Source organism: Ixodes scapularis, unplaced genomic scaffold, assembly GCF_016920785.2.
Source record: "Ixodes scapularis isolate PalLabHiFi unplaced genomic scaffold, ASM1692078v2 PGA_scaffold13__105_contigs__length_92229423, whole genome shotgun sequence".
Taxonomy (NCBI): domain Eukaryota; kingdom Metazoa; phylum Arthropoda; class Arachnida; order Ixodida; family Ixodidae; genus Ixodes; species Ixodes scapularis.
Genome location: NW_024609839.1, coordinates 69,630,049 through 69,702,137, shown reverse-complemented (window position 1 = coordinate 69,702,137; position 72,089 = coordinate 69,630,049). Strand labels below are relative to the sequence as shown.

General features: G+C 48.8%; 1 protein-coding gene and 1 pseudogene across 1 annotated transcript; one reads left to right on the top strand and one right to left on the bottom strand.

Annotated features, from left to right (window-relative positions):
* Nucleotides 1-50,323: 50,323 nt before the first annotated feature.
* Nucleotides 50,324-51,751, bottom strand: LOC120842665 (chitinase-3-like protein 1). The gene has a single exon (XM_040213823.1). It carries the CDS (start codon nucleotides 51,749-51,751, stop codon nucleotides 50,324-50,326), a length of 1,428 nt encoding a protein of 475 aa, XP_040069757.1.
* Nucleotides 51,752-64,977: 13,226 nt separating this feature from the next.
* On the top strand, nucleotides 64,978-67,462 carry LOC115327903 (annotated as a pseudogene).
* The last annotated feature ends 4,627 nt before the right edge of the window (nucleotides 67,463-72,089 follow it).

The window sequence follows — 72,089 nt, the reverse complement described above, 5'->3', positions numbered from 1 at the left end:
GAACGCACACTGTATGTCGAAAATTCGGCTTTTCTACTGTTCTGAACGTTACAATAAATTAACAAAGAGGGGAGGCAGGTCTTTCTTTCTGTATCATGCGACATGGAAACAGACCACTGCTTCAAGAACATGTCTTCGCCTTGAAACAGAAGATGTCTGTCCAACGACGAAGAGATGCCCTTGAACGAACGTGCGTTCATCACTGCACCCGGTGGTCACAGGTTTAAAAAACGTGTCGTCAGTGTTCCCGACGTTTATTAGCCACATTAACAGATGTCACATCATTTACTAGGAAAAAGAATCGACATAGGAAAAAATTATTTTTATAAATGTATAAGTTGAGAAATGATAATAACGTAACACTGACTATCCTCCCGGTAATAAAATAAAATTATTTCGTATATTTAGAATTCATTCTAATCAAGTAAACGGCGTTCGATGAATCGTCTTCGATGAAATGGTGTACGATGAAGCGGCGTTCGATAAAACGGCTTCGATGAAACGGTGTTCGATGAAACGGTGTTCGATGAAACGGTGTTCGATGAAATGTCCGGACCAAACATTGAAGGTTGCACCACAACTGTTTTTTCAAGTGTACAGCCTACACTGTAAAGTTTGCAGATCTGTTCTGCTTGCGGCTTATATGCAGCTAGCTTGTAAACACTGTCCTACGCGCACGCGAGCTCTGAGAGCACTTATTGGCGAGTATGGAGGGGTCTGCGAGCCAAGCACCATAATGGTTGACTACAAGCTTGCAGCCATGAACGCTTTCAAGGCGGTCTTCCCAATATCAGACGTGCGTGGGTGCTTCTTTCATGTATCCCAGTGCATGTATCCCAAGGTTCAATCTGTATAACAGCAAGAACTATATGCCTGTTGTCCTCAAATCAACTTGGAGGCCCGCATGATACCTGCTGTTTCAATGGTACCAAAGAGTGATGTGGAGGACATCTTCCCCGAACTTGCGTCCAGCATACACTCAGATATGCAACCAGTGATGGACTTCTTTGAAGGTACCTTTATAGGACGGCTAACGGCTGGGGGAAGGCGAGACGCACAGTCTCTGATGGAGCTCTGGAATCACCATGGCACCGTGCTCCAGTGCGACGCCAAGACCAACAACTCGGTGAAATCATGGAGCAGGGGATTTCAGGCTCATCTTCAGTACTCCCACCAGTTCGTTTGGAGGGGTATGGAGAATTTACGAAGAGATTACTGACTGCAGCTGCGCCGGCGTACGCAACTTGAGATGGGGCAGCGATTCAAGCCAACAGTATATGTGATGGCTTCGGAGCGCCTGCAGACACTCGCTAAAGAGTATGACCGCAACCCTGCTCTTTGATTTCTCAGAGGCGTTGCTCGTAATGTATCCTCCTACATTCTGATTGCATGTGTTTTGTAAATAAATGATGTTTCAAGTTAAAATATTGGGTCTAGCCTGAGATGTTATGCTTGCTTCCTACACCGAAAAGACCGTGCAGCGAAATGCCCAAGTCCGTGCACCGAAATGTCCATGCACCAAAAACTCCGCACCGAAAGGTCGTACACCGAAATATCCTGCACCGAAATGTCCGGATCCCAGCTGAGTTTAGACGCTTGTCTGTCATTTCTTTCTTTTTGTTCCTTCTAATACAGTGATGGATGTATCGTTAATATGGACACCTCCGCATCCCCCACAAAACCTCCATAATGTGAGCTGTTCATAACCAGTCAAAAATGGATGCATTCTCCTAGTTTGTCCCCGAAAATAGTGTCCATATACCGGACCCCCTGTATTAAGGGGTCCATAATAACGAGACATGACCGTATATCTTCAAGTTTACTTTCCACTCTCAGGGTGTTAACGTCGACGAAATGAAATTTAAAACAAATTAAGCGATTAGCAAATGGCACCTGGTGGATGTCACTAAAGCCTCGTTTAAATGTCCGTCTAGCAACATTGCCGGGTAGTCACGATGCTTGCCTAGCCTAGAACTATACATGCCTTGCACCTGACGTGATCCCGTAAGCTCTCCGGCCACCTCCAGAGAAAGGGGAAGGAGGACCTCTCATCTCACTAGGACTCTCTTTTGCGTGTCCCTGGCTTGCCCAGACGTCGCTATTCTCCCTCTCCAAGATTAAGATAAGATTAACCCGTCACTCAAAATTCGTAAGAAAACAGCTTTTCGGTTGGTTGTAGTGGCCCAGCCGCTGGCGTGCTTCGGTCATTTCGGTGGCTTCAACGGCCAGGACATTCTGTCGACGTGAGTCTCGCTTCAGCTTTACTCGTTCCGAGGCAGGCTACACCACGATTGTGCCGGATGTGACGTGCCCTCCGCTGGCTGCTCTCTGAGCGCTTGCCACCGTGGGCCGTTAATAACAAAAATACAGCCATCAGGCCCAAAATGCAAACGTGCGATTGTCATTTACCGATGGTGTGGATCCTATTCAGCCTATTTCTGGACATGGCCGGTATATTTTACATTTCGTTGAAGCATCCCATTAAAATGTAATCGTGATTAATCTTGCAAAGTGTTTATTGGCCCTCTCCGAATAAACTTTTTTGAGCGACAACCTTGATGATAACAGTGTGAACCCACTACCAAAGAGAGCAAAGGCGATTCTCAATTTTCCCAAGCAGTCGAACGCGAAACAAACCTGAGAATGTCTGGGCCTGATGATAAACTTTTTTCACAGCTTTCTTTGTTAATGCGCCACAACAAGAGAGCCGCTTACCGACATGTCGTACACAAAGCACAGTCAGAAGCAAGAAATCGCCCAGACTCAAAACCGAGCCCTCGCAATAAAACAAAATGACGGATTTGTTAATACAAAGTTGCTCAACCATTTCGCCGAACGCCAGACAAACATCATGACTGGAGATGTAAGCTTTCAAAACATTTAAATCGCGTAAAAACTACAACAACAACAACAACTCTTTACTGTATTTTTAACGTTGGGATATACATATATTAGTGAACACATTTTTGTCGTTGTTATCACCTGTTTTAAATACACACATACCGTTACCATTAACGGAAAGATTTGACTATAGTTAACTTATTTCTAAAAGTGATAGGTATTTGTCAAGTTTGGATTTACTATCCCTTGAAAGCATGCGCCCCAAGAGGAATTTGGTTAGAGCGTTACGATCGGGGCTTTCGTACTGTCTACGAGGCTTACCTTACCATCTACTCCCACTAAACATACTTACAAAACGACGGTCCGCGCCTCCCCCCGCCCCCCCCCCCCCCCTTCCCCTTTATGTTCCTTCAGAACTCCACAGCCGAAGCGGTTCCCGACACGCAAAGGTACGTTTTGCGACTTAAGGAGACCACAGGAGACGTAGTTCCGCAGTCAACACGACTTCCACGACATTAAAATCTATTTTTGTGAACACAGATTATGCGAATGGTACGAATGCATTCGTTCAACGCGACGCTTTCAGAAAACCTTTGAAATCGCCACATGACGATCTTTGTCCCGTTCTTAAGCGCCAGCCCATTACCTTCATTCTGGATCTCGGGTACAGAAAATACTATATATCAATCAGCTCAAGTCCGCTGTCTCGAATCCTCGCGTCAAAACGTCCTCCGAAAGGGAACTCAAGCCAACACAGCGGAACCGCGCAACACCTGAGCCCAAGACATCAATTCGCCGTCGTGCCCACTGGAAAACGATGCCTTGGCTTTCGATGAAGTGGAGAATGGTAGGGACACAGAACCCAAAACGAGGAAGACAAAGTGGAACCTCCCCCGAGAGTCAGCTCGTGTATTCGAGTCATTCGACCTCACCGCAATAGATCTGCCTCTATCAAGGCGACTAGAGGGAGGGTGTACACTTGCACACTTCCCCTCTTTCACCCCTCGGCTGACGATGCGGTGGGAAATGTGTGCTCGCCGGTCCAATCGGCCTCCATTTTTTAATAACCTTGCCGAGTCATCTCCGCGTGTGTGTGAGCGGGAGCGTAATCGTGTGGCGAGAAATAGACAATGGAATGATCCAACGGGCACGTAGCCGCAAACCGGACTCTCATCTTAGGCGTCGGCGATGAACATATTCTGTGTTACGGCGCCTAATTGGTTTCTTCGGTGATAACAAAAATCAGAAACACGACGAGCGCCGTGACGGTGCATCTTCGGTACTGCTTGATTGACTGCACGAGATGGTAGCGTCGACTTCGGTGGGACCTAAAGTGAAACAGAGGGTGGTAGAGACATTGTGACCTTAATGCATTGGGAGGGACACGACAAACAAAAACACGAGTCTTCGTGTAGGTACTTTTCTTGTCCCTCCCCATGCTCTCGATTGACCGTGCCTTTGTGTTTGTGTTGTCCCCTTAATAAACACAGCCTTGGCTCTTTTTCGCCAAACTCTACCTCCAACTGAGGACGTGAATCCTTGCTATTTGTTGCGCATGCCTCGTGTTATCCATTTGATTTTGAAAAATATGTTCTCGAACTTAGCCACTAGCTTTGAAAACTGAGATGGATAGGCATCCCCTTCAAACCTGAATGTTGAATTGTGTGGGCGCTTAGACAAACTCAAATGGAAAAAATTCTAAAAGACACAAGGCGCACGGCACGGGCCGATATTAAGAAAACGGGAGACGTGTGCTATAGCTTGACTCAGTTTCGCGCGTGGTTCATCGCGTAAATTAGGCTCGCAATCAAGCTGTGAAGAATTAGTGTGGTGTAGTTTGTGTCAGGAAGCCGTGTTCCAAGTGCCAGCAACAAATATCAGAGAGACATACGACGTCTTTTACCGTCAGCTCGGTAGAAGTAGAGTGTTTTATTATTATATTTGAAGTGGCAATTGCTAAGGTACAGTGCTAATCACACTTGTCTATAACGCGCAAGCGAGCGGCTTTCTCCGGGGAGCGCTATACTGGTGGCATTCGCGGAAACTAAGCTAGTCACGTGGCGCAGCATGGAACGGCCCGCTCGAGGGGTGTGCTGCCCACTTTATCAGCTGGCGGCGAACGCGGAAGGCTGCTCGCACGCTTTTTACAAACATCATTGCTCGAACAATAAACACACCAAAGCATGAAGGCGTGGCAACGATGTCGTCATCAAAAAACAAAAATATATCATAAAGCACTTTACTTTTATCGCTTATCAAGCTGATAGAATGGGAAGGACACCCCTTGAGCGGGCCGTTCCATGTTGTGCCACGTGACTAGCTTAGTTTCCGCGAATGCCACTAGTCCAGCGCTGCCCGGAGAAAGCCGCTCGCTCGCGCGTTATAGACAAGTGTGATTAGCACTGTACCATACTATGAAAATTTATTGCACCGACATGTTAATAGTTCATTGTCATTTTATAACAATGGAAATTTCTCAAATTTAAATAGAGCTGCCGGATCTCCTCAAGAGATTAAAGGGACCATGAAGGCAATTTAATTTTTTTTTAAGAAAGAAGATGTTTTCGGAAGCATTGGGGTCCTGGCACGCCACACAATTGTTTCTAGAACGTTGTGACTCTTATTTCTGTACCTGCAAATAAATTTGCGAAACCGAAACAAACATTCAGATTTCTTCCCTTTTTTGCTTCTGGAAAGAGAAGTGACGTGGGGGAGCACTGTCGGCATCGGTAGGATTTAGTGCACACTCAGTGTGGTTCCCGTGGTTCGCTCTAGTGCACGGCGGTCTGTGAAGAAAACCTGGAAGAAATGGACGACAACGCCGCGCTCGCAAACGAGTTTGAGCTCCCGTTCAGCGACCTCACGCCGACTGAACGGGAGATGCTGCTAAGGACGCTGCCGCGGTGGTGTGGGCTCCTTGCGCAAGGAAAGTGAGGGAATAGCGTCTTTCCTCGGACGCGGGAACTTCATGTTTTTACCCAGACTCTGGCTGACGTGAAGGTGCTGCTCAAAGTCTTCTGGTCGGAAATGCAACGAACAAATCCTGACACCGCTGTCCACAGCTCTACGCAAGACGACGGCGCGCAACCAAATGCTGCGCATTGCTGCATCGGTTGGCAGTTTATGCAAACTAACGTCGCCCGATCGACCGCACGTTTTTAGCCGACCTCTCGCGCAACCTACTACTGCACATAAACGCGGCATGATTGGTGAGACACCAGTTCGCAAAGCGAACACGAGACGACGCACAAAACCAAAACCAAAAGTCCGCCGCCCCCGGCGCTCGTACGTTTTTCTTTTTTTTTTTTTTGTCCATGGTTGCTCGATGCTTGTTACGCGCCCTAAAACGCGCCCGAGGTAACAGTGCGGGATGCGTTCAACCAGTGGCAAACGGAGGGATCGCTTCAGATTATGCTTTTATACGCGGCATGAAACCTATTAATTCCCAACTACAACTTCAAAAGATTATCCAACGTTCAAATAAAAATTTTTTATCACATCTCAACACCGAAATCGAAACCAAGAGCGCGTCTATCGTTTGAACCAATCGCCAGACGAGGAGCCCGTTGTCGTCACGCTTCGACGGCGCACTTTGGTTCACCTTTCTGCCGCCGCCTCGGTGGGGTCTCAGGCATCGTACCGGGCGCTGTTATTACCGCGCCTGTTTGCTCGATTGGTGCGGCACCCAAACTTCTGTTCGGGCTATAACTTGGTCAACAGTATTTGAGACGTGCCTGACATCCATTTCAATCGTCGAATTTAACTTCAAAACTCCCTTCATGGTCCCTTTAAAGGTATGATGTCCGCTATATTTATGACGAGAATAACGTACCTAAACTAACATATTAGCATATCGAGCAATTCTTGAATACTACCATGCTTAGACTAAAAGAATAACGAAACTAGACCTCATGGCTTAAACAACTTGAAGGTATGCACGTGTCTCCAATGTCCAGATCCGCCCGAGGGGTAAATTAGGTTTCTTCCAGTGGCGTTTATTAAGAACATTCAAATATATCGATAAAGCAGTGTTGTGCGCGAAACCACCCGACTGCAATAAGACGCACAAACATTAAACAGAAAAAGCAAATCAACTTGGCTCAATTGGGGCTAGCCCGAATCACTCAGGAGCCAATCATTAGTACGGGCCTCCCGTTTCGCGTATTTATGAGGCATAAAAGCTCCCAGCGAGAGACTTCTTGCATTGGCGTGCCCAGCTCCGCCGCGATGATTCTCATGAATGCCGTGGTTTATGTTTCGGGTAATTCTGGCTTTCATAAAACTTTCCGACTCCCACTGCCTATGTCAATATTGTTCGCCGATATCCTCGGTTCCTCGCTGAAGGAACCCTATACTGCGTAAATAGGAATGCCCCTGCCGTTATGTTGTCACAGGAAGAAATGATGACTTATACGACCCCAGGCGTTCGGACTCGTCCTGACTCGTGTTAGTGCAGTTGCATGTCTGAACTTTTTGCATGGCCATTTCGTCTGAATTTCCTAAGAAGTGTTCATGTAAAAAAAAAAAAAAAAACCTGCTATATATCGTTTCACATGAAAGGATGGTTCACACAGCCCTGTTTCCTTACGTTATGAAGTTTACTTGGGCTTACGGAGAGATACAACCGGAAGTCACCGGCACGTCCGTGCTTCGTACGAAGCGTTGCAACCAGCAAAACGAGTAGCTTGGTATGTGAAATGCGAACCACGAATGTAGCGCGCAGCGCGCTGCTACATTCGTGGTTCATGGTCCCCGCCGGTCACCGCCAGTCACCGTCAGTCACCGCCAGTCGCGTCCAGTCACTGCGGTGACTGGCGGTAGCATTCGACGCACGTAAGCTGCGTCGTTACGCAAAGGCTGGTTCAGATAGTCCCGCTCCCTTAGGTTACGTTAAAATACGAAAACTTACGTCTGCTTACGGCCCCAGTCACCGGAACATCAGTGATTCATGTTAAGCGTAGCCACCGGCTCAAGGAGATAGCCTGGCACGCGACATTCGAGAGACGAATGTTTTCGTCACTTGTATATACGTAACGTAAGAAAACGGTACTCTGTGAACCAACCTCTAGGATGGCCCGCGTAGGATGCTACTTGCCATCAAGGCCAATCCAATGCAGTGTGAGTCTCACGTGCCCTCCGGGAAGGGCCTAGGGACGCGTGTGGCGCCTGATCACGTCACACTACTAAACTACCAACTTTGAACTTTATTTAAACAAGCTCGTGCTAAAAACCCGAGACACAAAGCTTCTCTTGACTGAGTTCCGCGCTCCTGCACGTTCAGAACAGCGCTGTGAACGTGATACGAATGCATGGCTGGATGAACCAGGATACCTAGTAGCGCCCGTTGCAGTTTATCACAACAAAAAACTTGGTATGGAAGCCACAAAGTCACAGCCGTATGTTCGCTATCCTACTTCACTATTTCGCTATTCAAAATATTAGCATCTATTGTGGCGAGTATTGTAGTTTGTAATAACTATTAGCTATTGTTTCTTAAGTTGTTGTCTCTCAGAATTGTAGTTAGAAGCCCCGTTATTATTACCACAGTGGTTCTTTCATCAACTAGACAGCATTCACAAATAATGACGAATATACAAACCTCCGTCGCATTTATAGTAGGTGACAGGTTTAGAATTCATTGAAGCATGTTTCTCAGAGGGCTTCTCGAATTTACACGGACGTCTCTTATTGTATGACTTCATGTGAAATTGAACGCAACACTCCCGTAACGATAGGTGCATTTATTTGCTTCAAGAAATATACAGGTGTTTTTCTTTTTTTGCTTTATAGCTTTGTCAAAAAAACGCGCAAGCTACATTAATTGGATTTAAGCAGGTGGGTTATCAGAGATTTTCCTTAAGTCTTTTTGAACATGCTTTTACGACTGCGTCTTAAGAACGCCAGGCGGTGTAAATATGTCATTCACCCGAGAAGGCTGGAAAGGGAATCTGCCGACACCTTCCATTCTAGTCCTTAAAGGGAAACTGAAGCGGTTCTCTATTTGAGAAAAAACATTTCAATGGCCTTCATTCTACCTCCAGGATGAGGAATATCAAGATTATTTTTCAATTTGGTGCACGGAGGCTTCAGAAATTAATTTTTAAAGTACCGCCGCAGCCCCTCCTTCCCGGGGCGTGACGTCACACTAGGAGCCTTCGGAATATCTCCTCTCGCGCATCTTCAGCGCCTGTCAAAGCTATGCACGCGCACTCTTGCTATTTTCAGAAAGGTCAGAAAGAGACGTCACGACTGGTGTCAGTGCGGGGAAATATACCTGGCAAGCTTGCGTAGCACGCGCTGAACACACGAGCGACACGCGCTTGGCGGCCCGAAGATCCTAGTATGACGTCACGACTGGTCGAATGTTTTTTCGCTTTTTCTCGCTTATAGTTGCATCTTCAGGGAAAACAAAAGTGATATTCAGATTCACGGGATAAAAATACGCCAGAATTCACCTCTAACTCGTTTTTTTCAAGAAGTGTTTCAGCTTCCCTTTAAGAGTCGTCGATTTTACCCGAGTCGGCTATACTGCCATGAGGGCATGACAAAGAGGCTAACCCTCATGATAAGTCGGATAATTGAATATAAGTTGTTCATTATCCTTTTATAAACAAAAATAAGCACATGTTTTCAATTAAAAACTTCCCGAGTGACATTAAAAACCACTAAATAAGTAAATTTGAGGAAATTTCGTGGACGTGAGAAGCGCGTTGCCGACCAACGAAAACATTAACCGACATGTAGAAAACTTATCTTTGTCAAATTTACCATTTCTTCCTCCCAGCGGTATCTTGGCGGTGAAAGACGTTTTTTGTATTGGGCTATTGGGAATGAATAAACCGAGATCAGCCAATAACTCGGAGCTCGCGAGCGGGGTGTCACAGCGAGCTTATAACCTTTCAAGTGCCTTCCTTCCTACCAAGCGCGCTCCACCCAAATCTTTCATCCTAAACGTCATCTCTCTTTTTTTCTTTTGTTGCGGTGAAAGGTAGGAGGTTCTATTCTAGACTTCTCGGCTGCTCACTATCAAGGGGTTTGAACGTGAAAATAAACGTTTAGCACTAGCGGCGCACTTTTTATTTGTAACCAAAATAATCTATCCCTGCTAATGCTGCCCGATCGATTTGAGCACTAGGCATAATTTTTTATATGAAATCGTGGTGTGTTCACCGCCATATGATTGAAGTGCCACAATTCATGGCCATACAACCAGGCAAGCGTGGGTATTTTGTTTTTGATATTAATTTCTGTGAAGCACCAGTGCATCTCCGCAAAACACCTGCGGGAGAGCGCAATAGTTGACAATGGACAATGTGTAAAACCGAGGCGCCCCTAGCGGCTCAGGTGCATTCTGGGAAGCATTTGTTAACGAAGAGTTTAGTTTCTGTTTCCCCGATCGGACCGCGGTCAGCCGCAAGCGGACACCGCGGACCTCCACCACGGCCTTCAAGGCAGCACGCCTCGCCGAGTCTTCGTAGGTTGACCAACAGCTGCATGGGACGCAGTAAGTACACTTCCCTTCTGGAGACCTTATCACACCGTAACTAATCAAAGGCGAAGGCCAACCGCGTTGCTTCAGCGAAACCAAACCTAGTGTCCATCGGCGTACAATGCATTACACACCGATACTTTCTGTGTGTTGTTTGTTTTCGACTTCGATAGACTTAGAGGAGGGTCAGAGGCAAGATTAGCATCGGGCTTTCACGATGTTTTTATTTCGTGTTTTATCTATCGTTTTTCAAGCATCTTTTTTTTTTTTACTTTCATTGCCTGAACTTTTGGGGCAACTAGCTGCCACCTTGTCTTCCTCTCTTCAGAACTTTCCTCGAGACGGGACCTCGTACCAGGTAATCGTTGTTTAGCCGATGGATATCTCAAAGCTTTTAGACATTACGTATAAAACATTGCGTTGTTATTTCAGCCCCCGTCGACTTCTCTTGTGTAGAAAATGCTGTGTAATATTATTAAACCTTTAAAGTTGTTGTGCATGTAGATGATCTTGTATTTTCTTGATAATGCCTTTCAAGATATCCTACAATCGCGTGGTTGTGACGTAATTTGACTGTGTCCATTCTTGTTTCTCTTTAATCTCTTTATTTTGCTTTTTTTGGTGATGCTGTAATCTGTATGACATGTTGATTATTTCCGTTCTAGTGTTGCATAAATGCCAATGTGGGGCCTGTGGCTTTATCAAATTGGTCTTGTGACCGATTTTTCCACAAGCCTCCAGTATCATGTACGCTGTACTTGACGCAAAAAAAAAAATAAACAACAACAAATCACCACTTCTCTGATGGTATCCCGACGCCGGGACACTACAGCTTGCTTCAAAGGTCGCTTTTTGCGTACCATGCTAGCGCTGCACATGGTAAACCCGATTGCGTGAAAATGCGCTTAAACGTAGACGATGGTGTGCACATATTCACGGCAGTATACGCTGCCTGAGTAGGCGCACTTGTACTAGATCTTTGCGTTGAGCGGGAGCTGTGATTATGAAAACAATTTATTAGGAGCGATTTCGCAGCGTGCGACTTCATACTGTCTAAGGTTGCGCTGGTGCTTTTTTATGGGGGGGGGGGGGGGGGGGGGCTTGTCATCAGGCAAAACTGCTGTCTTTTTATTTGCTCAGCAATAAATTCTGTATTCCGAGGTGATGTCGCAATACGCCACATATCACAGATTCATATCATGATGTTTGTTTTCCGCTAATGTAAAATGTAAAAATTACAAAATAAATAAAATATAATTGATGGTGCGTGATGTTAAGGGCTTATTCGGTTTTTCTCCGGGCTGCTTCTCATCAACCATTGGGGAGATCCCAAAGGGTTCTGGACTAAAGAGCGAAAAACATTCCAAAAACCTTATGCGAAGCAAGCATCTAGAAATATCAGGCTTTATCTTAAATATTCAGCAACTTTGACAAAGGCAAAATTTAAAAAAAAAAATTTTCACAAAGAAAAACAAAAAAAAAAAAACAGCACAGAGTCAGTTTTGTGACCGGCGCTGATGTGGCCGTGATACGTGGGAACTGCTCGTGCACAGCTACGCTTGGCGGCGTCTGCAATCGTGTGGGTACCCTGATGTGGCTTGTGTTCGATGTTCTTCGTCATGGGTACCTGTACGTTTACTACTAGCTTGCATGTACTCAACGCACACAACCGCGGGGCATAGGAAGCTGGTCAGGACGCCTAGAAACACAGACGAAGACAGTATGTACCCAATGTGGCAGTGGTGAGGCAACCCCTAGACACTAGAAAGCCATGTCAGCCCACAGAGGAGGACCTGCAGGTCCTTGTCAGGGACATTGACGTGCCTGGGCGCTGTTCAAAGAAAAGAACATCATTAAAAAACAAATTACCTTTCAAATCTAAAAGCTGATTTGAAAAAAAATAAAAATAAAACCAACAAGTTGCTTGGTGATGTTGCAGAACCCGGTGGTGCTTCCCACAATGATTCTATGGCATGACCTCGATCAAGGAAACATGACACCTTAGGATTTTATTATAGTGAAACAACCATATGACTTGGAACTCCAAACACGAAGACAGCGTGCGAAACGTCTGTCGCACGCAGAGCGGGCAGCCTGAATAACCGCCTCCCGGTTTGGTGACATGGCGAGACGGCGGAATGAGTTCAAAAAAGAACTCGCAAGGGTTGTTCCAGAAAGCGTGTGCCGTCTCACTAAGTAAATGCAAATGGGGTAGAGAAATAAAGGGCCCGTCCTTAAGAAGCATGAAGAGCACAGCTGCAAGGTGTCTCTGGTTGGCTTGTGCGTCAACCCGGAGTAAATTCTCAAATGATAAATTTGTATGTGGGAAAAAAAAGGGGTGGGTGCGAGTTTTCTTAAACATCTAATATAAGACGCCCCGCTTCCCACCTCTCTACATCTGCATTTGCCATTGCGTTAGGCCTCGTTGAGATTACGACGCTTGCCAAGGCAAAAGGACTAAAATTGGAACGTCAGAAGCAATAAAAATAAAATAGCAGCTCAAATATGGTGCCTGGAACACATCTCCGACTGGTGTGTTTAGCGCGCCCAAAAAAGCGGTCCCTCGATTTCTGCCTGATGACGTCATACAAGTGTCATGTTGTCGCCGGTCGCTATCCTAGCGGCGTCCCAACAGCGGTGGTGTTTGTAGCAGATGCATGATCTGCTCCAAGTCGCTCTCAAGTGTGGCGATCCACGGAAGTTTCGGCAGCCAGAAGTTGGGATGCTATGACGACAGCGACACTCGTGTTCGGTTGTGCTATTTGCAGCCTCCTCATTAGCATTTCTACGGCCAGCCACGAGGATCGCGACACGCAACAGCTTGACACTTCGGCTTCTGTGACGTCATTTGTTGCCACTTTGGGACCACTTTTGATGTATGGGCGGGATAGGACGTTAAACACACCAGTCGAAGACGCGCTCCAGGCACCATAGCTAAAGTATTGAAGGATGGGCAGCTGAAGCGGACTCACAAATGCCACTTTTAGGTGCAGGCATAAATTGGCCATGCTGTTCTATGTTATGAATTCGCGGTGGATAGTAGAGCAGGTGCTGCATTTGTTCGAATACAGTTTGACAAAGAGTTAAATATGGCAATATGTGTTTGAGAAGCTACTCAGTTTTCACAAACATACACAGCAGCGAACTGTAATCAAAGTAATTCGATGAGATAGATGAGGCCTCATCTGACCCTTTTTTCAAGAATATTTCTTGCTTGCACACTACATGTCCAAATAATTAGGTGTTTTGGCGGTGTTTATATGTTCGTGATTAATTGTTCAAATATGTATCCATGTTAAATTATAATTTTTAAAACCTTTCAATTTCTTTTACATTTCCCGTATCTCGAATGCACATACATGAAAAAGTACTGAATGCCTGTGATAACACTTTACCAGAAGTGAGGAAGACTTACTATGACACTTGTAAAGGTTCCCAAATACTCATACGACAAGAATGTGGACCCCAGAGGCAATGCCCTTCACGACGCCATAGAAATGTCTGCACTCTATTTGGTTGATGCATCGGACACGCCCACGAGAGTGGGGCTGCACTCCCGACAGCGCCACATCACACCGGAACCTTTCCGACACCAAGATTTGTCCGTAAATGGGACACAATCTCCATCACCTGGGGCAGCGATCACTACCCGATTCTTATTACCCTTAAGAGCAAAAAAAAAAATGCAAGAGCGCAGCACGCGCGCGCGTATCTACAGGAACATTTACCGCCAGCTTACGAAGCAGCCACCTTTCGATTCCTTCGAGCAACTCGCCAGCACCACATACAATGCTATGCCCGCGGCGTCAGAGATGACTGAATGCGACGAGACAACCTCGTGCATGGGTGCACACCTTGGAAACCTCTGGAAAAGAGTGCACGAGCTCACGCAACGATACCGCTATGGCACTAAGCGCCACCGCGATCTCATGCAACTTAAGAAACGTCAGAAAACCATACAAGCCCAACAGCATCTACTTGAGACGGTGACCTGGCACTCCAATTGCGCAAAGCTCCGAAAAATTCATGGGCTTCACGCCTATAGGGCATTCTCTGCAGCACGCTCGGAAAGAAGGAAGGACAGCCCCACTGAAAGGCCTTGTCCTGCAAGGGCACCCAGCGGAGGTGGAAACGAAGGTGATACGGACCTTTTTCTCCCACGCTCGCGGCAGCCCAGCACCCTATCTTCCGGAGAGAACAATGACAAACCATTATCCAGGGCTTGAAGCTCCTTTCATCTTGGTGGAGCTTACCGCGGCACTATTGAGAAGTAAGGCCCGCTCAACCCCGAGGGCCGATAAGTCAATTGGCAAGACGCTCGAAATGTACCTCTTTCAGCGCAGCAACAGCTACTTGACATCATCAATGACTCCAGGGAACGGGGCTTCATGCCTGATACCCTCAAGCTTTTGCTTACACATCCGATACTTAAAGGCAACAAGGACTCCACAAAGCCCAGGAACCCACGCCCCATATGACTTACGCCAACAATTTGTAAGCTTATCGAACGAGCGCCACTCGCCCGGATGCAACACTGCCTCGAATACGTCCAACCGGGCCTTCACCCGGAGCAGGCAGACTTCCGTCCCGACATCGGTACGAACGACTGTCTCTGACTCCTGCGGTGAGTGATGAACAAAAAATTTCCAAACCTCATGCCTGACCATGCCCTCGCCATTGACATGCGAAAGGCCTTTGGCAACGTTCGGCAGGGAGCCATCCTTCATGACCTGGCTCGGAGACCCCAGCCAACGAGCCTACAACTGGATTCGTTGCTTTATTCACAGTGTAAGCCCATACGCCTTCATAGAACCGCACCAGTGCGAAAGCCATGCACATTTTCTCCTGACAGAAGCGTGCCAATGCTTTTCAATCTCGTAATGGCACGGTTATCGGATGCCCCAGAACGGGACACTACCGGCACGATTCCCTATTTATGCAGATGACATTACGATTCGAACTGAAGCTAGCGACCACCTAAACGAAGAACAAATGTCAATTGAACTGCAAGCAGCAGTCCCAAGCCTAAAGACAACTCTAGATGCACTGGGGCTGAAACAACCGCCTGAGAAAACCGAACTCATCAGCACTGACGGAAAGCGCGTCAGCAGTCCGAGGAAGCAAATCACCCTGGTGCTCGCTCGGCACCCGTCAGCTCAACAAACGCACATATTCGCACCCTTGCTGCCCAGATTGTCAGCTGCAATAGCACATACAAGTGGATTCAAACGTTACGTAAGAACTGTACTTCACGCTGTCCGCCGCACGTCCAGCCTCTATGGCGGGCGCGACGAAGCTCAACCGCAACCCTTGCGCGTGCGGCTCCAGTCGGCAGAATCCTCATGGAGCGCCGGTATACGAACTCTCCCTGAATGACTTACACGACATAGAACAACTTTTTATTTTATTTATTTATTTATGTATACTGCGACCTCAGTTGAGGTCATTGCAGGAGTGGATTACACAACTAAAAACATGAGTAGAGAGAACAATAAACGAGAACATATTCAACCACGCAGAGCCACGCTCCGTAGAGTAATGGGGCTGCCCAAGCATACCAGGGTGACCCTCCTCCAGCAGTTAGCACCAATACCTCCGATCCACACCATCATTACCGACACCCGTATCCATTCGGATACGGGCCTCGGACAGCTCCTTTCAGAGGAAGCTGACAACCCTATGGGACAAAAAGCGGCGGTGCGATGCAATGCCAGACGTTAGTGAAACCATTTCACCCTGGGAAACACTTCCACATAAAAGCCTCCCCAACCACCCCATGCTCAGATTGGCCGCAGAGGCTAGTCGTAATCGTAGCTGCCGGCACGTCAGAAGTGTGGTCAGCGCTATCAACGTCTATACGGAAACAACGGCAAGGAGCGACAGAGCCAGCATAGCCTGCCTCTGCGATATCGACCCCCACATACAAGGGCAGCACTCATTCGCTCTCCCACAGGGCACCGTACTTCAAACGGAACTCTTCGGTCTGTTTGGGAGCACTAGAGGACGTAGAGCACATTGCCTTCACTGACAGAACCGCGACCCTCCAACACCAATATCGCCTCTTAACAGACTCCTTTACAGCGGTGCAGGAGCTATCATCCTCCACCATGGAAGACGCCGCAGCGAATCAAATTAGAAAAAGATTGCAGATGCTTCAAGAATTTGGAATCAGGGTAAGCATACGCTGGACCCAAGTAGAAAGTGTATGACGGGGCTAATGCTACGGCGCATGCAGCAGCCGTATAGGCATGCGGGACAGAACACGCTTACGCCACCCGGCACCCCGACAATCCAACAGTCTAGACACCCTATCACCTGCACCCGAACGAAGAACCCTAGGGCAGGCACATAGCCCATATTCACGTTATTCATAACTCCATCAAGGCCGCTAGCAAACAGCATATCATGGAGGCTACACCATGTACGCCTCTCATTAAATGACTTTCTAGGGCGCAAGAAGTTTTTCTAAACAAAGTCATCGCGAAACCCGGCCTACACACCACACATAGTCAGTTAGTGGCGGCCGCCTCCTTTATCAGCCACACGACCAAGATGTAGAAACCGTCTCCGACAGCGTCCCGCAGATCTGTGGCATCCCATAAAGCACTGTCCTGCCTTCTCACAAAGCCGAGACCTCATCGACGACCTACACGCGACCTCTCTAGCAGCCCTTACTGCTATTATACAAAGAGATGATGGCGCCCAAAGGGTTGTCGCAGATTATGGAAAAATGAGTGGCCTATACCGAGCGGTGTAGTCTTAGTAGAATGCCCTAGCACCCTGCCCGACATGTGGAAATGAACTAACCGCCTCTCCTACCTCCCATTTCCCCACAGCGGCCCCGAGCCATCCGTATCACTATAGGACTTCAATCAATCAATCAATAAATTCCCTCTTCTCTTTTGTCTTGTGGTGGTCAGGAAAGACGTCCGTCGATGCAATCAACAAACTTATCTTTATCACCACACAAAAACTGAAAAGAACATAAAAAATGGCTCCGTTGAGACCGCCCTGCTACATCGTCGAACGCTGCCAGGCTCGTGCTGTTCTCTTCGAACCCGGAGCTCGGTGCCGGCGGTGCTGCTCGTGCCGCGCGCTTGAAACGTCATTAGCTGCTGACGTTGCGTGAGTCACTGCTGTAAGTCTCGCGCTTTGGCGCCACCGCTGTAAGTCTCGCGCTTTGTCGCCACCGCTCTAAGTCTCGCGCTTTGGCGCTACAAGGGCTCCCCCCCTAGAGGAGTCGCTAGGGCGATGTTGTGCCCAAGAGACGGAGCGATGATGCTGATGCTCGGTGGCTTGTAAGGATGGTGCCGACGGCTGGCATGAAGGCGGCCAATGTAGAGGGTGTAGGCTGGATGCGGACGATAGTTCAATGTGAGCAGGCTTCAGGCGGTCGACGCAGATGGTGTCATGCCGCCCGTTCAAATCCAGAACGAAATACTTGTCGCGCCTTTCGAGGACCTTGAAAGGGCCATCGTAAGGTTGTTGCAGAGGCTTCCGGACTGCATCTCGACGCAAGAAAACGTGTGTGGCCGAGGTTAACTCGTCGCATACGTACGTCGGATGACGGTCGTGTTGCCTTGTTGGTGTGGCACGCAGGTTCCGCATAACTTCTCGAAGCTGGGTGGCATAGCTGAAAGGATCGGGCACAGTAGAAGTGGGAGGCGTCACGAACATTTCTCCTGGGAGGCGAAGTGACTGCCCGTAGACTAGGTCTGCGGCAGTGCATCCCAAGTCTGGTTTTAGTGTTGTGCGGAGGCCTAGAAGCACGATGGGAAGAAGTGTGCTCCAGTTGTTCGGGTCGTTGTGTGCTCTAAGTGCGGCCTTTAGGGTACGATGAAATCTTTCCACCAGGCCGTTAGCAGCGGGATGGTACGCTGTTGTTCGAATTCGGGAGGATCCGATAAGAGTCATGATCTCGTTAAACAAACGAGATTCGAATTGTGCGCCTCTGTCGGTGGAAATAGATGACGGAACTCCAAATCGTGAAATCCAACCACTGACGATTGTCTTCGCAATGGTTTCCGCGCGGATGTCTGCGATAGGGAAAACTTCTGGCCAGCGGGTGAATCTGTCTATGCAAGTGAGCATGTAGATAAATCCAGCGGATGGTGGCAAAGGACCGACGATGTCCACGTGGATGTTGTCGAAGCGAGCGGTGGGTGTCTGTACTGTGGCGAAAGGTGCAAAGGTATGTCGATGAACCTTAGACAGCTGACACTGCAGACACGTGCGAGCCCATTCACGCACATCTTTGTTCATCCCTTGCCAAACGAAGCGTTGGGCGATGAGATGTTGGGTCGCCCGAATGCCGGGATGAGAAGGGTTGTGCAGTGAGTTAAAAATGGATCGCCGAAACGTTGGAGGTACCACCGGTCGGGGAGATCCCGTGGACATGTCACAAATTATTGTTGTGTTGCAGCCTGGCAGCAACACGTCACGCAGGTCAAGGTTGCTAGATGCTGATCGTAGCCTTGGGATATCTTGGTCGCCTTGCTGTGCTGCTGCTAGTGGCGAAATCCACAGCTGTGGGAATGGCGTTGCAGCAAGGTATCCGTGACAACGCATCAGCAGCCGAGTTGTCTGTGCCTTTGATATGGCAAATGTCACTTGTGAACTCCGCAATAAATGAAAGGTGCCGACTCTCTCGAGGAGAGAGACGGTTGCTGGTCGTTTGAAGTGCATAAGTTATCGGCTTATGGTCGGTGAGGATGTGAAATTGCCGACCCTCTAAATAATGCCGAAAATGTTTGATGGTGAGGTATTTGCCGAGTAGTTCTCGTCCAAAAGTGCTGTACCGGGACTCGGCTGGCGCCAACTTCTTGGAAAAGAACCCAAGGGGCTGCCAGTTTTCGTCAATGAACTGCTGCAGTACTCCTCCTACAGCTACGTCCGAGGCATCCGTCATGATCGAGAGAGGTGCACCAGCGAGCGGGTGCGCCAACATTGCGGCTTCTGCGAGCGATGACTTGATAGTTAGGAATGCCTCCGCTGCCTCTGGAGACCATGGTAGAGGTGTGGTGTCCCGCTGAGTTCCCTTTAGGAGATCAGTCAGTGGTTGGAGGACAGTGGCGCAATGCGGCACAAAACGGCGATAGAAATTCACGAGGCCAAGGAACTCGCGAAGCTTCTTGCGTGATGTAGGCGTTGGGAAGTTCTTGACTGCGTCGACTTTGGATGGAAGAGGGCGAACGCCATTGGAGTCGACCCTGTGGCCAAGAAAGTCCAGTTGTGAAACGCCAAACTCGCACTTGGCCTTGTTGAGGATGAGCCCGTATTCCGCCATGCGCTGGAAAAGGATCTCCAGGTGTTCGAGATGTTGTTCGTAGTTAGCGCTGGACACCAGGATGTCGTCGATATAGGCAAAACAAAAGGTAAGCCCACGGGTGACGCTGTCGACAAACCGTTGAAATGTCTGGGCCGTGTTACGAAGGCCGAAAGGCATCCTCACATACTCGAAAAGTCCAAAAGGTGTTGTGATGGCTGTTTTCGGTATGTCACCTGGTTCCACGGGGATCTGATGGTACGCTTTGACCAGGTCAATTTTTGAAAAGATGGTTGCTCCCTCCAAGGACGCCGAGAAATCCGTGATGTAGGGTAGGGGGTAGCGGTCTGGAATGGTGTTGTTGTTCAGAGCGCGGTAGTCTCCGCAGGGCCGCCAATCACCTGGGGGTTTCTTTTGCACCATATGGAGGGGTGATGCCCATGGGCTGGACGATGGTCTGATGATACCGAGTTCAAGCATGTGCTCGAACTCGGCTTTCGCTATCTTCAACCGTTCGTCCACAAGGCGTCGTGGACGAGCATGAGTGGGAGGTCCGGATGTTACGATGTGATGTGTCACGTCATGCTTTACTGGTTGCAGAAAGTTGGCGGGACGTGTAAGCGACGGGAACCGTTGGAGTAGGTCTTCAAACTTTGTAGTGATTGGAATACAACGTTCTGGGAGTGGTGAGATGGATGCTATGCCTTGGACAGCTAGGTGAGTGGTGACATCTACAAGGCGTAACCGTTGCATGTCCACTAGCAGGTTATAGTTGTGGAGAAAATCTGCTCCAAGGATCGGGTCTGTCACGTCGGCAACCAGGAAAATCCATCTTAGCGGTCTTCTTAACCCGATGTTGAGGGTCAGAGCTCGTTCACCATACGTCGCGATAGCGGACTTGTTTGCGGCCTGCAAGGTGACGTTAGCGCGTTGCGGCTTGATTGACATGGCCGTCACGGGTAGGACGCTTACTGCGGCGCCGGTGTCGACTAAAAACCGAAGACCAGTATTCTTGTCTAGTACAAAAAACAGACGGCTGGTTTCGGAACCGGCACCACTCGCCGCCTCTAGTGGTGGGTCTGGGCGTTTTCCGAGGCCGTGCATGGTGAAACGCATTTCTTGGCTTGCGCGCCGAAAGTGCGATGGTACCAGCACGTACCTCTTGAGGGCGAGGGATGTCGGGGCCTACGCTGTCGGGAAGATGACCTTGGTCGATGGCCTGCTGGAATGCGATCGGTGAGAGCGGCGATCCGTGCAGAGAGTTGTCCAATCTCCTTGTGGAACTCCTCTCGAAGGTTGTTGACGTCACATGGAGGTGTCACCACTTCGGCCGAAGGAGTCGCGGGAAGCGATGGTCCGGACTGGTTTTGGACGTGTGCGATGGTGGGCACTGCGACTTCCATGACAGAGTCCGCGAGCTTTGCCAGATCCTCAAGGTTGAGTCCAGCGGCAGCGGCGAGAACCATGCGCACACCTGTCGGGAGCCGTTGCAGAAAAAGTTCTCGCAGCAGCGCTACATCGAATGTCGGCGCCTTCTCACCCAACAGTTGTTGAAGGCGACGCAGTCGTTGTGTTGGCATGCGGTCGCCCAGCTCCTCTGAAGTAAGGAGCTGTTGCAGTCGGCGCTGTTCCGACGACGTGGTCCTCCGTATGAGCTCCGCCTTGAGGGTGTCGTAGGGGGAGTCTGCCGGTGGTGTCAGGACCAGATCCCGAATTTCCGCCGCGATGTTCGGCGGAAGCGCTGCGATGATGTGGTGGAACCTCTGGACTTGTGATGTTATCCGGGCCGTGGCGAACTGGCTCTCCACCTGGGCGAACCAGATCTGAGGGTCCGCTGGCCAGAACTGAGGCAGTCGAAGGTGTAAAGCTGAAAGTCCACCAGTCGCGGGTTCACCAGACTGCGCCATGACGACTGGAAGCGGTTGATGAGCTTGGCGCAGCAGGGAAAGGGCTTCAGAGGTGCGGCGTTCCTCGGGTCACCAATTTGTGGTGGTCAGGAAAGACGTCCGTCGATGCAATCAACAAACTTATCTTTATCACCACACAAAAACTGAAAAGAACATAAAAAATGGCTCCGTTGAGACCGCCCTGCTACATCGTCGAACGCTGCCAGGCTCGTGCTGTTCTCTTCGAACCCGGAGCTCGGTGCCGGCGGTGCTGCTCGTGCCGCGCGCTTGAAACGTCATTAGCTGCTGACGTTGCGTGAGTCACTGCTGTAAGTCTCGCGCTTTGGCGCCACCGCTGTAAGTCTCGCGCTTTGTCGCCACCGCTCTAAGTCTCGCGCTTTGGCGCTACAGTCTTTTCTATCTCTCGTCGTCATTTTCCTTCTTGTCTTTCTCTTGGAACTGTACATACGCCATAGTTTTTGTCCTTAACCGTCCTGGGGTGATAAAGAACGATGTTTCTAATAGCAGCCATTTCGGTACAGGTGTTTGGTTTCATGTCCTGACGCGTTCTTTCCAGTGTTGGCGGTAACGCGTTACAAGTAACGGCGTTACCGATAACGCGTTACTTTTTTTGGTAACGTAGTAACGTACTCGTTTCTTTTCCAAAGAAGTAACGGGTAACATACTTGCGTTACTTATTTTGAGTAACGTGTAACGACATTACGTTATGTTACTTTACTTCCTAAAACTTAAAAAAATTATATTTTAATTTTTTTGTGTGTTTTTTAAGTGCCAAGTCATAAATTCCTTAGTCAAAAAATGCCGTGTCCTCCACTTTTCTTTGACGTCAGTGCTTGTCAGATTTGACGTCACACGCCACCTGCCACTGGTTTTCTCCCGCGGTTTGTTGACCTCGCTACCGCCGTCGCCTCGGCTGGAAGGCCAAAGAGGTCCGGCTTCGGGTGGATTTGGGAGATTCCTGCGTCGAAGCCTGTGTTTCGCTTCCCGCTGGGAAAGAGAATGACACCTTCGTGTCATTCCCTTTTCCATGTTTTAAATCAGCTTCATATATACTTCCGCGTTTTTTCTTTTAATTATTCGGGTGAAACCCTAAAAAAGAGAGGGTAATTAATTTTCCGCATAGACATATTTAAGCTATGGCGCTTACGCACATATCAAACGTCGAAACAGCAAATGTTTTAATTCGTGACTAAAAAGTAACGCAACAGTAACGTGCGTTACTTTTTATCAGTAACGATAACGGTAACGCGTTCCTTTTATTTTTTGAGGTACCGTAGGTTGGTAACGCGCTACATTTATTTGCAAGTAACGAGTAACGTATTTAGTTACTTTTTTTCGGTAACGCATACAACACTGGTTCTTCTTTCTCTCAAGGTTGGAAAGGAAACCGGAACATGTTCACGCTCGGGTGCTTTTGTTGTTATGGCAGTTTTTGACGCAAAATTACATGTGCATCTTCCTATTTTTCGGGCGGAGATTTTCGTCATTACAGGAAGGCTTCTTTTTAACTGTTGCCATGAAATACTACCCGGAAACTACACCCAACTGTGGGTAGAACGCAGGTTTACAGCGTTGCGAATGGCGGAACCTCGACGGAGTAGACTGGCCATTGTTGCAAAAAAGTTCCGCTAGATTGCGCGACATGTGAGGCAAACTTAGAGCGCCTTCATACACACGCGCGTTTTTGATTTAGTGGTGACATCTCAGCCATTTTTTCCGCCCTATCGTGTTTTTAGGCATTTTGAAGTGCGTGCAATCCGGTGTAACTCAGCTTGAGCGCGTAGTTTTGGCTAATGCATAGAGTATTTTACCGCCCAAGTGACGCACCGACCGCGCCAGAGCGTCACGCGTTGGCACATTCAGGGCAACAATGGATGTCTTCACCCTGAGACAGACAGACATGCAGGCACCCTAGGCAAACTGCATTGCACGAAGGCCATGTACACACAGCCAATGACGCTGTGCCATTTTATTCGGAGCACAAATGGACCTTTATAGTAATTAGATTGGACACACGTATCCCTGGCTATGTAAAAGGTCACTGACAGTTCATATCGTAGCGTAAGGTGTTTCGAATAATCTTGCGATTCGTCTTGGGGTCAGTCTTGGCACTCAGTTCATTTTCGGTTGAGACGGCGAAATAGAATGCTACTGAACACGAACAACTTCGAATGTAAAAAGCTCCACCAGAGGATTGGAATGATAGCTGCAGCACAAAGGCCGCCGGTTGCATATCTCGTATTATGGTTTCTAACATTATATAAAGTGCAAACGAAATGAGTGATAAAACAATATCATACATGCTAACTGAAATGTACATAAGTATGGAGCCCCGACTCAAGTGTCCTAATTAAAATATCCGCCCCCCCCCCCCCCCCCCCTGCACCTAAACCCCTCTATCATGGGAAAAGTGGCGCCAGTCATTGTTGAGGAAATGCTCGAATCAGAGTAGCGATGTGGGCGAGTTGGTTCATGCTTAGAAATAATGGAAACAGCGCGCAAACGACAAGGACGGGAGGAAAAGGAGTACACAGGACGAGCGCTGAACTGACAACTGAATATTTATTGAAAAGGACCCAACGAAGAAAACACCCACGTGTTGATGCGAGTGTGTTTTTTGTGGGTGTTTTCTTCGTTGGGTCCTTTTCAATAAATATTCAGTTGTCAGTTCAGCGCTCGTCCTGTGTACTCCTTTTCCTCCCGTCCTTGTCGTTTGCGCGCTGTTTCCATTATTTCTAAGAAATGCTCGAGACACGTGCTGCTCGCCACTTCTGGGAAGAACATGGCGTCTAAAATCTAGCTCAGTGCTGCACTGTGCTGCCATGATCTTCACAAGGGCTGCACGTTGCACGTGCCTCTTGCACCAACGGACATTCCGCTACTTTCCAAAGATTAAGGGGGTTTATCTGACCCCCCCCCCCCCCCCCCGCCGTGCCCCTCCGCCTCTAAAAAAACCCCAAAAACTAAGGCATGCGTACGGTGGTTAGAAGGGGAAGTGTCAGAATGAAGCCCGCGAGAGAAGGAGCAGCCGGTGTGGACTCAGCGGTGGAGCTGCGGTCGGCGCTGAGATGCGTCGTCCGCTCGCAGCCTCTGCGATTCGGGTACTTCCTTGATCGGCCAGTAAGTTTCGCGTGCGATCAGCGCTCTGAAAACTCCTCTCAAAGTTAAACTATGCAAATTTTTTGACATCTGCATTGCTAACGTAACACAATAATAAACCTGCCGATGCTTTTGTCGTCGTCGTTGTCGTCTTCGGGAAATACGAAGAGGGACGCTTTCGTCTTTTTCTTTCTCGAAACGTATCCCGTTGTGCATCCGGGAGCAAAGCGGTGCGTTTGCCTTTTTGCGATCGAGGTTGTTTGGACTCTGTACTCATGGGGAACCCTTTCCGGGAAGAGCACCACAACCGAGCATTTCAATCAACGCAAACGAGCCTTTCTGATCGCGGAGTATACAATAGGGACCTAAGAGTCAATGAGCACGCCACCTATCGTCGTCATAATATACTAGCGCACTACGACTAGAGTGCTCTAGAATACGGGTAGTGTTTGGATCGGCGCGGCTCGGCGATTGGAGCTGGCGAAGCTTCACGTGTAGACAACAATCGCGACGCAGCAGCCGACAGGGCAGCAGCAAGTCGCTGCAGTCTGCAAGTGCCGCCGCACGTGAGCATGCACGGGGTGCATGCGCACAACCACCACCATACTGGCTCAACTACCAAAGCGCCGGTGTCGACACCTATCGCAATCTACACCACACGCCTCACGCGAGCCGCTCCGGTTACAACACTACCCCGTATTCTAATGAACTGTACTACAATATCCAGAGTAAGCAACGCGGTGCTGACACCTACCCCTTCTAGCCGCCATAGCGGCGGGGTAAAAGCAAACATGTTTTCCTAATCGGAACTCGTCGACACAAAACCTCCTTCCTCCTCTGTATCATTGATTTCCACGCCCCGCCCCTTTAAGACCCAAACACTTTCGACCGCACACCCTGTTCTTAGAATATTAATGCGAAAATCTTGCAGTAAAGCCAACTTTTCTAAAGCGCTATTTTTCCGATGTGGGGGCATATATCTGTGCTTGAGACGTTCTACAGAAGATGAAACAAACAACTTGGGAACTTCGATTATTCCCACACAACTTCGACATTTTGAATAAAAATAAATAGAAGAAATGAATTAAAAAATTCTCTTGTACAAAGGGGGTTTCGATAATGGCTAAGTTTATTTTTTAGGAAATAAAAAGAAAGTGAATTATTTTGGGACAATATAATAGAGAAAAGCGGTGCCAGTTGATTGCACATGCATATGCCTACAAACGTATAGTATTTAATAAGCAAAATATGTAATATGTTCAACGGTTATTAACGTCAGGGATACGTGCTAAGCGGTATTTGCGCAAAATACAAAAGTCGTCGCGTCTCCCCTTTAAAGACCGCAGGCCGTACTGAACTGGCTAAAGTTTTATCTGTACTGGGTAACAGGTCAGACAACGTTTATTAAGAATGACATTCAACTGGCGGTTTACACTATGGTAGGGCCAGAGGGGAGGGGGTTATTTGGATGATGAAAGAGCGTATGGTTGTAATTGCGGCAGCAACAAGTCTCTGCCGAGGTTGGCCGTCTTCAGAAAGTCGACCAGCGATCGGAGGATGAGGCTGTGTCGTTCTGAGTCTCCTGCGGGGTTTACCAATTCGTCGAGTGTTTAAGGTTTGTCTTCATGGTTGAGCGCTCCCAGGGCGTCATTGCGTTCTTTGTCGAGCTTTGAACATTCCCAGACCAAGTGTTGAGTGTCTGCCCTGAGATTCTCTAGGCAGTATTTGCACTGGTCTGGTTTTGGTACAAAGTGCGTATTCTTCTTTTTGTTTTTAGCGTCCGCCGATTTCTTCGTTATTGATGGAGTGATTGCAGCTCCTGCTTGGAGTCTTCTTAGCAGGACGGATTCGTGTCTTCGGAATCCCTTGGGAAGGCTTCCCGTGCCGCGTCTTTTTGCTTGTCGATATTTTTCTTCAGAGCGAACCTGGCTGCTTTAATTTCCCAAAAAGGGTCGTAAAAGCCGTCAGGTTCACTCTTCGGAGACTCGATTGGTTGTGACGTATCATAAAATACAGTGCTACAAATACGTCAACAAAGCTTCGAAGATTTGATTTTTTTATTATTATTATTATTCTCATGCATGCCAAATTTGTTTAAAGTGAAAAATGGTCGATGCGTCACATATTTACAAGATTAATTTCTGCGAGTGCATTCTTTTTTACCAAATAAAATTAACTGGTGGGCTAGTTGGTTAAATGGTAAGGACACAAACAGCGCAAAGGATGAAAACTACTAGGAGTGGACATAATTAGGGCCCTGTTTCCTTATACATTATTTTAATTGCCATTTCTACATGCAAGGCAGGGTACTGTTTATTAGACATTATGTGGTTCCCGAATACATCACTTACTTGTTCGGCTGCGCATTGCCAAAAGGATGGGCAATATTGTACGATCGGAGATGTGTCGGCAGGTCCAATTTTTTTTTTCCAAATGTGTATTCGTGTTCTCGCCGGCAGTGGTGATTCCTAACGGCCATCACGGGTCAAGATACAGATAATTTCTCCCGATGGCAAACAAGAGGAGATAATTTATCTGAGAATTCTACTTATTGCCTGATCTAAAAGTTCTACGAGACAAAAACAGAAATAGAGTCAAGGGGGTTAGTTACATTGTTGAGGGGAGCTTCTCTACATGGTGATAAAAGCAAGCCTCTGGAAAAATGGTTCTAACTTTTTGCATAGCGCCTACTTATACGGTGCCAAACAGATACTTTCTACTGTTAATAACATCGCGAGTAAAGCCTAAGAGGGTGACTTAAAGAAGTGACGCAACGATATTCAATTGGAATTTTTTCACTTTACACGAGCTTACTGGCACTAGTGGGGCTCAAGGATACTCGCACGCAACGCCACTGGCCAAGGAACTCCTTTGTTGCGGTGGAATCTCAAGGACAAAAGCGATTATTTTCATTCAATCTCTACTTTACAATATTTTATGACGTAACGTGGGGATCGCAGTACACCCCAGTTACGATATTTGAATGCGGTTCATAGATTGGACCCGAGCATTGCGTGGGCACTCGATTTGGGCTCGCGATAATTACTAGCTCGGAAGCATTCGGGTAGTGGCCCGTGTCCAATCGCTGCAACGACGACAATAGCCGAGCCCTAACAATGTCTGGAACTCGGCGCGTGTCCTCTGCCTTGCCAACCCCAGCGCGTGGCTATGATGAACATTGGCGGCATATAATCGGCTCCAGATCACGTGACCGCTTGTTCTGGCTGCGAGTTGAGGAGATGAACGCTGCTTGTTTTTCTCTCATTTTTTCTGAGACTTCTACTGCGTGGGGTGAAAAAAGAACGCGTGTTTCATAAGCCATTAACGGCAGGGATCCGTTCTAGGTGGCATATGCGCAAAGGACAGAAATTGTGGCATTCCCCCTTTAACTCTACGCATAGATGTAAGTATCGCGTTGATCAAACGGATTTGTCCTTAGCGTCCCTTCAAGCATCACCACATAAAAGACAAGGCGTGCGCCTTTCCCCCCAAACGTCATCACTGGTAGAACCACGTAGCGCCACCTCTAGCTCGTGTCAGTATAACCGTCAGCGCGTCTTGCACCGTCTCAAGACAAATGCGAAACTGGAATGCGGCGTCGCCAAGATAGACGCCTCTATCGCTTTGCGTTCACTCTCGTTGCAATTCAGCGTTTCTGCCGCCTGGGGCGGGCGAGGGGGACTCCACTAAGGATTAAGGCCTCGTCGTCTAGGTAGTATCGCTTAAAAGCACCCCTTTCCATTCCAACGATTTGTACATATGTAAATCGTTCTATATTGGGAGATTTATGTTAGAAAGCTTATGGGCTGGGGGAGATGTCAATTTAACGGCTGTCTCGAGTTCCCCTCGACGAAACGCAATGGCCCCCAAGACACCCCGGAATGCAGGACACTTCAAGTCGCGGGAAAAGAGCCCTCTTTGCGAGCCATTCAGCACACCGTTATCGTCGAGTTTTGGAGTTTCAAAGATAGGCCGTTAGCGAAAAGCATCGGCAAGAGGTATCTTCCTTGTGCTCACATGCATGCGTTCGAGCTACGCAGCCTCATGTGCGTACGAGACAGGGACGCTTGGCAGACGTGTTTAACGACTTGGAGAGCGATCATAGGGATGTTTACAGCCGCATCGGTGCCAAAGAGTTCTACAAGAATGGGACGAACGTTTTGAACTGAGATGTTGTGATCATGACATGTACTGGAAAATTTCATACCTGCAATTTTGGAGATGTCCGAGATATCTTACGTTTTTGAAAGAAAGCAAACTAACTGCTCTGTTTTCAGCTAGAACATGTTATGATATTGTCGCGCGTCTTGTTCGCTACAAAGGTGTGTGGATTTTAAAGTGATGAACATTTTGCGGGATTTATGAAGGATCAATACTGAGCGGCTTGTACGGTTGGAATTCACGTCTGGACAGACTTGCTAGGGGTATAGTCACAGGGCATTTTGAGTTGCGACTCCTTCACCTTGTGGATACAAAATAATTGAATGACTGAGCGGAAAGATAAAAAAAGACAAAAAAAAAAAACTTGCAACTTTTTCACTTTGGTGAAGAAGGAAGACCAGTGAAGCTGTACTATGGTGGGAATAAAGTAATGGCCGGCCGCAAGTCGGCCAGCCAGACTGGAAAGGCTGGAGAGGTTGCCGCCATCTATAAGCGACGGCAGTAACCAGACAACCGGTTGTCTGGTTGCAGCCGTCGCCCATAAATGGCGGTAGCTGTCCAGAATTTAGTGTCATCATTCGTTTGCTGACGAACATGATACTGGGGAAGCTAGCCCTTAACAGCTCCGCTGTAAAAAAAACATTACTGCTCTCAATTTTGATCTAGCAGGAGCAAAGCCCGATCTCCACGAACCCATGCTCGTGCTTGTTTTTCTTTTTTTCTTTTTCTGCCCAGCTCTTTCTATTCTTTTCAGGAAAGCACGCTACAATAGCTCTACTCTCTACAGAAAGTTCCACAAGGGAACGTGCTCATGATCTTTGAGCTAAAGTCCTACGATGTGTTTGCTTTTGTCTCTCAAGTAGCGTAAAATGCGACAGTGCACGAGGCCCGTGTCACGAGCGGCCCTTGGAAAGAAATTACAGCCCAGCACTGAAACTTGAGGCCCTTGGAAGCAAAAAGTAGGGAAGAACCAACGAGCTTGAGTAAACTTAGAGCGGTAAACCAGAGGCCAAAAATGGCACCCCCCCGGTTGCCGCCATCTTGCCTGTTTGCCACATTAGTGATCACGTGACAATAAAATGGCTGCGCCCAGAGGTGTGCCAGATCAGATTGGCCAGATCGCGGTCAGCAGATGGGTACTCTGAGGCTGCGTTCGAATCTTACTCGAATGGCGCCGAGTTATTCCGGCTTCCGGCAGATCAAGTCACGTGACAAGAAAGATGCTGTGACGCTGGACGCGGGTAGGTTTTCGAACGCAACGGGTACGAGAATTTCACCCAGGAGTGAGATAAAAGCTGCGTTCGATTTACTTGCACCTCCTGCGCCGGTGCAGAAAAGTGTAGGGCAGTCTACTTCCGGTATATGTATTCAGATACGACCGGAAGTACACCGCCCCACACTTTTCTGCACCGGTGCAGGAGGTGCAAGTAAATTGAACGCAGCTTCTATCTCACTCCTGGCACTCCTGGGTGAAGTTCTTTTACCCGTTGCGTCCAAAAACCTACCCGCGTCCAGCGTTGCTGCATCTGTCTTGTCACGTGACTTGATCCGCCGGAATAACTCGGCGCCATTCGAGTAAGATTCGAACGCAGCCCCAGAGTGCCCATCTGCCAAGGTGCTGACCGCGATCTGGCCAATCTGATCTCGCAAGATCTGGCCCACCTTCGGGCGCAGCCATCTTAACGTCACGTGATCACTAATGTGGCAAACAGGCAAGATGGCGGCAACCGGGGGGGGGTGCCATTTCCGCTGCAGGCAGTGGGTTCCGGTTTACCGCTCTAAGGTAAGACTCAAGCTCGTTGGGAAGAACCTGCTCGTGGCACGCGTCTTGCATGTTTCCGCAACAATGGTTGACGGTACGTGTAAAAAAAAAATTAAAGACGTTTACAGTTCCCTGTAATGCCGAATTAGAGCGCAGCTCCTAAGGAGGAGCAGGAAAGGGTACGGAAAGGAGGGTATGGCACTTCTCCTCCTCCGTACCCTCTCCTCCTCCTCTTGTCTTCCTCCCTCCTCCTGTCCTTCTCATCCTCCCCTTCTTCATGCTCCTCCTCCTCCCCGTCCACCTCCCTTTCTTTCCCTACCCCTTGTGACGCCACTCGTAACCCTCGTGACCGTCGTGAAGACACTTGTGACCGTTGTGACGTCATTTGTTACCCTCGTGACGTCTCTCATGACCCAAGTGACGTCACGCGTGACGTTACGTATGACGTCGTTGTGGGAAGCGTTCCATGATGCAACGCGAAGGTCACGAGTGAGACCCACGTGTTGCATTATGGGACGTTTCCCATAATGCAACGCGCGGGACGCTCATGACGTCACTTGTGATCCTCGTGACGTCACTTGTGACCCTAGTAACGTCACACGTGACGTCACGTGCGACGTAATTACGAGACATGTCCCATAATGCAACACGCAGGTCACGAATGAGACCCGCGCGATGCGTTATGGGACGTTTCCCATAATGCAACGCGCGAATACGCCTACGGCGACGGCGACGGCGACGCCGCTCAAGCCGGAAACCGGTGCCTAATACCCAAATCACACGGCAGCGTAAAAGTACCTTTAGCCCACGTACCTGTCGTAAAGGGAGCTGGAGATCGTGATCAGACGGCGCATAAAGGTCCCTTTCGCTAAGGGAGGTCTTGTCTGACAAGGAAACAGCGCACCCTCAAAACAAGCCCTCTAAGTTTTCATGCACACAAAAGAAAGAGCCACCTGTGTAAGTGGCTCTTTCTTTTGTGTGCATGAAAGCTTAGAGTGCTTGTTTTGAGGGTGCGCTGTTTCCTCGTCAGTCATGAACAACCAACTCGCCCGAACCCCCGTTTTAACGGAGGTCCTGTGTTAAACGGAGCTCGCCGAGCTCCCTAACAGCTATAGGGAGTAGCTTCGGACCCACGAACTCGAAATAATATCACAGATATATAAATATTACTTGTTGAATGCATTATAACAAATTGAATATATATAAGCATCAAATTATGATATAATTGTGAACACAAATGTGATGGAACAATACAATAATGATGAACGCATACTCTAGCTAGCAGGTAGCAGCGGCGGCACGTGGAAAACAACGCCTGCTACGAACCCGAACGGAACGGACCATTGCGAACTCTTTTTCGAGGTTGTAGACGAGTCGCCTGACTCTCCCGCCCAGGACCCTTTATCTTTGTCGTCCATCTCTTTCGATCGCGTGACTGGCATAACCGTGAGACTCCGTCGGGGTTCGTTTCTGCCGGGCACTATTTAGCTACTTCTGTGAGAACTTTGCAAGAAAATGGCGCTACTAAAATATAAAAGGTCGCCCACCTTGCAATGTCAACTCGTAACCGCAGGTAATTTAGGGCCAGTGTGGCCAGACGGGTGGGACGTTTTAAAGCAAGACTCATCTAAGTGCGCCCTTAGACTTAGAGAAAAAAGTTAAGTGCCGCAAAAGCAGACCGAAATAATATTTCCGTTTTAAATGTGATATTGCACGTACAATAATAATAATAATAAAAAAACTGCGCGTAAAACCGATTTTGAGGAATAAATATTTATCACGCGCTCCTTTCGCGGTTAAGCTGAAATGCAATCGACATCAACTTAAAGTGCTCCGTTTATTTATCGTGTGATCAAGAACGCCGTTTAGTATTTTACAAAGAGAGAATACTTGACTTGGACGCTGGGTACGAATACTGACTACAGCCTCCTGCGTGCTCGGGGGCCCAGTCCCGAGACAGCGCAGAAGGTGGAACGCTGGGTGGAACGAGTGCCGAGTATTAATTGCCCGCGCTATAACTAAACTACAAAGAAAGACGTGATGGCCGACGCGCCGGCGAGCGGCTTACGGTTCGGAGGACCCGGCTGTCCCCATCGTCGCTGGACACCGGGCCGGCGTGGCCATCAGAGACAGGATGTTCCAGAAGAGGCAGATGAAAGAAAGACGCGTTTGATCCCGGGTGTGGGCTGGTAACGACTGCTCACGAAAACTCGTGAGCCCCAGTTTATTGACAGGAAAACCCAGGTGGCGCCAGTAATAAGAAATAAAAGGAAACATGGCGCCATCTTTTATAGCATCCTCGATCATCCGCACCGGTGCGCACCGGGGCACTGAGGTGCGCCCCTTCGTCTTCGATCAAGTGCACCGGTGCGCACCGTATGTCCTCGATCAACGAAGCGCACCCTCCCGGTGCGGCTTTTCGTTGCCCCAACGCGCACCAAGAAAATCGGCGGTGCGCCGGGGGGCAGTCCCATCAGGCATTGCGGCCAGGAGCGGGAGTCGAGAAGATGGCGGGAGTAGCAGACGCGCAGACTATCGAGATGGCGATCTTGCAAAAACGAACACGCCTCGCAGCTGCACTAGATGATTTCCTCGGGTCTTCTGACGGCGAGACGACGAGCTTCTCACCGTCGCCGCGATTACTGGCGATTGCTGCGGTGGCAAGGAGCGCTCGAAAAGCACGAACTTCGTGGAAAGCGGCGCGAGGCGTTTCGACGACAGCGAGTTACGGCTATTATCTGGTGTTTCGTTTTCTTGGAACTAATAATGATGGCCAACATACACATGTGGAACTGTCACCCGCTTCGTGACCCCATCGACAATCACGTCCACGATGTTTATTTCTGTGGGACCGTCAAATCCGCGAGTAAAAAAATAGAAGAAATTGACAGCAGACGGGCACCTTGCGCGCTGACCTACGCAAGAAAAAACGAACAAAACGCGAAGTGACGCAAGGTGGAGCTCGCCGCGGTGCACCGGCGCGGCGCAATTTGTCCTCGATGTTGCACCGACATCGCGCTGCACGACCGAGGAGCGCTGTGCACTGTGCTGGTTTCAGGGCGATTCCGGTGCGAGTTGATCGAAGATGCTATCAAACAAACAAAATAACACAAGAAGATGGCGACTGGCGCCATCTATCGCTAATCAAGATTACTACATTCTTCCCTCCTAAAAAATTAAGAAAAACGGAGGGAAGTACTGGAAGACATGCATACTTTTAACAATGATCAAATACTGAATAACAATAATATTTTAAAACTCTGCCACATTATACTTAACTGTCCAAATACTCAGTGGAAAGTTCAACATCAACACGATACTTTTCCCCCTTCGATAAGGAGAACGAAACGTCGCAAAACTGTCTGCACGGACACCAGAGTTCATTTTGGGACTGGCCCAACTAGCACGTTTCGTCGCAAGCCGACGACAAGACGAAATTCAAAGCATATTTTATCAAGAGCATTTATGAGTGATGCAAAAGTCCATGTCCATGACACCCTTGTTGTGTATTGATTAGTTTGTTAGTAGTGTTGTTTTGTGTCTTGCATTTGTCATGGACATGTCTTTTAAGTACCTTGGCCAAGGATTTTTACTATGAAGATATGATGATGCATCAGAACTATAAGCACGAGTCACTTTGGCTGCTGCCTTTGAGGCTGCCCAACAGTGTCAACCATGGGCTGCCAACAAGTAACAAAAACAGTTTCACGTTTCAAGACACTTGTGCACTTAAAAAAATATACTCATGAACGACACATATTTTACCAAAGTTCCAAAATCAAATGTGGTGAGTTTAACTTGTATGTCTATTCACTTTAGTCCGATTCATAGCTACTATCTAGCATAGACATTACATAGTCTTTGAATCTAGCTGGAAGTCGCTTCTTCCGGCGGGGTCGACCACTTGGATCCTGTGGTTCAGGCGCTGCAGGTGGGACCTGAAGTTCACCTGGGGTTACCTGAAGATCACCTGGGGTCTCGTCTGCGGGGTCTTCGAGTGGGGGCATCGAAGACTGCGTACTTGGGCGAGACCCCAACGGAGTGCTCCTCACGGGCGAGTCGAAGTCGTTTCGTGTCCCTGCCTGCTCCCTAGCCAGGGAAGGAGCTGGAAGTTGTCCAACAGGCCTCTCAGAGGGGCCAGCGACAGAAGAGGACCCGGGCACGGCAGGGCGGCCAGTGTCTGTAGACTGCCCTGGGTCCAAGGATGGACCAGGGCGAGCGGAAGTAGCAATAACCCCGGGCTCATCAGGGTGGCCAGGATCTGCTGCCTGGCCTGTATCCACGGATGGACCAGGGCCAACAGCAGGAAACGTTGTTGCAGCTGCAAGATCCGGCTCCACAGGGGAACCCAGCGCTGCAGGCGCCGGTGCAGCACGAAGACCAGGTTCCACAGGTGGGCCAGACGCTGCCAGACGAGATGCTGTCAGACTCCCCGAACAGCCATGTGTCGGAGGTCCAACCACGATTGGAAAAGGTGCCGCCATCCTTGGGTAGAAGACCTGAGAAGGCACACGAGTTGTGCCTGCCGACAGGTCGTCGTCATCGTCCCAGTCAGATACTGAAGATTGGTCAGGAGGTGGTTGTGAAGTCTTGGTCAGCTTGGCTGCGTTCCATCTCCTGGCATCTTCCATTCTATATGTTGCAGGTCCTATTTGTGTCTGTATCCTCTGTGGTTCTGTATATTTGCTGTGTAATTTGTCCTGGTGTATAGGCTTGAAAACTCTGACGGCTTGACCAGACTGGAACTGTGGCCGTCTCACAGCCCTGCGTCTATCAGAGTAATTTTTCATTTTGTCTTGGTACACCTGTACCCTCTCTGGAAGTTGAGCACGCTGCTCCGAGAAATTGGCAGGGGCTTCTCTCGTCGGCATGTCTTGTACGTCAAGCCTGGACCGGTGAATACGTCCATGCAGTAAAAGAGACAGTGCGAAACCTGTCGCGGGATGCACCGTCCGACGGTAAGCTTCAAGGTGGTTTCGGACAGCGTCCGGAAGAGGGCGATGATGATGATTGGGGTTTTATGGCGCAAGGGCAACTAAGGCCATATTGCGCCAAACAAAGGTTTTTCCAAAGGGCTTAGAGGTGTAATCTAAGAGAACTGCAAGCTACAGCTGGTGTAAAAGGCCAGTGTTATGAAGGAACTTTAAAACTCTATCGAATGATATAAATGGTTGATCGCCAAGCAGAAAATATGGATGAAAGGGAAGGTGATCTCGAAAGAGTTTTGGAAAACATGATCGGCGCTCCTGGTTTAAAGCTTTGCAATGCCACAGGATGTGCAAAACAGTCATAGCTTTCCCACAGTTGTCGCAAAGTTTAACATCCTCACCACAGAGCAGGGGTAAATGAGTCAAACGGGTATGACCAATTCTTAAGCGGCAAAGGAGAACCTCAACCCGACGGACTTTATGGAACGAACTCTCCCATACTCCCAGTTGGGGCTTGATATTGTGAAGCTTGTTCTCTTTTTCCAAATCCCAATCCAACTGCCATGAGTTGATAATCGATTTCTGTATGATTGGTTTCAGGTCTTGGTGTGGCAGGCCAAGAGGCAGTTTGGGGCATTCCTTTGCAGAGGCAGCAAGCAAGTCTGCCTTCTCACTGCCAGAAATGCCCACGTGGCTCGGGACCCAGCAGAATTTGATCTGGTGTCCTAGATGAAGTGCTCGGTTTAGTCGTACCCGAAGACATTGCACGAGAAGGTTTTTGCTGTTTGCTAAGGACGAAACGGCTAGAAGAACACTCTGGGAGTCGACAAACAGAACTGCTTTCATAATATTGTTCTCTAATAAGTATTCAACAGCCATTAAAATACCGTACAATTCAGCAGTAAAAATATTTGCACAAGTGTGGAGTTGTCGAACTTTCCTGAAGGTAGTGGAGTAAACCGCAGACCCCACGAAGGTTGATGTTTTTGATCCGTCAGTGTAAAAGTGTGAGTAGTCCTTGTATTTCTGTTCCAATTCGGCGAACTCCCGCTGAAGAACGAGTGGAGAAGTAGCTCTCTTTCTGTACTTGGCCAGTGACCAGTCACAAGAGATTGGCAGAAGGTCCCAAGGCGCAACTCTCTCACTGCTCCTCAGCAAAGCAGCTTCACTAAAGGGGAGATGGAGCGATGTTGCCATGCTCTGCACTCTGAAACTCAGGGGCCGAACAATGCTCGGCTTGTTTTCATAGAGTCGGAACAATGTAGAAGGTTGAAGGGCGTCGAAAGTGGGATGTTGAGGATAGCTGTATATCTTGTAAGCATAACAAAGACTCAAATATTGCCTTCGTCTTTCCAAGGACATTTGATGTGTATCAGCATACAAGCTAAGTACAGGTGATGTTCGAAACGCTCCCGTGGCAAGTCTGAGCCCCAGATGATGGATGGGGTCCAACGTTTTTAGGGCAGACGGACGCGCCGAACCATAAAAAATTGCGCCATAGTCCAGGCGGGACCGCACCAAGGAGTTATAAAGTCGCAAGAGGCACCGTCTGTCAGACCCCCAGGACGTATGCGACAGGACTTTGAGGATGTTTGATGAACGTAGGCATTTATGTTTCAACTCTTTCAAGTGGGGTATAAAAGTGAGTTTTTTATCAAATATTATTCCTAAAAACTTGTGTTCTTCCTTTACAGATATAGCAACGTCATTCAAGTGCAACACTGGATCTGGAGACAGGCCACGGCGGAGTGAAAAGGGAACACAGATTGTCTTTTCGGGAGAGAACCTGAAGCCATTTTGATCAGCCCACCTGCTCATCTTATTGATAGTGAGCTGCAATTGCCGTTCACAGCTGGACAGGTTACAAGAGGAAAATGATATCTGCACATCGTCAACATACATTGAATAGGATACAGATGGTGGTATAACCTTAGCCAGACTATTAATCTTCACGGCAAAAAGTGTAACGCTTAGTACTCCACCCTGAGGGACGCCGTTCTCCTGGAGAAAGACATCCGAAAGGATGGAGCCCAAACGCACTTGGAAGGTCCAACCCGTCAAGAAACTTTGAATGCAGTGAAGCATGCGACCTCGGACACCATACGAGTACAAGTCTCGAAGGATTCCATATCTCCAAGTCGTGTCGTAAGCCTTTTGTAGGTCAAAGAAGGCAGAAACACAATGCTGGCGATGGACAAATGCTTCCCGAATAGAAGTTTCCAGGCGGACGAGGTGGTCAACCGTGGAGCGGCCCGCTCGGAAGCCGCACTGATTCCCATCAAACACACCCTCTGCCTCTAAAAAGTGGACAAGACGGCGATTAATAAGTCTCTCATAGGTCTTGCCCAGGCAGCTTGTCAATGCAATCGGGCGATAGCTCGTCGGTAAGGAGGGGTCTTTGCTGGGTTTTAGTAGAGGAATTATGTGTGCCATTTTCCAGCAGTCAGAAAACAAGCAGCATCCCACAATAAATTAAAAAAGGTGAGCAAACTGTTTAAAGATTCAGGCGATAGTCTCCTTAGCATCTCATATTGAATCCTATCCGGCCCAGCTGCAGATTCTTTTTTGACACCAAGAGCCAACTCAAGCTCACACCGTGTAAATGGCTTGTTATAAGGAACACCCTGGGCACCAGAAAAAGAAATAGCTTGTTTTTCTGCTGTTGCTCTAAACCTCTTAAAGGATTCACTGTAGTTGGCTGAGTTAGAGACTTCCTGGAAGTGTTCACCAAGAACATTTGCTTGCTCCTTAAGGGATGTTGCTGATGGAAAAAGGGGTATCCTGAAAGACCGATAGTCTCCCCTGATCTTCCTAAGACGATCCCACACTTCCTTTGATGAAACAAAACTACTCAGAGATGTGACATACTTTTCCAAGAACTGCCTTTAGCTTGCCTTCGCGCCCAGCGAGCTTTGGCTCTGCTTTTCTTGAATTCAAGCAGATTCTGTGGAGTGGGATATCGTCTAAAGATGCACCATGCCTTGTTTTGCGATTTTCGTGTTGTGGTGCAGTCATTGTTCCACCACGGCTTGCACTTTTTGGGGAGTCGTCCAGAAGTCTGGGGAATGCTATGTGATGCGGAATCTATAATCCCTTCAGTAACGTACAGCGTGGCATCTTCGGGGCTCATATTTACAAGAACAGATGAATCAATAAAAGCCTCCAAACAAAAAAGAGACCAATCAGCCTTTTCCAATTTCCACCTTGGAAGTCGTGTCGGAATAGAAGGAATTGGCATCGTGCTTTCTAAAACAATAGGGAAATGATCACTCCCAAAAGGGTTATTTAAAACCTTCCATGAAAAGCATGGAAGTAAAATTGGTGATGATATAGAAAGGTCAATAGATGTAAATGATTGATGAGCTGCACTAAAAAATGTAGGTTCCCTTCCATTAAAAAGACAGAACCCAGATGATAATAAAAACCGCTCTACGACACCTCCACGTGAATCCTGGCGAGCACTACCCCACAAAGGGTGGTGGGCATTAAAATCGCCTAAAATTAAAAAAGGTTGAGGTAATTGTTTTACAAGTGACTCAAGTTCGCCGATATGCAGTGGAGAGTTAGGTGGCAGATAAAGAGAAACTACCGTGATCAAACGGTGAACAAGAAGGCGCACCGCTACAGCCTCTAAGGGCGTAGAAAGGGGGACCTCAGAGCAAGCAACACCATTTTGCACCACTAGTGCCACTCCTCCAGACGAGTTTGAGGAAATTCTGTCTTTTCTAAAAACCTGGTGCTGACGTAAAATCTGCGTATTAGTGTGATTTAAATGTGTTTCTTGGAGGCAGAGTGCAATGGGTCTCAGCTCGTCCATAAAATAGTTTACGTCATCAATATTTCTGATTAGGCCACGGCAGTTCCACTGCATAAAGTGGAAATTGGTCATTGTTTTAAAATTGAGTTAAAATATAAATAAAAAAAACTGGGAGAATATATAAAAGTTCTAAAGCTGCCGCATGTGGCAAAAATTAATTCGTAATGTCATGTTGGTGGGATCACCGGTCTTTTGCTTTTGTTTTTACTCTTAGTAGTCTGCCACTCCATGTCGTCTTGGTCAGACGCAGGAGTGGAGACTTCACACTCATCCATGGCCTCAGTTTTCTGAGGCGAGGCTTTTCCTTCAAGGTTCTTTAGGTTTGGGGAACGGGGCGCCATGCGCCGTCCACGACCAGACGCAGCCAAAGGGGCAGACGAGGTGCTGGGCGAAGCGTCGCCCAAGTCCACCCGTTCCTGTCCCTTAGGCGCTGCAGGTGCGGCACAAGAGCCATGCCACTCCTTCGATGATGCTCTCTCCAGGGAGTGTGGGCGAGAGTGTCGACCCTTCTCCCTGGAAGGAGATCGCGGAGGAGGGACGGTTGCGGCAGCCACCGGCCCCTCCTGGGTTTGGGAAACAGTCTGAGAAGACCCAGGCTGTTGCCCTGTTGGAGCGCGAGGGTTCGCACTCTGGCTTGGAGGGTCCGTAGACCGCCCATGCCGAGATTGCACGCCCCGGAAGCTGAATCTTCAGCTGGGGCGTGGGGGACTGCCGTGGCTTCCCATAGTCCAGGAAGGACGTCTGGGTTGCCACTGCAACCTTCAGTGGGGCAGGTCCCCGCTGCACCACTTGGGCGTAGCCGCCTTTCTCCACGAATGCGAAGCGACGGCGTGCTTCAGGGAAAGAAAGGTTTTCCTTAACTTTCAAGGTGAGGATCTCTTTCTCGTCTTTCAATTTCTTGCATGATCTGGAATATGCTGGGTGAGGTTCTGAGCAGTTTACACAGTGTGGGTCGTTAGAACATGCATCAGCTTCATGGTCGGTTTTGCTACACTTCGCACAGGTGGCCTTTCCACGGCAGCTCTGAGAGCCATGGCCAAATCTCTGGCACTTGAAGCATCTACGGGGGTTTGGCACATAAGGCCGAACCCTGCAGCGCAGGTACCCAGCCCTCACAGCTTCAGGAAGGACGGTCGATTGGAAGGTGAGTACAACGTGTTTTGTTTTCAGCTCGTTCCCGTCACGACGAATGGTAATACGCCTTGCAGCTGTGACACCTTGTTCAGAGAGGCCTTCAACGATTTCACTTTCAGAGCTGTCAAGGAGGTCATCCTCGGAAATAACTCCTTGGATGCTGTTTAACGTTCGGTGAGGACAGACAGAGACGTCATAACCGGAAATAGATGTTAAACCTAGTAGTGCAGTACTTTGCTGATTCGTTTCCACCTCAACAAGTAAATCGCCGGAGCTCATTTTCTTTGCCTTGTAGTTTTTCCCGATTGCACCTTCAAGTACTTTTGCAACTAAGAATGGGGACATCTGTGAGAGCTGTTTATCGCCTCCAGAATGAATGACTAGAAACTTGGAGAATCTTGGAGGAAGGTCAGGTGTCTTTGCAGTGATGGCTTCGGTGCGGACCCTTTTCAGGGCCCGATCAGAGGTTTTTTGTCTAGAACCCATAAAGATGGGGGAGAAGTTCAGTGCCCGGGTGCACCGCCCACCACGGAGCGCAACGAGGGGGTAGGTAATGTGCCATAACAAGAAAGGCTTGGCTGACACAATTACTCTACCAGTGCTGCCCGGGCACTATAACCGAGTGTGGATGCAGGGACAGGACCTGTTTCCACTCAAGGTTAGCCCTTGCCGCCTAAGAAGGTGAAAAAGGAAGGAAGAGAGTGCAGAAGAAAAGAGAAAGAGGTGGGAGGAAAAGTGAAAGAAGGAAGAAGAGGGTAGAAGAGGCGACTGACTGAATCATCCTGGTCGGGACAAGCCAGGACACCCGTCTACGAGAAGCAGGGGTCGAAGCAGTGTATTGCCTCGCCCGGGGGGCCCCGAAGGGTCCAAACATACCCCGGGCTCAGCTCAACCACCAGGATCCCCTTTTCCCCGGACACGGGTACGCCACGCACAGCCAGACGTGGGTGGGCGAACCCACATGGCTCGGGGTTCGTAGTGACGCCACTCACCAAGCACCTACTAAAGTAGGTGCCCCCTGCGTGCGGGTATGGTGGCCCACGTGGCTGGGGTCCGTGGTGACGCTACTCACCAAGCACCTAGCACCTAAGGTGCAGGTGCCCCCTGCGGGGCTCGGGGTCCGTGGAGACGCCACTCTCCAAACACCTGCTCTCACAGGTGCCCCCTGCGGGGCCGGAAGAGGGCGACCCTGCACCACAGCCAGCTGGAGGCAGGACTTCAGTACCCGGTTGAATCGCTCAACCTGTCCATTGCTCTGGGGGTGGTACAGTGCCGTACTCCGGTGCTTGATTCCTTGCTGGCGCAGGAATTCCTGGAATTCTCTTGAAACAAACTGGACACCGTTGTCGGTGACTATCTCGCAGGGGAGACCTTCTCGGGAAAAAACGTTCTTCAAGAAGGTTATCACCGTTGTAGATGTAACTGAAGACGTTGCTTGGACCTCGGGCCACTTGGAGTGATAGTCCAGGAGAACTATAAAAAACTTTTGACTTGGTGGAGCACGTTCGACTGGACCCACAATGTCCAGTCCCAGCTTCTCCCAGGGCTGCTCAGGAAACTTGACAGGCTGCAACGGTGCAGGTGCAGTCTTCACGGGCCTGTCGGTAGACTGGCATACTGCGCATTTCTCCACCTTCATCTTCATCTCCTGGTTCATCAGGGGCCACCAGTAGTGTTCCCGGATGACACTTGTGGTTCTGGAGATCCCCTGGTGGACCTCGTGTGCAATATGTATGATGTTGTCCCGAAGCTGCGCAGGGACGACGAGCTTCTCAGCCTTGTATAACATGCCCTGGAAAATGGAGAGCTGCTCTCTCACATGGAAGTAGGGCCGCAGATCCATGGAGATGTCTTCTGGCCAGGTCGACGCTGTATAACGGATGACAGACGGTAACAAGATGTCATTGGCTATCGCCTCTTGGAACTCTCCCTTCGACAAGGGGACCGTTACCATGGAGACACCCTCTTCATCAAACTTCATACCTTCTTCAGTGTTTGGCACTGGCAGTCTGGAAAAGGCGTCAGCAACGACGTTGGTGGCGCCTCTCTGGAATTCCATCTTGAACTTGTAGTTGAGGAGTCTTGATGTCCACCGGGTGATTCTAAGCGGACGAATCCCGGATCCTTTGTTAGAAAGAAGAGTAACCAACGCCTGGTGGTCTGTGCGGATCACAAAGGAACGGCGCCACAGGTAAACGTGCCACTTCTCGCACGCCCAGAGGCACGCCAAGGCTTCCTTTTCTCCAGTGGAGTATCTGCGCTCGGTGTCTGTCAACGAGCGAGACGCAAAAGCTACTGGACGGAGCTGGTTTCCGTACTGCTGTTGCAAGACAGCTCCCAGACCGCACTGAGACGCGTCAGTAGCTACTACAATGGGCAACGTTGGGTTGAACATGGACAAAATTGGAGCTTTTTTTTTTTTCAAGGAAGTCTTAACTCTCTGGAAACTGGCCTCGACTTCTGGAGACCAGTTGAAATGGACTCCTTTTCTCAGGAGACGACGCATGGGTTCCACAAGAGTGGAGCACTGAGGAATGAACTTGCTATAATATTCAACGAGTCCTAAAAACGCCTTTAGTTTGTGAGAATCAGAAGGGGTCTCGAAATTCAGGACGGCATCTACCTTGGATGAGAGGGGTGCTAGTCCTTTCATGGAGAGATGGTGTCCCAAAAATGAGAGCTCTTGGACCTGAAAAACACCTTTACAGTTTAGCTGCATTCCCGCCTGGGAAATACGCGACAAAACTCGACGGAGATTGGCATCATGTTCCTGTAGGGATGACCCATACACAATGACATCGTCGAGGTAAAACTGAACACCTGGACAATCCTTCAGGATTTTGGACATGATTTGTTGAAATGCAGCGGGTGCCGAAGCCAACCCGAAGCAAACCCTCTTGAATCGGAACAACCCCTCATGGGTAATGAAAGCGGTGAGGTCGCGGCTTACCGGGTCGAGGCGAACTTGATGATACGCGGACGCCAAGTCAAGTTTGGAAAAGTAGGAGGAACCTCCCAAGGAGTTTAAGAGCTCATCGATGTGTGGAAGAGGAAATGAGTCAATGACCACGGCCTGGTTTGGTGCCCGAAGGTCGATACACATCCGGATGTTGCCGTCTTGCTTCTTAACGACAACGATGGGCGACACCCATTCTGACGCATCCACACGCTCAATGACTCCCTCTCGCTCTAACTTGAAAATCTCCTCGGAAACCTGGTCTCTGAGGGTCATCGGGAGTCGACGCAGCCTCGCTTGTACAGGGGACACGTTGTGTCTTAACTTTACTTTGTGAGTGTGGTTCCTAACCAGACCCAGTCCAGGACTAAATAGGTGTTCAAAATCTTCAAAGCCTGGCGGCAACTTGGATGTGTCTTTGATGTGTATACTTGTGTGGATGCAACCTTGTGTATCACGATGACGTTGTCGAACAGGGGTCGACCTGGAGTCACATCTTTCGACGACCTTTGGAACGGTCTCCTCGTAGTCCGACCTCTCGATGACCTTTGGCATAGTCTCCTCGCAGCAGTCAGAGGACCGTGAGGACAGGCAGGTGGGGAAAGTGGCTGAAGGGAACCGGCTGCCCAGACCATCAGGATGGCGATGTTGGCCCGGCTGGTGCGACGACACAGTGAATGGCCGTCGTTGTTGGCTGCCAGCCGTCCCTAGGCCTCGAGGAGGGGCTCCTCCGTCAGCTTGATGTACAGTAGAGCACTGATAGTTAGCCCCCGACAGTGTCATACTGAGGTCCTTGATTGCATCTGTTCCCAACAGCGAACGTCCATTTCGGGTTACGTAGAATACTAGTGAAGTATGCCGATCTTTGAAATGCACGTAGCCAAGGAAACATCCAAGCACAGGGATCGGTTCTTGTAGATAGTGTACGGGAGTCTTCCGTGGCTTGTACAGCCGTATCTTGCCATCCTTGTTTAGTTGGTTAAAGGTGGCTTCATTTACAATGGAAACGTACGACCCGGTATCTACAAGAAGTCTTAAAGGGTGTCCATTCACCTGGATGTCGGCCGTGAAGGAGCAGCGGCGATCTCTGTCGCCGGTAGTGTGGCCTGTAGCCTGGACAGGCATTACGTCGTCGGGATTCAGGGTGGCGTCAGGCCACGTCTCCGGCTGGACAGCGCCCACCGTTGCGCCGCCTCGGGACGCTCGGCGCTGGTAGCGCCAGATCCCCTGCGCTCCATGACCGTGCACCGGGAACGCCGCTTGCCGCTGGTCACGAACGAACGAAGCAGACGGCTGCGCACGGCTGCGGCAGACCACCGCGAAGTGGCCCGGCTTCCCGCAGAGGAAGCACAAAGCCTGCCGTGCAGGGCACAGCTCACGGGCGTGGCTCCGCCTGCCGCAGAACCAGCACGTCGGCGGCTCGTCGTTGGCTCTCTCGGCCCTCCGAGACGGAGGAGGGTCCCGACTCGTGGGGTGGCTTATGCGCGCCGGGTATCTGGGCACGTGGCCAGAAGACCTCGGTGTCCACGAACTGGGGTCGAGCAGCAACGGGTAAGGGCCATGGTCAGGCCCGGGCGGGAGGCCGGGGTGGCCATCTTGGCCAGGGCTTGAGGAGGATGGCGGCCAGGGACCGCCCTCCTGGGTCTGCGGCGCTCGAACGGCCGCTCGAGCCAGGACTCTCCGTACGTCTGCCGGGCCTCTGCCGGCATCGCCGAGGGTTGAAGTACCAGGGTTCCCCTGGTGATACTCGCGCGACGCTGCAGCGAGGTGCTCATACTGCCGCGCGAGCTGGAAAGCCCTGTCTAATGTGGGCAACTGCCCATCCATGGAGTCGCGGAGCATACGCTCATGTACTCGCTTCGAAGTCAATCCTCTCAGGAAAACGTCGCAAAGGATCGCGTCGAGTGCGTCCCCGAACGCGCAAAGAGAACCTTGTCGGCGTAACGCCGTGAGAAACTCTGTCACCGATTCACCCGGTTGCTGAACCCTGTCGAACAGCTTCTTACGTTCCAGCATAACAGACCCGGAGAATTCAAAATGTTTCTCGAGAGTAGTGAGAAACGCTGAAAACTCATCGGTTCCTTCGGGAACCGGCATCTCGTCAAGACGAAAAGAATCGACAATTCGTTGTCCCTCGACCCCAAGCATCGTGAAGAGAATCTGCTTCTTACGAGTGGCAGAGACAGTATCTAATCCAGTAGCACCAAGGAATGCTAAAAATGACTTTTTCCATGCTGACCAAGCTTGATACGGCGCCCCAGGGACAGCCAAAAATGCAGGCGGGGGCGTCAGACCCACTACACCCACGGCGGAACTCGTTTGCGACATGACGGTGTGTCCCCGAAAACACGTGTTGCGGCCTCAAAACTCTAACAGCGTGAGCTGTCGTTTGTTTCCATAACTTAGAGCTTTTGGCCGCACACCCCTACAGCGGTGTGAATTTATGAAACAAGATGTGGGACACCGATACATTGATGTGACTATGACAGCGAACAAGTTATTTTTAAAAGAAGGACTATGTTTAAGACATGCGGAACCAACAATGTGGTTGGAACACGCGAAAACCATGAATTGTAGCACGTTGGCTCAAAAGCTTCAAAAGGAAATGGAAATCGAACGTTAGGGCCCCAACCCAACGTTCGAATACGAGGGACACGGTGACACGTCACCGACGAAGCATACTCAAACAACAAAGTACGGTTACGTTTGCAGAAAAAGCAATGCAACGAACAAAGTTCATAAAAAAAATTAATGCTCACCGGGGCCCCACTCCCGGTAAAGCTGTTCGTGGACAAGAAAAATAGACAGACCTCGGCTACATCGCCGCCGAGCTAACCGCGCGTTCCGACGCGGCCCAAATCGAACGGAACAAAAAAAAAAAAAAAATGGAACGCGCCGGTGCTCCAGACCAATGCACCGGGACGCGGAGTCGTACCATCGCCCGAGACCGAAAAAAAAAAAAAAAAAAAAAAAACGTTTACCTCGTCGCCATTTAGTATTTTACAAAGAGAGAAGACTTGACTTGGACGCTGGGTACGAATACTGACTACAGCCTCCTGCGTGCTCGGGGGCCCAGTCCCGAGACAGCGCAGAAGGTGGAACGCTGGGTGGAACGAGTGCCGAGTATTAATTGCCCGCGCTATAACTAAACTACAAAGAAAGACGTGATGGCCGACGCGCCGACGAGCGGCTTACGGTTCGGAGGACCCGGCTGTCCCCATCGTCGCTGGACTCCGGGCCGGCGTGGCCATCAGAGACAGGATATTCCAGAAGAGGCAGACGAAAGAAAGACGCGTTTGATCCCGGGCGTGGGCTGGTAACGACTGCTCACGAAAACTCGTGAGCCCCAGTTTATTGACAGGAAAACCCAGGTGGCGCCAGTAATAAGAAATAAAAGGAAACATGGCGCCATCTTTTAAACAAACACAATAACACAAGAAGATGGCGACTGGCGCCATCTATCGCTAATCAAGATTACTACACGCCGTTTACTACAGGTACCATCAGCTAAGGGACCTAAGCTGAAGGTGCCGCTGCCGTGCGTATTGGGTATTAGAGCTGCGCTCTCAAACGACTTTACCAAGGCGCATTACTTCGGGCGTATGGACGATTTTAGGCAGCCGTGCATGCGTGCCGGCATAGCTGACCTTCAGTTTGTGTCTCCTCTTATTCCGTTCTCTTCGCTTCATCATTGACGCAGCAGAACAGCTTATTGCCGCTTTAGGTGCTACTGCGTCGTTCTGTCCAGCCTCCACAGCTTTGTGGAGGCTCGTCAATGCCCACTTCTGTTGCTCGACATCTCGGCAAGACAAGAGAAGGTCGGATATGGCGGCTCATTCTGGCGCGTGTTTAAAGCGTCTATACTAGTATGGAAAGTTAAGCGAGTTGGTATGAATCCATCTTGAAAAACAGTGCGAATAACACACGGACAAGAAGGAGAGAACAAGAGAGGACAGCGCCTCGTCCTGTGTGTTATCTCCTTCTTGTCCGTGTATTATTCGCGCTGTTTTTCAAAATCGCGTCTATACTTCATTTCAGCTAAAGCCCAGACACAGCCGAAGCTTCAAGCGCGAGATCCCGGATTTCAAAGACCCTTCCAAGCACGCGCGCTCGTGCAGTGCAAGCAGTCTTCTGGGCCACATGCTCGCACTTGTAGCATCGGTTGCGTCCGAACTTAAATTGAAACAAAATATATCGAAGCAGAGAACGAACACTGCACAGAGAACGAACGCGGCAACTTCACGGCTGTAATGGCGTTTCCATTGTACGCCGGAGAATGTCTGGCTGTGCAGATACAGGTAAATCTTTGATATCATGAATATACTAATGACTCGTATATTCTTGATATGCTGCTTCCAAGCGGTCAATAGACACGGTGGAATGGCGGCCTTTAATGCCCAGAGTAAAGATCATGTTGTCCCGATACCGAGTTTTGACTCGGTATGGACCGTCGTAGCCTTGTTTAAGTGGTTGTTGTACAGCGTCCCGTTCAAGGAATGCATGTTGCATGTCTCTTACTACGTACACTGGTGAGCGTTGCTCACCAATATACGTAGCGTATGTGTTCAGGTGGTCACTTGATACATGCACTGGCGAGCGTTGCTGTCGGCGCGGAGTATGGGGTCGGACGCATTGTTGCAAAATGAGTACCCCCATTCTATTCCCAGTCCGTTCCGGGCAATCAGAGTACTATATTTCAATTATATTCAACTCTAAAGCCTGTTTCACATGCAGCGGTTTTGGCCCTAGAGCGGCGCGATTTCTGCCGTCGCGGCGCTCGTGCCGCTTAACCGCTGGTGCTGGCCAGAGCGCCGCGACGGCAGAAATCGCGCCGCTCTATTGCCAAAACCGCTGCATGTGAACTAGGCTTTAGGTTTGGAGACAGCGAGCCCATTCCACTCACTGAATGACTGAACCGTTCTTTCCATTACTCTGATTCCTAAGCCCATCACTCTCACGCAATGACGCCACATGGCATTATAATGACTTCACGTGACGTGATGTCGTCATTAAAACATCATAACGTCATATTGACGTCACCATTACATCCTGATGGCGTCATGGAACCACGTGACGTCACAGTACTTCGTGACGGGCCTTCGTAACGGTTCTTCAGGACGATTCGGCATCCGCTCACGACCTTCTCTATACTTACGACCACGTAACCTGAGCACTCCTATGGAAGAGCCTGCTCCCGGCCGAAGGCCTAGTTTTAGCGACGCCTAGTGAGAAGCGTTCTCACTGCGCGGCACAAAAACTATACTCTGTTTCACACTTATACCCCTGTTACACGGGCACACTTAACTGCAGTTACGCTAAACCACAATTAGCGCACAATACTTGCCGACAACATTCTGCGGCGATGCAGTCAGAGCTATGGGCGAACGTGCGCTTGAGCATCTTGAGCACCCATCAAAGCACTGCACGCGCTCTCTTCACTTCTTTTGAAATAGCTGTCCGAGTATATAGTGCGACATCTGTGCTGCCACGTAACCGCAGTTAAAGCTGAGTTAACCGCGGTTAAGTGTGCCCGTGTAACAGGGGTATAACAGAAGTATTAGCGTACAACGCTGTCAAAGCTACTGGCGTGAGCATGAGGCTTAATCTCCTTGATCATTTGCACACGTGCGCGCGCGAACAAAACCATAGACAAAGCCACGCGCTCGCGCCAGTAGCTTTGACAGCGTTGCATGCTAAGTACGAAACGGAGTATAGGTCCTCCTGTCTCGTCCGGTTTTTCTGTTATCTGGGAGTGCGTACCAGCTGATCACGCGTTCTGATTTCAAGAGCGTTTACGCTGTAATATATTTTGCTCCATGGAAAGGATACTGAAAAAGTCCAATTTGTTAATTAGTTTTCTTTTTTTAGTTTACGCAGCCAAGACGATATGGTATTAGCTACGCCAACGAAAACGAAAAGAAGAAAAAGATAAGAAAGCAAGAATTACGAAAACAAAGGCAGCAGAGGGTCACGGGAGGAAAGAAAAAGAAAAAGAAGAATTAAAACCGTAGTTGGTAGTCCAGCGGAGTGTCTATGTCTTTTTCTGTCCCTGCTTCTCACGCTTCATCTCTCCTCTAAGTTCAGCTGGCCCCAGTCCAAGTAAATTAGCTACGCCTCCGCGCCGCCAACACAGCATGGTGCAGCACGGAAATAACGAAACAAATATCGAATCCACAGATCTCTTACAGCTATATCGTTCTTCTTTCGTATTTTAAAACAGTAAACTTATCTTTCAGTTCCTCCAAACACCGACACAGCATGTGGTGGTGGTTCGAATTCGTACGCTTGTTGCGCAGGTCTGTATATATAGCAAAATCTCGGTATGCAAGAAACGTCTCCATGAAGCTACCCGTCACAAGCGAATTTAGACCGGCTCGCCAAGAATGGAGCGGTCAAGAAGAAATTGCTCATTTCACGGACCAAAATGGCGATCATACAATACTTTCCCACAATCTAGTGACTTTGCTTCCTGCCCGACCCCAGCCTCGCGCAGGACGCTCTTTCAAGCGCCAGCTCGTGCGTCTTCGGCCGACCGCTCATTACGTGTCCTCCGCCTCGTCATCTTTCAGCCTCGTCTCCCACAAGACTCATTTGAATGATCGAGATTATTTCCTGTGCTTATACAGAAAAATCAAATATTTAGTGCATGATGCCTTTAAATTTTGCTTTCTGAATTAAACTAATATTTTGCCTTATATAGAATATATTCGAATAAAAATAATTTGACACATATAATACTTCTTGAAATAAAATAAAATAAAAACTATTCTCATATGCACCAGGGACATCGTCGTCTTTAGAAAACTAGATCTTTTTGATCAAACTCATCACTTTGAGGGTGCCCACATTTTCAAAACTCTATCTACACGAACAGCATTATTTATTCAGGCAGGGACTATTGCAAGATTCTTCAAAGCAACAGGAAACGCCGCAGTCAACACGACCCCCGAACACATTGGAGGTCTTACGAATCTGTCCACTGGGAGTCCCTTTGCTCACTCTCACCTCGCAAACTGCGGTAGCAATTCCGTGCAATGGGGTACGAGGGACCACACAACCCGTTGAAATCATCGTAGCCCACCTCCCAAAGGGCGAAGCATCCTACATTCGCCTTGCGTTTCACGACCCTCATGATGTTCCTTAAGTTGTCCGGGCCGTGGTAGCCCACCCACTGTTTGCCCTTCACCGCGAACGTGGCGAAGATGTCAGCACTAACCAAGGACCAGTTGCCGGTGCACACCTCGTTGTAGGCGAGTATACCTGGAACCTTGGTGTAAGGGCCCGGGGAGCCGGGCCCCACTGTTGCCGCTCCAACGTGTTGGTGGTCCCGATTCCGCAGCGTAAATGTGAGGCCGACCAGGGGCAGTACGAAGCAGGCTTTATGGAAGACAGTCTTGCCCATTTCCGAACGAACGGCCTTGGGGAAACGCGTCACGTCTTCGCTCGTAACTGGAAACGTCGTCTTTCGAACGGTCGAGTTGATTTCGCTGTACAATCGGAAGAGCAGAAAGTCTGCCAGCTCTCCAAGTTTGGCGACATCAAAGCCGGTTCTACGAACTGTTTGTCCGTGCGGAAGAGTAAGAGCCAAGATTAAGCGCTTAGGCGCAAAACGGGATTTGACTTCTCGCACCATGTCTGTAAGCCGCCAGCGATCTAACTTCCGGGGATACCGCCAGTTTATCACAACACCGTCGAATGTCTTGCTCATCACCCACCGAGCCAAATTTTGGGCGAACGTCCTAATGAGGCTGTGCTCGGACACCATGTCCCTTAAGGTCCTCCAGTCTTCCCAGGTTTCGCCTAGTGCTACGAGTAGCTTGACCGCAACGTGGCGGTCTCGAAGCGCTAAGAACGTTTTATACGCGCCCTGATCCCTATCGTAGGGCTCATCAGTCCATCTTACCATAAAGGTGCTGTCGATGCCCGCTGCGGCGTAAATGATGTGCGTGCAAAGTCCGGCAGGTATCAGGAGCACGTCGAAGGTCATCGGTGATTTTCTGCGGTACGAGGTGTGGTTGAAGAAACAAAAGAGGAGGTGATCTGTAGGGCCAGGGTTCTCCAGTTCCGATCCTCGGAGGGCACTTTGACTCCGGACAGATTGCGGCACTGCGAATGTTGATGCCTTGAAGTCGTAATCTGCGGTTGGGGTACTAGTCAAGTTGACACTCACTTTGTCCAGTCGCTTGAACACCCGCTGAGAAGAGTGGCTCGTGTTACCCGCCTGGCACTCGATCGCCGGTGCGTACCGGTAGACAACCTTCTCTACCGGCGACGTGAGGTTGCTGCTGGAGGTCCGGAAGAAGAACATCATGCCCAGGAGGTACATGGCGAATACGACGAAGATGCAGAAGCTGATGCGCGTCACGTAGAGCATGGTGTTGGACTTGGCCATCTCTGTTTTGTAGAAGTTGAGGAGCCGGTCTTCATCCTCCCCGTCCGCGGACCTCTCGGTCCCCTCGAACGAGGAGTGAGTTGAGGCTTCGGAGAGTGGCGTTACGTTGGTAGCGTGGGAGGATCTGTGAGAGCTACGCGGCCGCCGAAGCTTGAGAATGCGGTGCGCAGGCGCGTGCTTACAGGCGACTCGTGATAATTGCTTGGACGCCATGTTTCCTCTGTCTTCACTTTACGGCGAAGAAGAGGAAAACTGAAAAGTGTGTATTGCTTTGCCGGTTAAAAGATGTTTCGTACTGTTAGGGTTGTTTTGTTTTAATACAGACACTGTAAAATTAGTATATAAACTCTGCTAACATACTATTATGGTTTCAGTGTCGAGCTTGCCTCCTGGTCAATCAATCCTTCAGCAAGCAGGAGAATCGCTATGGTTATGTTTTAGTTTGTCGCCGCTCCGTGAAGCTTGATTATGGTATTCTTCCGCAACGTGCATTCCACACCATAAATATTGTTTCTCTTGGTAGAAAATAAATGGGATGTATTTGTGCTGCAGACCGCTTTTAAAATTATGCTCTCGACAAGGGGAACAAAACGCGACTTTCACAAGGGACATCCTTGAGGTCGCAAGGTGCAGGTGCAATATGCATCTTCAAGAAACAGCCTTCAAGGAAATAAATGTTAACGCTTTACGGTTTTCATTTTTTCGTCATAGAGCACAATTGGTGGCGCAAAGATGTGAAGCGCGTCATTTCTACAGAAAATATCTATGCTCGGGGAGAAACTTTTGTGACAATTAACTCAAAGTTATGAGCGCTCGTACACTGGCGAACGTTGAGCTGCGATCATAGGTTAGCATGCTACAACTAACCTTTTTGCCTTAAATTCCCCAAAACGCCGCGATCACTTGTATGAAGACGTGCTTTTGCTTAACCATCGTCATACTTCATACTTTATTGGACTAGAAAAAAAGAAGAAAAGGAAGTAAGGAGGGCATGCGCTTTTCCGCAGAAGACGCTCGCCCTCGTTGCTTCGTTTGTTTAAAGTGCAATAAGTAGATGAAGTGTGAATTATGACCATTGGCTTCAGTGTACGTCGTGGTGAATTTATTATACGTCCACGGCACGTGAAGGCGCACTGTCATACAGCCTTCGCAGGGGGGCTAGATTTTTTCTTCCACCACAGCTCGGTTGGGTCGCTGGCATCAACGGGTAAATTACTTCAAAAATGTAATTTAACTACAATTACAATTACTTTGCTTCAAAATTAGTTTAACTAGAATTATAGAATTACAGTTACTATCCCAGGCAGCACACAATATTGAGCCCATATTCGCCTCGGGTCGGGAAAGTTGTGCAAGTACTGCCGATATTTCCGTTGTATCGGGAAAATTGTGGCGGTATACCATTTTGATATTGCCGATGTCGACGGTAGATCTATTATGTTGAGGCGACACAACCATGATATATATTGTACACGAACCGTGTTTTGCCCTGAATATCGTTTCTGAATCGGCAATAACTGCGCAGTATTAGGCATTCTGGGCCGATTCGAAAATGATATTGAAAGAAAGCCGGTAGTATTTCGACACCGCCGACGTCCACGGAATATCTGTTATATTGCACCGACGCAAACGTGATATAAAGTGTACGCAAACTGCGTAACCTCTACACGATTGTTTATTTTTCTTTACTTCCAAAAAGAGAACTTGGAAAGGGAGAGGGGGAGAGACGGGACGACACGAGCGAGAGAGGAGGCATAATAAGGGTTAGAGTGAACCCAACCTTTTAGTTCAACGAATTCCGAAACTATAGAGACGTGACCTCACGTGACCAGACTGATTGGCGCCCTCACTACCTTCACCGCCGAGTTGGCCGAGTCGCCGAGTTTCCGACACAGCGACACTTCGATTTTGCAGGGATCGCGATTGTAGCTTTGTGCGCGGCCGTCATACATGCTTTCGGATCAGAACTCGTGGTCGCTGCTGTTTCATTTGAATTACTATAATATAACAAGTCTTCACAAGGTATGCTTGGCGTTTGGCTAGTGAGAAAGATGTTATACTTGACGCAGAATTCAACCTGCATCACAGCTTCGGTTCAAGTTTTTATGCCGAATGTTCCTTATATGCAGCTTGCTTCAGAGTCCGAGTTGAGGTTTGCGCGGATAGCAACGTTGATCAATGTAGTCAACGTTTTTCGAACATGCACGGAAAACGTTGTACCTTCTGTGATATTGAGTGAAGTACCTCTTGATCGACCAGGTACGGAAGGTTTCAAGACTGACTTTTGTGCACTGTTGTGTGTAAGATTTCCGATAGCAAGTTTATTACTTCTAATGTGTATGATTTACGTAACAATGGAATGCCTTAGGTTGGCAAAAGAAGTGAGTTTGAAGCATTTATGACATACAGGCAGACAACGCCCCCTTGAAGTACTTTTAACGCGAGGCAGAATACACATAATGTCAGACCAATATTCATAAACGTTCACCACACCAACGATATAAAAAATTCCCCATGGTTGGTGAGTTAATTTTTTTTTCGTCTGTTCATTCCGCAGGCAGAGGTGCCAGACATCCCCACTTTGTCTGTCCCTCACATATACGCAACAGCTGAGAAGATTGTCATTTACGGCGGAAAACCAGGAGAACTTGTTCCACTGAGTGATCCCTGCACACTGGAGAAAGCCCTCGTGATCTACCTTGCCATCTATTAGATTAGAAACATTCACTACCCTCCATCGTAAACCGGAGACAAGGAAAAATAAAAAAACGGACAAAACAACAACAAGTCTCAAACACAGCTTCTAGTTTATTTGAACACCTCCTCTCTTATATATACACAACAACCCTCCTCTCCAAAGGTCGACACACCTCCTCTCCACTCCATCAACGACATCTCAAATTGAACCAATGACACATGCTACCTCCCTTCCTTTCATACCAACCAAAAACTGACCCCTTTCCAATCCAAGAAACAGGCACTCAAACCCTGCTAACAATGAAAACACCCCCCCCCCCCCACAAAAAAAAAAAAAAGATAAGTTTTACGGAACCGACCAGCCACAACTGATAACAGGCCTATCGAACAGACACGGTGTTAGCATTCAACCACCCCTCAAAAAAAAAAAAAAAAAAATTAAAGACATAGAAAGCGTTTCAGTTCACTTCCGAAACCCAAGGACGGTGTGCTGACACAATTGCCACGCTCCAAAATACATAAAGTCTCCCTCACAACTCTCCTACCATTTTCTTTCTCTTTATGCAATACCTGGGTATCCCCCCACTCAGGCTGACAGTGATTGCAGTCTACAACATGTTTAGCTATTTCTGAATTCTGCGCATTGTCTTTTACCGCCCTTTTATGTTCCAGCAACCTATCATTCAAACAGCGACCAGTTTGGCCTACATAAGACAATCCACACCGCAACGGAATGTCGTATACAACTCCTACTTGACAAGTTAAATCAGGGTTTTGGTGTTTCTTTAGGCAACCCTGACGACCACCCGAAAAGGGGGTTAAGCTTTCCAATTTATGTTGTGCCTTGAAAACTAAATTTACTCCGAACCTCTTGGCCACTGACTTCAAATTGTGAGATATTCCATGATAGTAAGGCACACAGACCACATTTTTCACAACCGGTTTTTCTACCGGAGCCGAACTGAACTTTCTTAAGTGTCATTGGTGTCATTGGTTCAACTGTGTCATTGGTTCAATTTGAGATGTCGTTGATGGAGTGGAGAGGAGGTGTGTCGACCTTTGGAGAGGAGGGTTGTTGTGTATATATAAGAGCGGAGGTGTTCAAATAAACTAGAAGCTGTGTTTGAGACTTGTTGTTGTTTTGTCCGTTTTTTTATTTTTCCGTGTCTCCGGTTTACGATGGAAGTTCTTCACCAGCTCGCCTGTGCTTTTACCCTTTCTTCGTTCACTACCCTTTCGCACTTGTGCAGCCGTTTATACTGCTCCATTTGTATTTAATAACTTTTCACGTAGTACCACGTGAAATGTAATTATTTACAAATTACTCTTAAAAAGCAATGCAAGAATTTTACAATTACAAATTTCTGGGAGCTACCCGACTTGGGCCATATAACTTTAAACGAGTTTTATAGATTGCAACGTAATTATTTGTTCATTCCTTGCCCCAATGTTTCAGGAGGCTTAAGCATCGCTGCATAAATTCCACGAATTGTACTTTTCTTTTATGATTTTGTTAAACTCATTATAGAACTTAACAGCTTAGGGCAATGAAGTACTACGTTCTTATATTTTGAATAAATAATTATAAATTAGTTCATATGCTGAAAGACGCCAGATCTCTAAAGAAAAAAATTGGGTCGACAGATTTTTGTTACCCAGGCAAATAAAAATGTGACAATTAGTCATATAGGACTATTTTATAAGTATCAATATAAAACTAAAATCGACACGAGTTAATACGACCGCATTCACATAGAAACATTATGGTATTGTGAATTTTTTACATTGAGTTGAATTTATAATTGCTCAGAAATAAATAAGAACTGAATCAGGGCTCCCTTATCAGTGACAATATTCACAGGTGCGAGGTCAGTCTCCAAAATGCTTATGCAAATAATATCCGAAGTAAAACCAACAGGAAATAAACTTGAAAATATTACAAAGATACAAATATGCGACGGTACTGGAAGACATGCATAAAACACTTTCGAAAAAAGAGAGAATAACAACTTCATAAACAATTAAAGTTCCCAAACTCGGCTGAAAGCTGAACTTGGTTTTTTTTCCCCAATATTTTGGCATGTTTGCGTCATTGTTTTATGCTCACACCGCAGACGGCGCTAAACGGAGCCGTTGAGGCAGACTCGAAAGTGGATTGTCTCTCAGCCCCCCAGTATAAGCAACAGAAGAACAATGCGACGCTATTTTTTTTTGCGTGTGCGTGTGAGCGCGTGTCTGTGTGCAAGTGTTCCACCGAGAGCTAGGCGGGTTGTGCGGGCGCTGACGCGTTCAGAGAGTTTCTGTCGGCGCCGCGAAGTTTCCAAAAGTAATTGTAACTGTGCCTGAAATTTCACAATTACTACCGCTAGAAAGCATTTAAATTACAATTACAATATTTTTTACCCGAAAGTAATTAGCTACAATTACAAATTATCAAGAAAAGTAATTAACTTACAGTAATTCACTTACTGTAGTTGAATTACCACTGAAGTATGCAACAAGGAACGACGGAAACTCTTTGCCAAAGCTGTTGGGAGCGAGCGGTTCTCCAGGCAGTCTCAAGCAGGGCCAGGCCAGGACAGGAACCGCAGGTCGACTCCCGGCAGGAACATCACGAGACGGGAGGGTCCCTCGTGACATACTTTGTTTTATACATATATACAAAGTATCTACATCGTCCGAGAGCACACATGCGACCTCCTGTTTGCTCCTTTTATCTGGTCGTTGTTCGGTACTCTCGCGGCTGGCAGTCAATGGTGGCCGAGCTGCCAACAAACGTCGTGTCCAGGCCCCGCCCACTCATCCCCTGACCACGCGCGCGCACACACACACACACACACTGCAGTGGCGGCCGGGCTTCACATTCCGTCGCCGAGGTACTCTCTCCCTCGAAAGCCGCGCCGAGGAGGTGACAACAAAAGGCCCACTGTCAGCCCTGGAGATGATGACCAAAATAGTGATGAACCCTCCATTAGGTGGCGGGAAAGGGTTCGGCCGGACCATCTGCAAGTAGCGTCAGAGGATAACCCGAACCGAACAAACCCTCACGAAGGTCCCGCAGCTGCGCGCCGTCCAACCGGAATCTTCGTCCGTTAATCCCGCCGGTTCCTGTGTCGACTGAGACCGTTTCGGGCCAACGTAATCGCAGCCAGAAAGAAGGGTCCGGCTCAATTTCGCGCCTAGGTGTGGCGACGTCAACACGGTGGTCTTCCGTAGAAGGCCACAGCAATCCCAAGTCGTCCCTCGCTTCGTTTCCGGGCACAGCTGACCGGAGCCACGTGGTGGCGATACTCAAGGCGTTCAACGGTGCCGGTCAAATTAGATAGGGAAGGTCTGGTCCGGGGGTCTTTCACAACAAAGCGCACACACGTAGCGTCGCGCACAAATCAACGCCTACGCACACCATCGTTTACACTGATCTGGCACAGACCTTGCTGTCGACTGCCGGCGACGACGGCGCAGGAGAAGGCAGAACCACCAAGCACGTTCAGGCTGTCGCGTGGGTCGTCACCACCCTCGGCATCCCGAACGCGGCTGCACTTTGGACCACTGAAGACGTCGACACTACTCAAGCGGAACTTAGGGATCCCAGAGGGTTCTTCAAACTTTTGCACCAACACACATCCCACAAAGGCTCCTGCTGTTTACCGACTCGACCCGCGCGTACGAAACGTGCAGACGAGCGAGCGGGAGCCTCTCAAAATACATGGAAATAGTCGGCGAGTTGCTCGCCGCGTTCCAAGAACTTCCAGACCAGCTCAACATCCAAGCTACAATTTTTATAGGTGCCCGCGTATGCGGGCATCAACGGCAACGAGTGGGCCCACAGCGAGCTGCGAGAAGCAGTTCGCCAGATGGCATCCGCGCCGAACGCATTACACAGGTCAGGCGGCGAGGCAGCAGGCCCAGCCGACCCGTCTGCCGTCAAGCAAATCGCTAAACTGCGAAGACGAAGAACCCTACGGCACCTCCATGAGGAACGGGAGGAACGCCCAGACCAGCAACTGCGTCCCGTTCCTCCTATGCCAAAAGACCCACCGAAGAGCACTCAGACCCTCGTCCACCGCCTCGCGACCAACACTGTCCTACCCCCGCAGCTGCGGCACAAGTTCTTCAGCGACGACTCCGACGAGGGGGCGTGTCGCCGGTACCGCAGGACCGCGACGGCTGCCCATGTTTTCCGGGAGTGAGAGCGCACCCTCACCTTCGAAAAACGAAGCTGGAGGAACTCCGAGACGAGATCCGCCCGGCGACGTATGTCGATTGGATTCTGCCCACCAGTTGTGACAACGCGGTCGTCTACCTGCTGTGGAGAAAGCTGTCGGAGTTCGTCTACGACGACGAAGGCCACGGCGGACGACTTTGCAGCATCCGGAGGCTCTCTGACTTAAATCCACCTAGACCGCCGTGATGTCAATGGCGGAACCTTAGGCCCGCACTGCTGCAGATGACAGTGGTGCACTCTATGCGTGTATAGTATGTATATACATAAAGAACAGGCCAATAAAGAACGTTCTAACAACGACCCATACTGGAAGTGATATGACAATTCGAAATGGCGGCGTCCTTGTGAAGTGGGTCTATTTAAGCTCCCCAATGCCCAACCTCCCGTAGGGAGCTGAGTCCCTCGTCCTTCAATCTTGAAATCCAAATTTATGCAGGAAAGACACTCTTCACACGTGCAGGAGCCACATAGGGAGTATTCACTGGCGGCCATAGCTGTGTGCGCGACTGCTGAGCGCGTGCTGACGACGGGCTTTTACAGCACTTTTGTAACGTGCATTCCGCACCATCCAGACTGCCGCTCTTAGCAGCCTATTAATGTAAGCTCGTTCTGAGCATGCGCTCTGAACATAACTGTGGTGTCAAGTGAACACCCCCTATTGACGACGAACGCAATGGAAAACATCACTGTGGTCGGCCTTTCATGATGGCCAAATGCTGAATGTGACGTCAGCAAAAACTTTTTCAACGACGGAAATAAGCGGAATACAAGTTCTTCAATTTTGACGGTGCTGGCAGTGTTGGTTTCAGAGCGCTTTGATTTCAAGCTTTTACCATGCTCATTACAAACACCATCTAAATTTTTGTACTCAAAGTAATGACGTCACGAACATCTATAAGACGTCCCATGAATACCCTCTGTTGGCGACGAGAGCAATCAAAAGCGTCGCTTTGGTCGACTCGCGAGGAACTGGCGGTCACTGTACAGCTCCATCGGGTTCAGGCGATCCGATAGATTCCGCCGCGGCACCGACGGACCGAGCGGGTACATAACGCCGAACACAAGGTCGCACGCAAGAGTAGCGAACTCAAACGACGCGATCCTGCGAGCGGCGTCGCTCCGGTAACCCGCGTAACCCGCCATATTTTGCGATAAATTGAGGCTCGACGTGTTTGAGGCGAGTTGAAGGGTGGCGCCACCGCTCGCTTGAAATTTTTGGAGAAAAGTTCGAGTGAAGTGCGAGGCGAGGGAGCGTTTCGAGGGAATGAGGATTTATGAAACGTAATGACACCCACTCAAGGGCGTTGGAAGTTAAGTTAGAGTGAAGTGGGATCTATGAATTCGGCGGTCTCCTCAAGTTCGTATGGAGTGGTACACTCACATACCATGGTTCTGCGAGTGTTCTCCGTTAGCCTATGATGTTACACGCGTAATGTCTGAGTTTTTGGTTGATAACATGGTGAAAAACGTAACCGAGTAGGCCGGGTTCGGGTAATACCTATGCGAACGGTTGACCATCGCATGTCTTCGCCGTCGTCGGAATGCTCAGGTGAATGATACATGGATGATACACCGCCTATAAATGGATGATATGCGGCTTCACGAAAAAGCATAAAAGAAAAAAAAAAGCATAAGCATATTTGGTTAGTGGCTAGGTAGGGGCCAGCTACGAACGAAACTGTGGAGCGGCCATAGTTGAGGCTTTTCTGTGCAGCATTGGATTCTTTGTTTATCACGTGATTGAATTTGGCGAATAGCGGCGCGATGGCCCACGGAAAACAGACGCGGAAGTCTAGCTCCCGTACAGGAGGATCGGTGACCATGTGGTCTAGCACACACCAGCTCGGAGCGCGTAAAGCGAAAGCTCGCGCTTCAGATTCTGCCATCTTTCCGCAACGTGCATTCCGCACCATAAAGATGGTTTATCTTGGCAGAACATAAATGGGGCGTCGTTTTGCTACAGACCGCTTTTAAAATTATGCTCTCAGAAGCAGAAAACTCGGGACTTCCAAAAGGGACATCCCTGAGGTCGCAAGGTGCAGGTGTACTATGCATTTTCAAGAACGAGCCTCCAAGGAAATAAAAGTTAACGCTCTAAGGTTTTGATTCTTTTTTCATAGAGTACAAATGGTGGAGCACAGAAGTGAAGCGCGTCATTTTTACAGAAAAGATCTATGCTCAAGACAAACTTTTGTGACCATTAGCTCAAAGTTATGAGCGCTCGTGCGCTGGGGAATGTCGAGCTGCAATCATTGGTTGGCACGCTACAATTCTCTCTCTTCCCTTAAATTTACAAAAAAAAAAAAGAAAAAACAATAAAAAACCACAATCACGTGCGTACTTTTGTTTGGCCATCGGAATACTTCATATTTTATTGTACTTGAAAAAAAGGAAGTAAGGAGGGCGTGCGCATTTCCGCAGAAGACGCGCGCCCTCCTTGCTTCCTTTGTTTTCAATTGCAATAAGTGACTGAAGTATGAATTATGACCATTTACTTCACTGTGCGTCGTGGTGATTTCATTATACGTCCACAACACGTGAAGGCTATACACGCGCAAAACATGATGTAGTACGCAGGAAATATCACAAGCCACATGACACTCTTCGCCGAAAGGCAAACCACAGCAAAGGCTGCCGGCTGAAAGATCTCTGGAACGCGTCTTCGTTGTGCTCTGGTCAACGATGCTATCCGGGATAAATATATATGTTTTTAATTACGGTGCCGATGACATCGTCTTGCGCGCAAACACTTGTATATCCCACGACCGGCTAAGTGGGAAACGCGCGCTGTCATACGGCCTTTACATGGGGGCCAGTTTCTCTCTCCCAACGCACCTCGGTGGGGTCGCTGTAAACTCAATTCTCCTAGAGTTCCTGTATAGGCTCCTTGCACTGACGTCACATCGCATACTTTTGAACACAACGTAAAAGGTGGAGAGGGAAGCTGCTTTTGTAAGAAATTTGAGTGACAAGTTAAAGTGGCGGTTCAACGATATTTAATTGGAATGTTTTTCACTTTACACGAGCTTACTGGCACTAGTGGTACTCAAGGATCTTACACGCAACGCCACTGCCCAAGAAACTCCTTTGTTGCGCTCTAATTTCGAGGACAAAACCGAGTGTTTTCATTCAATCTCTCCTTCGCAAAACCTGATGACGTAGCTGGGCGGTATCAGTACCGCCCAGTGACGATATCGGAATGCGGCTCATAGACTGGACCCAAGCATTGCGTGGGCACTCGATTTGGGCTCGTGATAATCTATAGCTCGAGAAGCATTCGGGTAGTGCCCTGTGTCCAATCGCTGCAATGACGACAACAGCCGAACCATAAAGGCCCGTTCACACTCTTGCGACCGACTAAGACCGACAGAAACCAGCCCGGTTTTTAAGCCTCTTGCGATCTCTTAGGACCACCTCCGCTGCAGTGCATCCAGTCCTAAGAAGGCGCAAAAGGCTTAAAAACCGGTCTGGTCTCTAACAATGTCTGGAACGCAGCGCGTGTCCTGTGCCTTGCCAACCCCAGCGCACGGCTATGATCAATAGAGAGTTTTAGTAGATCGTGTTTTCAAGCCACGCTAATCGTAGCGGGAGCTCGCGCTGCCACTTCGATGCATGCTGTGAAGCGCGCGCTCGTGGCGGTAGCGGGCCTTTGAAAACGATCTACTAAAACTCCCTAATATTGGCGGCATGTAATCGGCTCCAGATCACGTGGCCGCTTGTTCTGGCAGCGAGTTGAGGGGTGAACTTTGCTCGTTTTTTTTTTTTTCTGCAACTTCGATTGCGTGTGGTGAAAAACGAACGGGTATTTCAAAGGTCATTAACGTCAGGGATCCGTTCTAATTGGTATTTGTGCAAAACTCAAAAATCGTTGCATCGCCCCTTTAATCTTCTATAATCTTCTGGGAGGAGAAGAGCGACGACTGCGCAAATCCGGGAAGCACAAAGGAGGATCCTGATAAGTGGGGAGCTCCTCCTTCGCCTTTTCTCCGGAGGTATTTCCGAACTGACATCGTGTGCAAGCCACGTATATGCTCCTTGCACTGACGTCACATCGCATACTTTAGAACACCCTATAAAAGGAGGAGAAGGAAGTTGCTTTTGTGAGAATTTTGGGTGACAGGTTAATCTTCTTGAATCTTCTGGGAGGAGAATAGCGACGCCTGTGCAAATCCGGGAGGCTCCTGATAGGAGAGAACCTCCTTCTCCTTTTTTCGGGAGGTCATCAAAAATGGCGTCATGTGGAAGCCACGTCTTGATAAAAGGGGAGCTTCTTCTTCCCCTTTTCTCTGGAGGTCATCAGAAATGACGTCATGTGCAAGCCACGTATACGTGGCTTGCACACGGCGTCACGTATACGTGGCTTGCACATGACGTCACTTCCGATGACCTCCAGAGAAAAGGGGAAGAAGGAGCTCCCCTCTTATCAGGATCCTCCTTTGTGCCTCCCGGATTCGCCCAGGCGTCGCTATTCTCCGAGAAGATTATAGAAGATTAACCTGTCACTCAAATGCTTTACAAAAGCAGCTTCACTCTCCTCCTTTTACTTGGTGCTCAAAAATATGCGATGTGACGTCAGTGGGAGTTGCGCGTTCATCTCCGCAGCGCCGCCTTTTCTGCAAGGCATGTTGATCCCGCTCGTCACGTGACTAAATTCGGCGAATAGCGGCGCCGCGCGTTCGAGGCGCGCGGCGCGCTCAAAAGCAGGCAGGCCTACGCCGGGGCGCGTGCAACGTCTCCGGTGGCTCCGAGGCGAGAGCGTCGGCCTACGGACCCCACGTGGCGGGTTAGAATCCCGGCCGAGGTGCCCGCAATCTGACGAAGGCTTATTACGGAGAAGACGCCGTGTAACCGAGCTGTCGTTTGCACGTCAAAAGATCCCCAGGTGGTCGAAATTAATCCTCAATCGTCCGCTTGGGCATGCCAGATGCCCGTTGTTGTTTTGGCACGTTAAACCCCCCAAATTTGATTTGTGCAACGTCTTACTTTCCTCACGGCACTTGACCCGGCTCCTCACGTGTTCGGATCTCGGCGAATAGCGGCGCGGCGGCATGTGGAAAAGAGACGCGCAACTCTGGCTCCCGTAGGGAGCCTATACAGGAACTCTAAAGCCCCTCTATCCTGGGAAAAGTGATGCCATTCATTGTTGTGGAAATGCTCGAGACACGTGCTGCGCTCCACCGCTGGGAAGAACGTTCTGCCGCAATGAAATTCCCAAGATCTGCACGTTGCACGCGCCTCGTGCATCGACGCACTTTGCGCTACCTTTTCAACATGAAGAGGATTTAAATCCTCCTTTCAATCCTCCTACAGTTCCCGTATCCACCTTTTTCTTGTATTCTCGTGCCCAGCGCCTAAAAAACGTAACCGGCGTGGGCGAACAAAAAAGTTTCAAGCTGCGGACTGTAAAAAATAGAGGGTAGGCAAAACAAAAATGTGTGACGGGTACGCTTATATCATAAATTTATTCTATCGCCGTGGTGACGGCAAAACAATGTTTTGAATCAAAGCCGATGACTACATCGAACCCGCTCAACCGAGCAGGTCCGGTGTACCGCAGTGCTCGGTCCTCTCGCCCAGCCTCTTCAACCTGGCCAACTTCCCCCACTTCTTGAAGCGATTCCGTCGCTGCGCTTCGCCGTATACGCCGATGATGTCACCATCTGGGCAACGACGGGATCGGCGGGCTAACAGGAGCACACGCTTCAGCTCGGCCTCCACGTCATACAGGGCTTTCTTCGAAATATGGGCATGACCGCCTCAGCCTAGAAGAGCGAATACGTTGTGGTTCTAAACGGGCCCCACAGAAAACGAGAAGCGAAGCCGCCCGCTACCAAATCGCCCTCAGCATGGCCGGCCAAAAGATACGGCGAAAACCCTCCGTTCGGATCCTGGGAGCCTACATAGATCAACACGGTAAAGGCACCACGCGGATCATGAGAGTCGCCTCGCAGTGTAGATCTTGTGCTGCCGGTTACGTCAGCACAAGATTTCTCAACGACGGAAATAAGGGGAATGCAAGATTTAAAATTTTGAAGGACTTGTCAGCGTTGGTTCCAGAGCGCTATAGTTTCAAGCTTCCACAATGGTCATTACAAACACCACCTAGCTTGTTGTTTGCAAAGTAATAACGTCACGAGAAGGAACCATATGAGAGCAGGCCGGGTAGATGGGCTTAGTCTCCTCGAGTTCGTATGGAGCGGTAGACTCACATTGCCATAGTTTTGCGAGTGTTCCCCGTCAGCCTCCCATGTCACACGCGTGATATCCGAGTGTTCGGTTGACAGCATCATAAAACCTTACCAAAATGGGCGGGAATCGGTTAAAGGGACCATGAAGGCAGTTTCGAAGTTTTATTCGACGATTGAAATGGATGTCAGGCACGTCTCAGATACTGTTGACCAAGTTCTAGCCCGAACAGAAGTTTGGGTGCCGCACCGACCGAGCAAACAGGCGCGGTAATAATAGCGCCGGGAACAATGTCTGAGACCCCACCGAGGCGGCGGCAGAAAGGTGAACTAAAGTGCGCCGTCGAAGCGTGACGACAACGGGCTCCTCGTCTGGCGATTGGTTCAAACGATAGACGCGCTCTTGGTTTCAATTTCGGTGGTGAGATGTGATAAAAAATTTGTATTTGAACGTTGGATAATCTTTTGAAGTTGTAGCTGGGAATTAATAGGTTTCATACCGTGTATAAAAGCATAATCTGAAGCGATCCCTCCGTTTGTCACTGGTTGAACGTATCCCTCACTGCTACCTCTTGCGCGTAACAAGCATCGAGCAACCATGGACAAAAAAAGAAAGAAAAAGGTACGAGCGCCGGCGGCGGCGGACTTTTGGTTTTGGTTTCGTGCGTCGTCTTGTGTTCGCTTTGCGAACTGGTGTCTCACCAATCATGCCGCGTTTATGTGCAGTAGTAGGTTGCGCGAAAGGTCGGCTAAAGACGTGCGGTCGATCGGGCGACGTTAGTTTGCGTAAACTGCCGACCGATGCAGCAATGCGCAGCATTTGGTTGCGCGCCGTCGTCTTGCGTAGAGCTGTGGACGGCGGTGTCAGGATTTGTTCGTTGCATTTCCGACCAGAAGACATTGACCAGCACCCTCACGTCAGCCGGAGTCTGGGTAAAAATGGGGCGGGGAGTCGCTCTGAGGCGGCGACCGAGGAGTTGGGGGTAGGTCTGGGGCGCCCTCGTAAAACGCCAAATCCAGAGTTCTGCGTCCTTAGCAGCATCTCCCGTTCAGTTGGCGTGAGGTCGCTGAACGGGAGCTCAAACTTGTTTGCGAGCGCGGCGTTGTCGTCCATTTCTTCCAGGTTTTCTTCAGAGACCGCCTTGCACTAGAGCGAACCACGGGAACCACACTGAGTGTGCTCTAAATCCTACCGATGCCGACAGTGCTCCCTGACGTCACTTCTCTTTCCATAGGCGAAAAAGGGAAGAAATCTGAATGTTTGTTTGGGTTTCGCAAATTTATTTGCAGGTACAGAAATAAGAGTCACAACGTTCTAGAAACAATTGTGTGGCATGCCAGGACCCCAATGCTTCCAAAAACACCTTCTATAAAAAAAAAAAAAATGCCTTCATGTTTTTTTTAATACCTATGCGGCCCATTTGACCCTCGCATGTCTTCATCGTCGTTGGAATGCTCTGGTGAATGATACATGGATGAGATGCCGCTTATAAGTGGATGATAAACGGCTTCACGCAAAAGCAAAAAAACAAAAACAAAAAAATGCACCCATTTAACTTGTGGCTAGTTAGGAGCTAGCGGCTAACGAAACTGTGGAGCGGCCATAGTGGAGGGTTTTCTGCGCAACATTAGATTTTTGTTAATCATATGATTTAATTTGGCGAATAGCGGCACGACGGCCCGCGGAAAACAGACGCGCAAGTCGGGCAACCAGGTACAATGATTGCACGTCGTCTCAGACTCGGGAGTTCCTAGAGGTTCGACAGCGGGAGGCGGGGCGGACGGCACTCGGGGCACACAGGGGGACTCCAAACGAAGGGGTGCAGGGGGACCTCGGGTGGTCTGCTTTTGAGTCGAGGGAAGCGGTGGCTAAGCTAGCTTACGAGAGGCGTCTGTGCGGCCTCGGAGAGGAGCGATGGGCCATGAGGGTGTTTAAGTACCTCGTGTACAGGAGTGTAAACACGCGCCTGACCAGACGGGTGGCCAGGCTCGCGGGGAAGTATGAGGTACCACCGACCCTGCTGAACGGCCGGCCACTCCGAGAGGGGGTTACGGACCTCAAGAAGCACGTGCCGCAGGTCGAGACGCGAAGGTGGACGGAGTCGACCACACGAAAACCATCAATGACTGTGTACGCGGCCTCGAAGCGGGCGATCGAGCGGGAGCAGCTGTACGATGACTCCAGGGGCAGCGGCTTGCTTTTCGAGGCACGCACGGGAACCCTGAAGACCAGGCTGTGGAGATCGCGATATGACACTGGGGTCCCAATCGCCTGCGTCACCTGCGGAGCAGCAGAGGAGACAACCGAACATCTGGTGCTGCAGTGCAAGGCCCTCAGCCCGCGCTCCCAGGTGGACCATCTGCCGGACGCGCTGGGCTTCTGGACGGCGGAGCGGGGGGATGACGGTGATCGAGGAACACGTCGAGACCACCAAGCACCGACTAGAGCAGTGGTGGGAGATTTCCTGGCGGCTGTGGAAGAGGGAGAGGCGAGCTGGGCCGGACGTGCAAGCACAAGCCGGAAAACCGATTTTTTCCACCCAAGTCGACCTGCCCCACACCGTGGACCCGACCGAAGCTCCAACAGAACAAGAACTCGGCTAGGTTTGGCTAGAAACCAGGCTGAGCAAGCCTTTTTTTTTTTGTCAGGCCATCGCCGGAATTTCCGGCGAACGGCCACCCGTTACAAAGGGGACGCCACTAAATCCAAATCCAAATCCAAATTCAATGTCTTATAACGTTTTGTAGCGTGAGCTACACTGGCCGATGTTGAGCAGTTTCGCATGGCTCACATAATGAGCCGTGCTCCTTGCTGCGCATGCGTGAGGAGCAGTGACGCCACACGACGCACAGCTGGCGCGCCGCAGCCGCCGGCGCCGCGCGCTCCGCCGCTGCTGCGCGCACCTCGCCGGTCTGCGCATTCTAGAGGAGAGACGTCATAGCCGCGGCAGACGCACTAGCGCCGCTGCGTGCCCAGCTGTGCGCCTCCGTTGCGCAGTAACCAAGTCTGACGCTGCACCGGAACCGCTTGATAGCGCCTCTTATTTTGTGCGCATAAGCACACGCTACGTATATCCTGGCACAGCCGAGCTAAGCCACCGCAATTTTTTTTGTGGGTGCTTCTAGTGTGAAAAATGACATTAACAGACTATTACATTTTAAAGCTGCATAACACATCAACTTCTACTGGTTACATCCCGTGCTCATAAAGGCACCCAAAGTTACATTAGATTTAGGGGTCTGATTTGCCCACAAATTTCTAACTTCAATGTCATCTTCTTACTTTTTGCTATTTTACCTAAACAGTTGTGTATAAAAACGCTTTAACTAATATAATTCCCCCCAAACATGTTCTTGCTTTAAATATGCTTAGAGAGCAAGCTGCTACACATATTGAGCAAACAGTTTCATCGACCCAAGGGCCTGTGGGGCTCCCCTCGCCCACTGGCGAACGCCTAATAGCCGCGACTTCCATTGCTATATACGTGACGCTTCCCATGACTCCCAATTCAATGGGGAAATACCGAAGGCTGCTGGTCATCTAGCCATACAAAGTACCCCAAACCTGTCCGCGCCGAGGACAGTTATTATCTGAAAGCGGGTTGTATTCTCCCAAGTAAAGTATTTGAGCTTACGATGAACGATGAGACGGAAAGAAAAAAAATTAAACGACGCTTCCTTTTCGAAGACACACAAAAAGGCAGGGAGGGTACCATTTGGCTAAGTAGGTCGTAGATTCACGCGGGCGGTTTTGAATCAAGCTTCTTCTTTTTTTTTTTCTGCAAAAACCCCAGTTTTTAAACGCGATATTTTAGAGCGATACCTGGGAATCATCTTCAATCGCTTGCAATAAAAAAAAAAAGAAAAACAATGACTTTGGTGTTGTCACTGTTCCCCTAAAATATACTTTTTGTAGGATGTAATACTAAAAGTATACGTTTGGGATATTAGGTATTCTTTTAGTGTTTTGCTTTTTACCATGGGTTGCCAAGTTAAAGCTCGCGTCGTATGCGCCCTCGAGCTGACTGCTAGCTCGGCTGTGTATACATGACCTCTCATCTTTGAGCCAATCATGGACACGAAAATTCTCGTGACTCGCATTTTTCATGTTCTTTGATTGGTCTCATCAGATTGCAGCATCGACTTCGTCCGGAGGTTGGGTAACAAAAAGTATAGTTCCTAGAATAACAATAGGGAAATAATGAAATAATTAAGACCCACAGAAGGATTGCTTACGCAGCCGCCGTGTTACCAAGAAAGTCAGGATTTCTGTTGCTATTATTACTTTTTTTTACCATGTAAGACTATGCGTATCTTGCGTTGTACTTTGTGGAGCATGTTCTTAAAAGCAGCCATTTTGAAAGAATTGAGACTATAAGAGAATTCCTGTTAAACGTTTTAAAGCTCCTAGCCATGATTCGCCGACACATTCTCAAAATATTATAACTATTACTCGCCTCCATCAATTTCAAGTGGCCTACTGATTGTTTGATACAAGGACTGCGTGATAAAATTCATTAAAGACCGAGCAGCTAGAGTCGAATGTAACAAATTAAAAAAAAGGGGGGGGGGTAACAGCCAACCACGTCCCCACATAACATATATCTGTCAAAGTTCATCCTGAAACAAATACCTCAAAGGACAGATATCTTAAAGCATTCTTGTATGCCTTACTGAGCAAAGCACCGATATTCATTACTCGTTACTTGCAAAATAAACGAAAGCGTTACCGACCTACGTTAGCTCACAATAAAAGGGACACATTACCATTACCGTTACCGATCAAAAGTAACGCAGGTTAGTTTTGCATTACTTCTTACTTATATATTAACGGTAACAGCGTTTCTTCTTGCTTTGTTTTTTTTTGCGACAGCGTTATTTGTCACGTGAGGAAATGGCAGGCTAAGTTTTGAAGGTGTCTAGAATAAGTGCAATAGTTATTAACTTGATGCCTATACTTCGTTTCATTGTAAGTCCAGTCGCCGCCGACGCTACGAGCTTATGGAACCAGTCGTGCAACGCCAAAAGCGCAACTCACTGGAACTTGTTCGGTTCAGCGATGATAGAACGCGCACATAAGCGTGACGCGCACCATGATGCTGCCGTTTTGACGCTGTTCGAATGATCCCATCAACTCATAGCGTCGGTTAGGTCGGGGCTTAAGGCTCATTCACACTGCCCCATATTATTACGCTAAGTTACGTTACGTATAAGTCACCGAAACATTCGTCTCTTGAATGTCGCGTGTCATGCTTCCTCCTTGAACTGGTAGTCTCGCGTAATATGAGCACAGAGGTCCCGGTGACGTCAACGTTATATTTAGTAACCTAACTTAACGTAAGAAATTGGGGCAGTGTGAATGAGCCTTTAAGATAAAATGTAGTACAGAAACGCGTAAAAAAAATTAAACGTACTTTTATCTTGTTTTGGGAAGAATAAGTAACAATTAACGGAGCGCTACCCCTTACTCAAATTAAGTAAAGTACGTTACCTGTTACTGTTTGGAAAAGGTAACGAGTACGTTATTACTTTACTGAAAAGTAAGACCTAATCGGTAACGCCGTTACTTGTAACGCGTTAGCGCCGACCCTGCTATGAAGCTATATAGTAAAGTCATCCTTGGTGCCCATACCAGCATTGTGCAGCTTTCTTTTTGAACCAAAATACGAAAACGACATCGAGGAGAGCTTAACCGGTAAACAAAATATAAAAACCGAAAAGCCGAATCCCCGAAAAACAGAAGCGACACTGTCTACATATATACAACGGTAACCGTAAGCATAATTGAAACGTTATTGTTTTGTTTTTTTATCCCCTGCAGGCACTCAGTCCCCCATGTGCTTCTGCCAAGTCAAACCTCTCCATGCAATAGCGACTCGAATGTTTAAACTGTTCAAACAAGTCAACAATGTTGCAAACATAAAATTCTGACCTTCGTTTGGTATTCCTTTTTTTAGACAAGACAAACTATTTGTTTTTAATTTATTTTTATTTGGTGGCTTAAAAAGCAGTTTCACTCTCAGAAATAACTAATGGCGCTCATAAAACTATATAATATGGGGCAACGTTCCTTTCGAAAATCCACAGTTGATGAGGATGGGATTTTCGATCACCCCATAAATCTTTCTTGATTTGTTTTAGTTTGGATTGTGTGAACATAAGAACTGACTAGTACGATGCTGTGACCCTTAAGCGCACTGAATAAATTTCCGCCATCACAAGGCTTTAGAGCCAAACTTGGCTGTGTTTTAAATCTTACCCAAATGGATCCGAGTTACTCCGGCGGGTCGTGTCAAGTGACAACACGGATTTATAAGAGCTAAACGCGGGTATGTTTTGGAATGCCAAGGTACAAAACCCTTACCCTGGAGTAAGTCTAGTAAATTCTAAAACACGGCCATTGTGTCGCGAGATTGATTGAACCACAATCCAAAATAAACTCTACGCAGCCTTTGTTTCTAGTTCGTGCGTCGTATTACACTGACGTCTCCAATGTACAGTCCCCATGTATCATAAACTTTGTACTATCTTCAACCTCTTCCTTCAACAGCTTCATGAATACCACTAGTTTGGCACAGAGGCCATACACTGATGTAGGAAGAAGGTCTCCAGCATCTGGATCGCAGTTTTTTACGCTCTGATATTTTCCACTCAATTCTATAAATATCAGCCACACTCTAAAGGCCACTGCCTTTACAAAGGCTCACGACTACCTACTTGTTCTAGAAACCAGCAGAGCGTACCCGAAGGCCCTTTATATATATATATATATATATAAAGGGCCCATTGTATATATATATATATATATATATATATATATATATATATATACAATATATATCTTATCAAACAAACCTGGGTCAAGTGACAATCTTTTCCTTGAATGCCGTAAGAACGATGCTTCCTTGTAATGAAGCAATGGCGAGGGTGCAGGCTAGCTGGTGTACATTGAGCTATAGTTGTAAACCCGAGACTGGGGAAACGGACAAGAGACAGACACAGAACGACACGGACGAAGTCTCAACTTCCTTCTCGTCTGTGCCTCGACCCACTAAAACTCAGCAAAGAACAAGACTACTGGGATGCCGAAAGCATCTCCTCGCTATTTATCATCATCGCCGACATTCGCGACAATAGAGGCCTGATAGATGACTTGCCTGGTAGCAAATATGGTTTCATCGCCGTGGAACATCATTTTAAAAGAAGCACTGGGGTACCTGTACTGCCGATT

Coding starts and splice junctions, on each gene's coding strand:
- LOC120842665 (XM_040213823.1), bottom strand. CDS start 51,751: ATGGCCAAGTCCAACACCATGCTCTACGTGACGCGCATCAGCTTCTGC.